At 48.0% G+C, this 71,479-nt stretch overlaps 7 non-coding genes across 7 annotated transcripts; 5 read left to right on the top strand and 2 right to left on the bottom strand.

Annotated features, from left to right (window-relative positions):
- Positions 1-674: 674 nt before the first annotated feature.
- TRNAV-AAC (transfer RNA valine (anticodon AAC)) lies at positions 675-747 on the top strand. Its single transcript has one exon. It is a non-coding gene; the product is annotated as a tRNA-Val (tRNA).
- Positions 748-13,718: 12,971 nt separating this feature from the next.
- TRNAS-UGA (transfer RNA serine (anticodon UGA)) lies at positions 13,719-13,804 on the top strand. Its single transcript has one exon. It is a non-coding gene; the product is annotated as a tRNA-Ser (tRNA).
- A 6,906-nt stretch (positions 13,805-20,710) lies between these two features.
- On the top strand, positions 20,711-20,783 carry TRNAV-AAC (transfer RNA valine (anticodon AAC)). The gene has a single exon. It is a non-coding gene; the product is annotated as a tRNA-Val (tRNA).
- A 2,960-nt stretch (positions 20,784-23,743) lies between these two features.
- TRNAC-GCA (transfer RNA cysteine (anticodon GCA)) lies at positions 23,744-23,815 on the bottom strand. Its single transcript has one exon. It is a non-coding gene; the product is annotated as a tRNA-Cys (tRNA).
- A 10,378-nt stretch (positions 23,816-34,193) lies between these two features.
- Positions 34,194-34,275, bottom strand: TRNAS-GCU (transfer RNA serine (anticodon GCU)). The gene has a single exon. It is a non-coding gene; the product is annotated as a tRNA-Ser (tRNA).
- A 24,279-nt stretch (positions 34,276-58,554) lies between these two features.
- TRNAV-AAC (transfer RNA valine (anticodon AAC)) lies at positions 58,555-58,627 on the top strand. The gene has a single exon. It is a non-coding gene; the product is annotated as a tRNA-Val (tRNA).
- A 2,585-nt stretch (positions 58,628-61,212) lies between these two features.
- On the top strand, positions 61,213-61,284 carry TRNAA-UGC (transfer RNA alanine (anticodon UGC)). The gene has a single exon. It is a non-coding gene; the product is annotated as a tRNA-Ala (tRNA).
- The last annotated feature ends 10,195 nt before the right edge of the window (positions 61,285-71,479 follow it).

Here is a 71,479-nt window from a genome sequence, read left to right as displayed (position 1 = left end):
TTTCTATTCTTCACTTGCAAGTCAAACAAAAAATACAATATTCCCCCCACCCCAACTCCCCATCTTTCTTCATGCTGCTGGAAAACTCTGTACCTTAAAGCCCAGGCTCTATGCCCTTTTATAGAACTAGATCTGCTTTTCCCCGCAATTCATTGTATCAGGTTTCTCAGCTTTGGCTGCCCCGTTTGTCAACTCTGTGCAGGCAGGAAGCAGCCAAAGTGCTGATTTCCTGGCACATTGGTTAGGGGATCATGGTGTTTGCACAGCGTCTGCATGTCCATCTTTCACCTCCTTGTCCTCCTCAGTAAGCCAAACCCTTTCCCACAGATACTTCAGTCAGAAACTGTAGTGACCCAAGGACCTGCAGGTTTCCCTCACTCATCTTTATTTTACTGCATTTCAGTGTTTTGTATCGTTGTCACTGGAAGCTGTCAGGGAAACGTCCATGAAAAAGTAGAGTGGATGTGAGCTTTGTTGGTTGTGAGATTTGTCTGTGTTTTGTGTCATTGTGAGATGCGCAAATTGGAGGTGCCCTTGTAGCATTTGTGATGATTGTTTGAGTTAAAACAGAAGTTCTTGGAGTCGTTTGCTTCCCTGTTCTTCAAAGGGACACCAGCTGATGTAGTGGCTACTGAGAGAGCCTTCAAAAAGGGCCCCAAAAGTGACAGTAGCCGGTTTCTGTAGTGTAGTGGTTATCACATTTGCCTAACGCGCAAAAGGTCCCTGGTTCAAAACCAGGCAGAAACAGTGCTGCTTTCTCTCTTGTGGCTCCTGTTGTCTTCTTTCCATCCAACTCCTTTCTCAAATACATCCATAGCTTCGATGCTTTCTTCCTCGTTGTTTTTTTTCCTTTCATGAAACTTGAAGTTCAAAAGGAGAACGTTAGCCTGCATGTTGAGGGGCGGAATAGACCATCATTTGGGAGATTGCCAGCTACATATCAAATCTGAGCATAGAAGAATCCCAACCCTTTCTCCTGCCTAGTGACCTCCCAGCCAGCAGTGTTCCCCCTCGCTTTTGTTTATTTTGAGCTAACCACAAACAGCCTCGTGTACCCTTTCCATGTCAGAAAAATCTATTTCCTGATGACCACATTTCCCCTCCTTTCCTGGCTAAGCAGGGTTGTGATGTGAGGACTCAGAACATAATAATTGGAAATCGCTAGCGTAGTCACAGCGTAATCATTGTGGAGCTTAAACTTTGTTCTGTAATCCAGCTAATACCTGTTATCTGCCCATGTATTTTCTGTTCCTAGACCAAACACTGCCCTGTTGGATCCGAGTTCTCCGGAATTCTCAGCCGTTGTTTCTGGGGGGGATTGGCTCCAGGCCATTAACATGGATCGATATAAGGATAACTTCACAGCTGCTGGCTGTACAACATCACTTTCCCCTTTCTAAATAACATTTTTCCCATAATATTTTTAAACACTCAACAGCTTGCTCATCTTCAAACCATGTAAACACAAGCTCTGAGCTACAAATTTCCCACCTGTTCCCTTGATTTTTTTAGCACAGTAAATTGATATAAAAGAAACAGAAAACAAAACAATTTCCAATATTATACATTGAGGACAGGTCTTCTTTTTTTTTTTTTTCATGCAGGTCCCCAGCAGATGTGGGGACCTGCATGTAAACCTCCTGAGCTTATCTTTACCTGCTTAGGTCAAAACTTCCCCAAGGTACAAAATATTCCACCCTTTGTCCTTGGATTGGCCGCTACCACCACCAAACAAATACTGGTTACTGGGGAAGAGCTGTTTGGAAACATCTTTCTCCCCAAATACTTCCCAAAACCTTGCACCCCACTTCCTGGACAAGGTTTGGTAAAAAGCCTCACCAATTTGCCTAGGTGACTACAGGCCCAGACCCTTGGATCTTAAGAACAATGAACAATCCTCCCAACACTTGCACCCCCCCTTTCCTGGGAAATGTTGGATAAAAAACCTCACCAATTTGCATAGGTGACCGCAGACCCAAACCCTTGGATCTGAGAACAATGAAAAAGCATTCAGTTTTCTTACAAGAAGACTTTTAATAGAAATAGGAGTAAATAGAACTAAAGAAATCCTCTCTGTAAAATCAGGATGGTAGATACCTTACAGGGTAATTAGATTCAAAACATAGAGAATCCCTCTAGGCAAAACCTTAAGTTACAAAAAAGAAATACAGACAGAAATAGTTATTCTATTCAGCACAATTCTTTTCTCAGCCATTTAAAGAAATCATAATCTAACACATACCTAGCTAGATTACTTACTAAAAGTTCTAAGACGCCATTCCTGGTCTATCCCCGACAAAAGCAGCATATAGACAGACAGAGACCCTTTGTTTCTCTCCCTCCTCCCAGCTTTTGAAAGTATCTTGTCTCCTCACTGGTCATTTTGGTCAGGTGCCAGCGAGGTTTCAACACATATCTTCACTTGTTGTTCCCTCAACTGGTACTTCATCATGCTCAGATGGGTTTTGGATACTACGTGAAACTCAAACGGCCTCAGAACAGAGCATAGGCATGTTCCGATTGTGGACCTTTCACACAAGTAGAGCTGTGCAAATCATTTATTTCCTTGCTTGCTAGCTAGCCTAACCTATATAATAATAATACTAATTAATAATCATCCAGGTTGACCCAAGATTAATTTTTTTCAGTTTTCTTGGTGAAACAAAATTAAAAAAAAAATTTTTGGTCCACCAAAATATTTCAGTAAATAAAATATTCATCCAAAAACTATTCACCCAGCTCCATAGACTAGTCTTCAGAATTAAGCAGCTGGAGAGAAGGATCAGTAGCCTCTTCGATTCCTGAAGTCTAGCTGCTGAAGGGTGGGATGGATCAGAAAATAACAATTAGAAATTTCTAAGCCAGCCTTTCAACACACACAACACCACTTTTCCCTTTTGAAATAACATTATTTCCTTAGCCCTTTTTCACATCAACCTCTTGTTCTTCTTCAAATGATGTTACCACAAGCTCTGAGATACTAATTTCCTTACTGCGCCCTTAATATTTTTAAAAACAACAAGGAGTCCTTGTGGCACCTTAAAGACTAGCAAATTTATTTGGGCATAAAATTTTGTGGGCTACAACCCACTTCATCAGATGCATGGAGTGGAAAATACAGTAGGCAGGTATAAATACACAGCACATGAAAAGATGGGAGTTACCTTACAGAGTGTGTGTGGTGGGGGGAGGGTCAATGCTAACAAGTCCAATTCAATTAGGGTGGATGTGGCCCATTTCCAACAGTTGACAAGGAGGTGTGAGTATCAACAGAGGGAAAATTATTTTTTGTAGTGACTTGGCCACTCCCAGTCTTTATTCAGGCCTAAGTTGATGGTGTAAAGTTTGCAAATTAATTCCAGTTCTGCAGTTTCTCATTGAACTCTGTTTTTGAAGGCTTCTTTTGTTAAAAAATGGCCACTTTTAAGTCTATTATTGAGTGTCCAGGGAGATTGAAGTGCTCTCCTACTGGTTATTTAATGTTACAATTTTTGATGTCTGATTTGTGTCCATTTACTCTTTTCATAGAATCATAGAATCATAGAATATCAGGGTTGGAAGGGACCCCAGAAGGTCACCTAGTCCAACCCCCTGCTCGAAGCAGGACCAATTCCCAGTTAAATCATCCCAGCCAGGGCTTTGTCAAGCCTGACCTTAAAAACCTCTAAAGAAGGAGATTCTACCACCTCCCTAGGTAACGCATTCCAGTGTTTCACCACCCTCATAGTGAAAAGTTTTTCCTAATATCCAATCTAAACCTCCCCCACTGCAACTTGAGACCATTACTCCTCGTTCTGTCATCTGCTACCATTGAGAACAGTCTAGAGCCATCCTCTTTGGAACCCCCTTTCAGGTAGTTGAAAGCAGCTATCAAATCCCCCCTCATTCTTCTCTTCTGCAGGCTAAACAATCCCAGCTCCCTCAACCTCTCCTCATAACTCATGTGTTCTAGACCCCTAATCATTTTTGTTGCCCTTCGCTGGACTCTCTCCAATTTATCCACATCCTTCTTGTAGTGTGGGGCCCAAAACTGGACACAGTACTCCAGATGAGGCCTCACCAATGTCGAATAGAGGGGAACGATCACGTCCCTCGATCTGCTGGCTATGCCCCTACTTATACATCCCAAAATGCCATTGGCCTTCTTGGCAACAAGGGCACACTGCTGACTCATATCCAGCTTCTCGTCCACTGTCACCCCTAGGTCCTTTTCCGCAGAACTGCTGCCTAGCCATTCGGTCCCTAGTCTGTAGCTGTGCATTGGGTTCTTCCGTCCTAAGTGCAGGACCCTGCACTTATCCTTATTGAACCTCATCAGATTTCTTTTGGCCCAATCCTCCAATTTGTCTAGGTCCTTCTGTATCCTATCCCTCCCCTCCAGCGTATCTACCACTCCTCCCAGTTTAGTATCATCCGCAAATTTGCTGAGAGTGCAATCTACACCATCCTCCAGATCATTTATGAAGATATTGAACAAAACCGGCCCCAGGACCGACCCCTGGGGCACTCCACTTGACACCGGCTGCCAACTAGACATGGAGCCATTGATCACTACCCGTTGAGCCTGACAATCTAGCCAGCTTTCTACCCACCTTAGAGTGCATTCATCCAGCCCATACTTCCTTAACTTGCTGACAAGAATACTGTGGGAGACCGTGTCAAAAGCTTTGCTAAAGTCAAGAAACAATACATCCACTGCTTTCCCTTCATCCACAGAACCAGTAATCTCATCATAGAAGGCGATTAGATTAGTCAGGCATGACCTTCCCTTGGTGAATCCATGCTGGCTGTTCCTGATCACTTTCCTCTCATGCAAGTGCTTCAGGATTGATTCTTTGAGGACCTGCTCCATGATTTTTCCAGGGACTGAGGTGAGGCTGACTGGCCTGTAGTTCCCAGTGTTGTACCAATAAAATAAAAACCAGCAGGATCTTATTAAAGGGAAAAAGGCAAAATACCACATTTATTGTGAATACAGAAAGAATCATAGTAAGCAGTTAGTTATAGCTATAACATTCCATTCAATCTCATATTTATTTGCACATTCATTCATACAAACACACACACACACACATACACACCCACACACACACGTTCTGCAAGGTTGTTATCATAGTTACCAGCCTTAGAGTTGCTCATGCCAAGCCACTGGCCAGGTGGCCTGGACCTGAGGAGGGAGTAGGGCCTTGTCAGATGCTCATCTGATGCTCCTGGAAGTTGGTTTGCAGAATCAGACCCCAAAATTCTCACTTTTTAGAGTCTATTTTTATAGGAATTTCTTCCTATGCCAGTCTATGGGAATTGCTTCATCATGCTGTTGCTGAATCAATCAGCAGATAGCACATTCCTGACAGCTCCAAGATGTTATCTTGTTCTTTGGTTCTCCCATTCTTGAGGCTGTTGGGTGGATTCCAGTCTGCCCTCCGGGGGCCCTCTGGTTATTTCCACTTGACGCCTTCTTCAGCCGATGGACACTGGATTCTTAGGCTGGCACCTCCCTGATCATTCAGTTATTATCCACACCAAGCATCCATCCACATACATCCTCTATCTCTATTTTAATCACAATGGTTAATACAACAAAAGGGCAGGGAGTCTCTGGGTGCTGTTTCTGTTGTTACAGAGTATTGCTTTGAGTCTCTCTCTCTTGTGAATTGCTTTGAGAACAGACTCTGTCTTAGAACGTACTAACACAATTAGCAGCTTGCAAGTTTCACACACAGAGGGAGAGAAACAGTACCAAAAACCAACAGACCTCTTAATTAGTAATACCCTGGAATTTAAACTCTGGGGAATCAAACTCATTTGTGATTTTAATACAGAACTTCTTTAATATGATCCAACACCAGGATCCTCCTTCTTCCCTTTTTTAAAGATTGGCACTACATTAGCCTTTTTCCAGTCATCCGGGACTTCCCCCGTTCGCCACGAGTTTTCAAAGATAATGGCCAATGGCTCTGCAATCACAGCCGCCAACTCCTTCAGCACTCTCGGATGCAACTCGTCCGGCCCCATGGACTTGTGCACGTCCAGCTTTTCTAAATAGTCCCTAACCACCTCTCTCTCCACAGAGGGCTGGCCATCTCTTCCCCATTTTGTGATGCCCAGCGCAGCAGTCTGGGAGCTGACCTTGTTCGTGAAGACAGAGGCAAAAAAAGCATTGAGTACATTAGCTTTTTCTACATCCTCTGTCACTAGGTTGCCTCCCTCATTCAGTAAGGGGCCCACACTTTCCTTGGCTTTCTTCTTGTTGCCAACATACCTGAAGAAACCCTTCTTGTTACTCTTGACATCTCTTGCTAGCTGCAGCTCCAGGTGCGATTTGGCCCTCCTGATTTCATTCCTACATCCCCGAGCAATCTTTTTATACTCTTCCCTGGTCATCTGTCCAACCTTCCACTTCTTGTAAGCTTAAATAAATTTGCCACAAGATATGTCTGAACGTGAGCTGTCTGTTATTAAAAGCTGGTTCCCCAATTCAGTGCCAACTCCTCTGCTAGAAACACCCCCAGGTCCCTGCTCATCCCAGTAGGGGCAAAAAGAAAAACCCCCACTGGCTGCTGCCCTTAACTCCAGGCTGCTGTCCCAGGGTGCAGGTGGGGACTGATTGTTTGCTCCTGGGGAGGGAGGCAGTATAGGCCTCTGGCGCTGAGCTCCTAGCACTTGCCCAGCCCAGGCTGTCCTCTGCGTCAGCGGCTGCTCCCCGCATGCTCTCGAGTCAGACATGCAGGGCCCCCAGGGGGACAGAGGCTGGGACAGGGCAGCAGCCTGGCTTGGGCTGGGAAGATGCTGGGAGTTCCCGTTCCTTGAGACCTGGCCTGGCTCCCTTCTCAACAGCAAACAAATCAGTTCCACGTCCCCTCCCAGGAAAAATCAGCCTGGAGCCAAGGGCAGCACTGGACAATTCCCTTTACTTCCCACCGAGGCGTGAGGGAACCCAGGGCGTTTCTAGAAGAACTTTTGGAACTGATGTGGGGAAACCAGCCTTTAATAACAGGCAGCTCTAATTTAAGCTAACTGGGTTTGTTTGTGTTTTACAATTCACTATCGCACTAGATAATCCTTCAATCCTAGCGTCACCACCAGGGCCATCCTTACCCCTACACAAAGTACGCAGCTGCAAATTTCCTGGCGCCCTGTGCAGCTGGGTGCTGCTCCAGCCACTGCTCCACGTCCTCTCCAGAGCCCCCACCCCACCCCACCCCTTCCCCAAATCCCCACCCCTTATCTGCCCCACCCCGCCTCTTCCCAACCCCAGCTCCGTCCCAGGCCCTCCCCCACTCCCCTGAGGACTGTCGGGGTTACCAATCCCCCTTCAAGTCTGGCCTGCAGAGCCTCCTGGCTGAGGCGTCTCCCTGTGCTTGGCCCACTGCCCAGGGTCCCACCTCGCTCTCCCCAGCTGCTCACCGCACCCAGCTCTGGACTGCTCAGCTCCAGCTTCACTCTGCCTCAGCACAGCTGCTGCTCTGCCTCCAGCTCCCTGGGCTGCTTCTCTGGCCCCTCTGGCTCCGGTTGCTGCAGCTCTGCTCCCAGGACAGGTGTCACAGAGTCCCCGGGCGATGCTCTGGAACTGCTCCCCAGGAAGCCAGTCAGGACTCTGGGGCAGTCGCCTTCCTGTGAGCAGCCTGTCTTCAGGACACACAGCTCACACAGCTTCCACCTTGCAGGGGGGAAGGGCCAGGCCATCAGTTGCCAGGAAACAGGGTGTCAGCCATTGTCTGTGTCCAGACCCCTGCGCACACCTGCCCTCTAGGGCTCTGCAATGATCATACACCCTTACCCCCCACCTAGAGACTTAAGAATTGCATAGGGGAAACTGAGGCACCCCCACAATATTCAGAGGAAACATTAAGAACAGTCCCACTTCGTCACATCTGTCCCCCCTTCGAGATCGAACTGAGCGGGGTCACTTTAGCTGGTGACCTGGGGAAGTTCGAAGCCACCAACGTTCCCATGGATGCCCCAGCATCTCTCCCATTCCTTGGTAGGAGTTACACCAGGCCCTTCCAGTTTCACGCCCTCCCTTAGGTCGGGGGTGGTTGATAGCACTCGCAGGCCGCAAGTGGGAAGGTTTATGCTACCCGTGCCCTTTGGCCACCCCAAAAGCCCAGGGGGTCAAACTGGGATTGGGTCTTCTCCCCAACAAGCTGGCCAAACACAGCCACTTGGTTATCAGAGTGTTTAACTTTCTTAACAGCTTTCACTCCATCTGAGACCTTCTCAAAGCTCTCCACACTGCATCTTTCAACAGGAAAGTCAGTGGATCCATTCACAACAGAAAATTTCTGGCTGTTAGGAACTGAAACTTTCTTGATTAAATCACTTTCACACCCTTCAGCTGCAGTAAACTGCTTGCAAAAACTCCATGAGGATTCCTTTCCCTACGGCTTTTCTATGCAACAATTCACCCTTCACAGAAATTCTGCTCTTACTCTCTTCACCTAGGGCTTGCTCTAGAGGAAAACTTTCCTGAGCAACAACAGACTCTTTCTGGGTCTCCCTTACATCCAGAATTACCTCTGGCCCATCCGGCGGATTCCTACACAATCCCCTTTCAGGCAAACTTACAGACTTCCTAGATAAAAGGTCAGAAGCATTCTCCTTCCCTTTGCCACACACAAGTTCAGAAATCTTTTCCTTCTTGCTACAGGTTTCCACACCCTCAGTTGGTAACACGATCAAATCACCTTTCTGCTCTCCTTGTGCCCTGGCTAGGATCTCACCCTGATTAGACAGAGTTGCTGCAACCTTTCCCAACAACACACTAGCAACAGGCAAAATACAAGCACCAGAATTGTCTCGTTTCTGGGATTTTACATAGACACTAACTGGATGCGACCTAGTTACAGGGCCATTCTCCCGAGCAGACACAAACTTAGGACTCTTCCCTTCCTGGGCTTTAGCTGAATCCAGAACCAGCTCTGAGACAACTGCACAACCCTCAACCATCACAGACTGAAAGGGCCCTTTAAGAGCCGGAGACACATTCTCCTTTCCCAGACACACAGCTTGGGATCCTTTCCCCTTGTCCCAGCACACAGGGCTGGTCACAGACAACTGCTTGGAGATCAGGGTAGCTCCCTCCATAGGCAAGTCAATACCCCTGGCAGTCACAGGCACGTTTCCTTCCCTGTCACAATCCTCCACCCAGCTAACAGGTAAGGTCCAGGGACACTCATCTTCCACTCTCCTCGCCTTCCCACCCTGCTGACTAGACACAGCCATCAGCTCACAAGGCTGCCTAGGCTCATCCAGACTTTCCTTACCAAGCACCTTGCCACTCCCAACAGATCCCCTGCCCTGCCTGTGTCTCCCCCCCTCAGCTGGGGTCTCAGCTCCCACTGTGCTCAGCGCTGCCCTTGCTGTCCCAGTAGGGGTAGGCAGCGAGCTCGCTGCTTTCCTTGCTGCTTCAGAGCCAGCGTGAGCCCCCTGAGCCCCCCTCTCCAGTTTGCAATGGGGCAATAGGGCAAGGAGCGTCTCTCTGTCCCACCCAGCCCCAGGGGTCTGGTTACAGGCAGGCAGGTATCCTGAGCCTAGAAGCTCCTCCCTGCTGCCAGCCAGGTCATCTGCATTTTCACTGACCATTTCCCTCTCCACCGATTGGTTCCCTGGATTCAAATTCAAACCCTCGGCAGTTACCGGAACAGGGCCTGGATCCTATCCCAAAGAGACACAGTCACCCCACAACAGGGTCTCACAGCCGATATCCTGGAGAACCCCAACGGCCAGCCAGCCCCACCCCTCCTGGGTCTGCACAGGGATCTGGGCCATAGGCAGGGCAAGGGGCTTCGTCCCTGGGACCCTCACCCAGCTCACACAGCCCCTCAGCATCTGAGGCTGCACCACCCGGGGCCTCACAACAGTTTTCTCTGTCCCAGGATCTCGCCACCCCAGGAATGTCTCCCCATTGACCATCACCTTCCGCTCCCACTGGAGGTTCGAGGGGCCTGGCCCCAGGGAACTCCACACAGACATACAGGTTGGGGTCAGGAGTGGGAGCTTTTCCACCTCCCCACCCATCTGGCTGACGGAGTCTATGGCCTTGGGACCCAGCAAGGGAGCTAGATACTGGGGCTTTTCCGCAGGGTCCCCCTGGTTCAAATCGCCAGCCTGCTCAAAGGCAGCGAGGTGGGCATCCACATCCCCCGCCCTCCTTAATCAGGGGCAGAAATTTAGTCTCGAGGTTCCCTGCAGAACTGGCCCCCCGGAGTCTATCCCCACTCACCCCTGGGAGGTCCTCTAGGCCTCTCCGCTCCCCCACCGCCAGTTCATGCTGCTGCTGCTTCTGCAGCTCTTTCTTGGGCTCTCGCTGTCTCCCACGGTCCTCTGGCTGTCTCGGACTCAGCTCCAATCCCGTCCGTCTCCAAACCCCCGATGGGGAACCCGATCGTGAAGACCCCCGTCTGGTCGGGGACAGGAGTTTTGGCGATGCCTGGCTCCCGCTCAAGCTGCTCCCAGATCCTGCTATAGCCCTAGTTGGGGTCAGGAATCTGTTCCTTAGAGCGGTCATCCTCCTCCAGCTGCACGATTAACTCTGCTTTGGTGAACTTTCCAGTGCTCAACCCTCTCTTTCTGCACCGGGTTGCAATGTCCTTCTGAAGGAGACGGTGATAGGCCGTCACTCCGCTCTTCCCAAGTGGTTGTGGACTCACAGGCCTGTGTGCTCTCAGCTCCCCACGGTTTCCAGGGAGAACCCCTCGTGTGCCAGCCCTTCTCGAGGTCACCACCTCTTTGCCAGGGTCGAGCTGCAGACTCCTCCGCCCCTTGGACTTCTCGCTGCAATCCCCAGGGGAACCCTGTTACTGCACAGTCCTTCTCGCTGGTCACACACTCCCAGGGGTTAACCGCCCCACGAAACCGTTCCTCTCTGAGCCTTCAGCAGGCCTGGTCCTCGTCAATCCCCCTTCATGTTACTGCTCCCCAGTCACTTACTGCAGGAAGCGCCATCCACGGAGTGCAGTACATCCCACCGCTGCCACCAGTTGTCACGGAGTCCGTGGGCGATGCTCTGGAGCTGCTCCCCATGAAGCCAGTCAGGACTCTGGGGCAGTCGCCTTTCTGTGAGCAGCCTGTCTTCAGGACACACAGCTCACACAGCTTCCACCTTCCTGGGTCTGACCTCGGAGCATTCAGCATCCTCTGCCCCTCCGTGCGCTTCCCACAGCGAGTCTGCTCAGGTGGGGCTCCTGGGGAAGCCAGAGGGTCCTGCACCCCAACTTCGCAATCAGACGTGACTCTCAGCCAGCCAGTAAAACAGAAGGTTTATTAGACGACAGGAACATGGTCTAAAACAGAGCTTGCAGGTGCAGAGAACGGGACCCCTCAGCTGGGTCCATTTTGGGGGGCAGTGAGCCAGACAACCACGTCTGCACTTCACTCCATGTCCCACCCAGCCCCAAACTGAAAAACCCCCTCCAGCCCCTCCTCCTCTGGGCTTTGTTCCTTTCCCGGCCAGGTAGTCACCTGATTCCTTTGTTCTCCAACCCTTCAGCTCTCACCTTGCAGGGGGGGAAGGGCCCAGGCCATCAGTTGCCAGGAAACAGGGTGTTGGCCATTCTCTGTGTCCAGACTCCTGCACACACCTGCCCTCTAGGGCTCTGCAATGATCATACACCCTTACTCCACCCCCTAGATACTTAAGAACTGCCTAGGGGAAACTGAGGCACCCCCACACTATTCAGAGGAAACATTAAGAACAGTCCCACTTCGTCACAAGGCCTAACAAAGAAAATAACAGAACGCCAATAGCCGTCACCTTCAGTCCCCAACTAAAACCCCTCCAACGCATTATTAAGGATCTACAACCTATCCTGAAGGATGACCCAACACTCTCACAAATCTTGGGAGACAGGCCAGTCCTTGCCTACAGACAGCCCCCCAACCTGAAGCAAATACTCACCAGCCACCACATACCACACAACGGAACCACTAACCCAGGAACTTATCCTTGCAACAAAGCCCGTTGCCAACTGTGCCCACATATCTATTCAGGGGACACCATCACAGGGCCTAAGAACATCAGCCACACTATCAGAGGCTCGTTCACCTGCACATCCACCAATGTGTTATATACCATCATGTGCCAGCAATGCCCGTCTGCCATGTACATTGGTCAAACTGGACAGTCTCTACGTAAAAGAGTAAATGGACACAAATCAGATGTCAAGAATTATAACATTCATAAACCAGTCGGAGAACACTTCAGTCTCTCTGGTCACGCGATTACAGACATGAAAGTCGCTATTTTACAACAAAAAACCTTCAAATCCAGACTCCAGCGAGAAACTGCTGAATTGGAATTCATTTGCAAATTGGATACAATTAACTTAGGCTTGACTAGAGACTGGGAGTGGCTTAGTCATTATGCAAGGTAGCCTATTTCCCCTTGTTTTTTCCTACCCCCCCCCCCCCCAGACGTTCTTGTTAAACCCTGGATTTGTGCTGGAAATGGCCCACCTTGATTATCATACACAATGTAAGGAGAGTGGTCACTTTGGATAAGCTATTACCATCAGGAGAGTGAGTTTGTCTGTGTTGGGGGGGGCTGAGAAAACCTGGATTTGCGTTGGAAATGGCCCACCTTGATTATCATACACATTGTAAGGACAGTGGTCACTTTAGATAAGCTATTACCAGCAGGAGAGTGAGTTTTTGGGTGTGTGTGTGGGTGGGGTGAGAAAACCTGGATTTTTGCTGGAAATGGCCCAACTTGATTATCATACACATTGTAAGGAGAGTGATCACTTTAGATAAGCTATTACCAGCAGGAGAGTGGGGTGGCAGGAGGTATTTTTTTATGCTTTGTGTGTATATAAGATTTTCTAAACTTTCCACAGTATGCATCTGATGAAGTGAGCTGTAGCTCACGAAAGCTTATGTTCAAATAAATTGGTTAGTCTCTAAGGTGCCACAAGTACTCCTTTTCTTTTTACAATCATCACAGTTATGCCCATAGTGACTGCAAAATTTTTTCTATACTTATTATCATCAGTGTATTATTTTCTCTGGAATCTAGACCACGACTATACCTTGACCAAGAAATTTGGACCTTGATAAAATAATCGACTACCCCTGGTTAAGGCCATGGACTTGACATCCACCCGGGTGTCCCTACACAGGTACAAGTACTAACAACAATGGCTGTCTTTTAGCCATAGTTTTTAATCAGGGCAAGAAATTGATACAAACCTGTTAAATCATTTCTCAGCCCAAGTCCTTCACCCACATTCCTTTGGGCATTGGGCCACCACGTGAATGTTTCATTTCCCTCCTCAATTTCACACAGAGACACAATTACCTTTGCACTGATCCATGAATAGTAAAACCTCCCTGTGTCTCTTGTCTGAGCCAGGGCATTCAATTCCATTGAAACCTTCTCTCCTGCAATGGCAATAGTCAGACAGACGGGATGTAGCTACCTGCATCCCTGACAGTGCCCCAGAGAAATCCTGACCCCTGCTATTGAAGCGATGTGCTGGAGATTTGAATAGGAAAGGGACTGTCTGACTTGTCAAAGTGGGGAATGAACAACAATCTGTTGCAATGTCATTAACCACAAACATACTCCGATCATGCTCCAGCTGGAAGAGAAATGGGCAGAAATTCTCGCTGTTCCGCCATGGACACACTTTTGCTGGGGAAGCTGGTCTGAGCAAGCAATTTGAAGGGACAATTCTGTGAGAACAGAATCATAGTGTAGCTAAGCAGCTGTCCATCAAGTAGTTGTGGCCGAGTGATTAAGGTGATGGATTTGAAATCCCTTGTGGGGGTCCCCCCCACGCAGGTTCAAATCCTGTCAACTACAGAAACGTTAGCGTGTTGTCATCGCTGTTGTTTTTGTGTGTGAGCATCCACAGTGCGAACCGGAGCCAGCTCTGGCCTTGCTCTATCTACATGTGAGACTGCTATAGCACTTAGGTGTATTTTTATCACTTAGCTAGTTACAGGGGTATAAAAACGAAGAATCAAAATCACAGTCCACCTGTGTATGGGCCTGCTCTCACTAGGATAGTCGGAGGCCTTGTTCTTAGGCTAAGCCCTTTGGCCAAGCAGCAGGGGCAGCCATAAGCTGGGAAGCGTATGGTCACATTGTCACATCCCAAACCAGACACACTGAAATAAGGTGGTACTGAGCGGATAGGAAGAAGATCCTGTCCAGAAAGTGCCCATCACCACTAGATAAAGAAACGGATCTTAAGATGGTTAAAGAAAACTTAGTTTGCCAGCATCCTGTCTGGCAAGAAATCACTTATCAATGGTTGTGGTTGTGAAACCCTCATTTCTGTATGTTTTATCTTTATGCCCCCCAGTTTTCTATTGTTAATCTGTCTGGTTCGCTGATTGTTTCTGTCTGCTGTATAATTAATTTTGCTAGATGTAAGTTAATTAAGGTAGTGGGATATAATTGGTTAGAGAATTATGTTACAATATGTTAGGATTGGTTAGTTAAATTTCAGTAAAACGATTGGTTAAGATATAGCTGAAAATATTATTATATAAACTGGGGTCAAACAGGAAGTGGAGGGGAAATTGGAATCATGCTTGCTAAGGGGGGGAATGGGAAACAGAGACACAGGCAAGGCTCTGCGGCATCAGAGCTGGGAAGGGGGATACGGGGTAAATGCTCTGTGGCATGAGAGCTTGGAAGGGAACACTGGGGAACAGACTCTATTGGCTTATAGAGATAAGCCCAACTGGTGTGAAGGGCTCCGAAATATGATTGCTTGGAAACTAACCCCAATAAACATCGCATTGTCTGTGCTTTGGACTTCTGGCCTTTTGCTGCTTGCTTGACAAGAACCAGGGAAGCGGGAGGGTTGAGGGAAAGCTCTTTAACATGGACCATAGTGTGTCCATAGTGTGTCACGGCATGTTGTTGGCCAAGTGATCACAGCACCTGGAGGGGTTTTGCTACTTGTCACTAGCACAGTATTGTAAGAGGCAGCCCAGATTCAACAGCCGTGCCTGCAAGATGAGTTACAGCAACCTTTACCTTGTTTCCATGTTCATCCGATGCCTCCTTTCAACACTTGTCAGCAAAAAGACCTGTTCCTTTTGCAAGCATGGGTATGGCTAGTCAAAAGCAGGTTTCTCCGTTAACAAAAAACATTGACCAAAAAGTGACAAGAGGAGGCAACAACGCTCCTCTGCAAAGAAGCCTTTTCCTTAGGAAGCAATTACTTACATTGCCAAGGGAGGTTTCTTCTGTTTCCTAGGAAGACAGAGGAAAACATGAGCAGAGGAGACAAAAGCTATACAACAAGGCACTACTGGGAGTTGAACCGAGGATCTCCTGTTTACAAGACAGGTGCTTTAACCTACTAAGCCATGGTGCCTTCCTCAACTATCTATTTGCAACTGTTCCCCTTGATGGTCCAAGACAACACCTTCAAATGCCAAAGTACAGACGTTCCCCATTCCCCACAAAACTTGCAGACCTTGAGCGGGCTGGCTCTCTGTGCACGGAAAGCCACAGCTGAGTTGACAGAGGGCTTCTAACATGCGCTTCTCCCACAAGCTGCTGTAATCCTAGAGTGGTTAGTGCTCTGGGTTTCAGTCACAGCAACTTCAATTCAACTCTGAGTCATGGTACCTTTCCATCAGCTTCAGACTTAGCATTTGCCACTTTCCAAGACTTCGCCACAAGGAAGCTCTCTCCGTCCTGAATGAGCACTTACAAGGATTGTGCTGTGAGGTCTTTTCTTTTTATGAGACAGGATACAAAAAGACGAGCCTAGCAGACAAGCCAGGTTCAGCAAGGAAGAACTGGCAGGCCAAGCCATGATCTCCTGGTTCGTAGGAAGGCTCTTCAGCCAGCTCTTCCCAAAGATCACTATCTAGAGGCCACTTCCCACAGAGAACGATTATGGTTACAGACCCATCCTGAAATTACAGCAGGAAAATTTCAAGCTTTATCTCATCGTAAAGTAACATAATTCGAACATGGCATCACAGAGGGGAAAGCACTCCTTCATTTCATATTTATTGCTACTGATCTCACTGACAAACTTCCTTTTCTCAGTGCTGCTTTGAGCACTTCAGGGAGTTTTTCCTCTTCTCCCTTCCAGCTGTGGTTATGGGACTGCAGCAGCTCCCCAGGTGGCCAACTTTGTTCTTTCGCTTACATCCTTCACTTCTTTGGATGAAGCTGTGTGTGCCACCACCTTACTTCATAGCTGAGACCTCAGGTACAAGCAGCTAGTTACAAAGGCTAAATTCCCGTTGCCATCAGTGGGAGGTTATCCTGGGCTGCCAGGGCTGCAGGACCTGGCCCATGATCAGTCAAGGTGATACAGCAGCTGCGCTCTTATGTGGTGAGTCCGGCAGCCTATTACCAAACTGCTCTGCCATCGCCTGCAGGGCGGCCGCACTGGCCAAGAATCTGGCAGAAGAGAGACCCAGGAGGAGAGAAGGAAAATGTCCTCAGCAGTCACAGCCGGCAGGAGCAGCAAAGGCTGAGTATCAGACACACTTTTTCACCAGGAGAATAAATGTGTACAACCTCCTGATATGTTCTCAGTTTACTCCCCCTTCCAAGGAAACCCTATTCTGCTCTATTACGCTGTCACGGGATAAAAGGGGAGGTCCTCTCGTGGATCAATAACTGGTTAAAAGTTAGGAGTAAATGGTCAGTTTTCAAAATGGAGAGAGGTAAATAGTGTGTCCCCCAGGGGGTCGGTACTGGGATCAGTACTCTTCAACATATTCATAAATGATCTGGAAAAAGGGGTAAACAGTGATGTGGCAAAATTTGGGAATCATAAAGAAAGGGATAGATAGTAAGACAGAAAAGATCATATTTCCTCTATATAAATCCATGGTACACCTACATCTTGAATACTGCATGCAGATGTGGTCGCCCCACCTCAAAGACATATTGGATTGGAAAAAGTTCAGTAAAGGGCAACAAAAATGATATGGGGTATGGAGCATCTGCCATAGGAGGAGAGATTAATAAGACTTGGACTTTTCAGCTTGGAAAAAAGACGACTAAGGGGGGATATTCTAGAGGTCTATAAAATGATGACTGGCGTGAGTAAGGAAATAAGGCAGTGTTATTGACTCCCTCTCCTAAGACAAGAACTAGGGGCCACCAAATGAAATTAATAGGCAGCACGTTTAAAACAAAAAAAAAAAAGAAGTATTTTTCACACAGTTTACATGTGGAATTCCTTGCCAAAGGATATTGTGAAGGCCAAGACGAAAAACAGGGTTCAAAAAATGAACCAGATATATTCATGGAGGATAGGCCTATTAATGGGTATAAGCCAAGATGGATAGGGATGGTGTTCCTACCCTCTGTTTGCCAGGAGCTGTGAATGGGTGACAAGGGATAGATCACTTGATGATTACGTGTTCTGTTCATTCCTTCTGAAGCACTTGACATTGGCCACTATGGGAAGACAGGATACTGAGCTGTAGGGACCTTTGGTCTGACCCAGTATGGCCGTTCTTATGTCCTTATGGCCCTATGCTCCTTTCATATATATTCCTGGGATTCTGCCTTACAATGTGTCCCTGAGATCTCACTCAAAATGCCCCAGACAAGGAAACACTCTGGGATCCTGAAGCCTCTGCCACCCATGTTGTACCTTGTCGCTCATCACTAACCCTTGATGCTGCTCCTTTCTATAGACTGTGAAAAGGGGGGAGGCAGTGCAGGAGCCTTCTGGGGATGCAGATCCAACACTTTGGGAGAGACAGATTGTTTGAGGCATCAGATTGCTGTAAGCCGGGGAGGCCAACCTGTGGCTCCAGAGCCATGTGCGGCTCTTCAGCAGTTAATATGCGGCTCCTTCTGTAGGTGCTGACTCCGGGGCTGGAGCTACAGATGCCAACTTTCCAATGTGCCGGGGGTGCTCACTGCTCAACCTCTGGCTCTTCCACAGGCCCTGCCTCCACTCCAACCCTTCCAGCCCACTCCCCTGAGCCTGCCGTGCCCTCGCTCCTCTCCCCTCTGCCCAGAGCCTCCTGCATGCCACGAAACAGCTGATCGGGCGGTGCGGGGAGGGAGGAGACACTGATAGGCGGGGCAGTCAGTGGGTGGGAGGCGGTGAGAGCTGGGGGGGTGGAGTTGATGCAGGGCTGCTGACATATTACTGTGGCTCTTTGGCAATGTACACTGGTAAATTCTGACTCCTTTTCAGGCTCAGATTGGCCACCCCTGTTCGAAACAATGCAGCCTCCCCCTGAAACAGGGGCCTATTCCAGCCCTGAGTCTGGGCTACTGGGATCCCTCCCACAGGGCAGGGTGCCCACAGATTACAGCCTGAAAATAGGTATGTGAAACTAACTCCTGTTCTCCCTGACAGCCTTCCCCTAGATCAAAAGGCACCCCAGGCAAGAAGCGTCTGCGGTGCCCCTCCTGACGTGTTAAACTTCTGAATATTTTATTTTTATTGCATTTGCAACTCATTTCATTATTTTGATGCAGAATTTGTATGCATGATTTTCTCTGTCATATAAGGTGATACATTTGCAGGCTAGGATCTGTACATCTGTTTTTATTCATGCCAGAAATAATCAAAACCTCAACAGGTAGTGATCAATGGCTCCATGTCTAGTTGGCAGCCGGTGTCAAGTGGAGTGCCCCAGGGGTCGGTCCTGGCGCCGGTTTTGTTCAATATCTTCATAAATGGTCTGGAGGATGGTGTGGATTGCACTCTCAGCAAATTTGCAGATGATACTAAACGGGGAGGAGTGGTAGATACGCTGGAGGGCAAAGGATAGGATACAGAGGGCCCTAGACAAATTGGAGAATTGGGCCAAAAGAAATCTGATGAGGTTCAACAAGGATAAGTGCAGGATCCTGCACTTAGGACGGAAGAACCCAATGCACAGCTACAGACTAGGGACCGAATGGCTAGGCAGCAGTTCTGCAGAAAAGGACCTAGGGGTGACAGCGGACGAGAAGCTGGATATGAGTCAGCAGTGTGCCCTTGTTGCCAAGAAGGCCAATGGCATTTTGGGATGTATAAGTAGGGGCATAGTGAGCAGATCGAGGGACGTGATCATCCCCCTCTATTCGACATTGGTGAGGCCTCATCTGGAGTAGTGTGTCCAGTTTTGGGCCCCACACTACAAGAACGATGTGGATGAATTGGAGAGAGTCCAGCGAAGGGCAACCAGAATGATTAGGGGTCTGGAACACATGACTTATGAGGAGAGGCTGAGGGCACTGGGATTGTTTAGTCTGCAGAAGAGAAGAATGAGAGGGGAATTGATAGCTGCTTTCAATTACCTGAGAGGTGGTTCCAGAGAGGATGGTTCTACACTATTCTCAGTAGTAGAAGAAGACAGGACAAGGAGTAATGGTCTCAAGTTGCAGTGGGGGAGGTTTAGGTTGGATATTAGGAAAAACTTTTTCACTAGGAGGGTGGAGAAACACTGGAATGCGTTACCTAGGGAGGTGGTGGAATCTCCTTCCTTAGAAGTTTTTAAGGTCAGGCTTGACAAAGCCCTGGCTGTGATGATTTAATTGGGGATTGCTCCTGCTTTTGAGCAGGGGGTTGGACTAGATGACCTCCTGAGGTCCCTTCCAACCCTGATATTCTATGATTCTATGATTAAATACAAAAGTTTATTTCCTTTAAGCATATAGAATTTTTTTTTTAATTTTAACAGTAACTGAAATATACTAAGATCTAGAAATTGAACGGCCACCAACACAGGGTGGACCAGTCTTAACTAGTGTTACAGTGAGAAACAGCGTTAGACTGTTAACCCGAGTCCTTTAGTTCAAAGGTCATTTTCTCGACTTTGTCCTCATGAATTGAAGCGCAGCATTAGAGAGATCCAAAGACTCGCCAATGGCATTTTCAAGTGATAAAATAGTAAGTGATGTCGGTCTTTCATTGGCCATCATAGACTGAACATATGTTTTAATGAGCCTGAGCTTCAAGGCGAGGGTAGCTCTGTCCACCTCCTTCCCCTGTGCTGCTGGGCACCAAGTCCCTGGTGGCCAGTAGTTAAAGCCAGGAATACAGGGTGGGGTGCCAAGTGGCAGCAGGACTCTTGCCACCAGGGTTCAGCTGCCCAACTTCCTCCCCATGCCGCTAGGCCCCAGTCGCCTTCAGCCACCAGGTAACCCAGGAACTAAGACAGGAATGGGGTGAGGAAGCAAGTCAAGCTGAGCAAGGCAGGCAAAAATTCATCTTGCCTTCATGGGCCACTCACAGTGAGGTCTTTTTTGTGTGCCATGGCTGACAAAAACATCCCAGACAGAGAAACAGCAGGCCAAACACAAACCTAGTAACTGTCAAAGTAGCTTAGCCATGAGCGCATTAGACTGAAGATTTAAAGGTCCCTGCTTCAATCCCAGGCTTCGGCATGTTGTTTTGTCCCTTTGTGTGCAGGGGTGGGCTGTTTTCTGGAAGTGCAGCGGTGCCTTTATCCGCCGTGAGTCCCTCATTTCGGGTTCTGCAGCAGGAAAAAGCAGCGTGGGCTTGTGCACCCAGGTGGCCCACCTGAGCTTTCTTTCTTCTCTTGCTCTTTCTCGGCAAGGGGAAGAAAAAGAAGCTCTCCTTCAAGCTGGAGTCACAAGGGAGACATAAAGACGACTTCCTGAGCGCCGGCTCCAGTCCTTTGCTCTCCCAGCTGACCTACCGAAGGGCTGCCGCCACTTTCTCCAGGTCTGCCCATCAGTGTGTGCCCGGGTGAGAGCCAGCCAAGTGGATGGAATGTGAAGGGAGGGGCAGAGCTCTGTGACAGAGTTTCTGTAATGTAGTGGTTATCACGTTTGCCTAACATGCCAAAGGCCCCTGGTTCGAAACCAGGCAGAAACATGATGGCTTACTTTTTCTAGCTCTCCAGCAAGGCGCTCCTACTTCTACCACTGGCCTGTCCCTGGGGTAACCCCGACCCCCGCAGGACAGAGGGTGGTGAAATGGGCTGAGAAATCTACATGGTCTAGGCCAGTCACCTTTTGGAGTCTTGTGGCTTGGCCTCCTCTGCCCTTGGGCGTTGGCCTATGGAGGCCGGCTCTTCCGGCTGCCTCCTTTGCGTGACTTGTCAAAGGAGGGAGTGAGGCAGGAATAGGGCAAAAGAGGAAAGTCATGCTGAGGAAGGCAGGGCAGAAGCTAAGTGCCTCAGTGGGGTTAGCAGAGCGTCACCGTTCGTTCTGCCAAAGCCAGGGGCCGTGCGGTTGGCTGCTGGGAGGTAGAATCCTGTGCCTGCCTCCTGGTTTCCCAGGGATGGCTACTGGCAGTCCAGGAGAAGAAGTGGGGTTCCGGGTGGAAGGAAAAGAAGCAATGGTTAGGCCAAGTGGGATCCTTTCTCATCAGGATAGTGTGCTGTGGTGGGCCTGGGAATTGCCTGTGAGCAGTGGATGGACATGTTCCAGTGAGAATGCTGCTCCTTTCTGGCCTTCACTGCTGTGCCAGTATACAGGGTGAATAAGCCTGGAGTTTCTTGAGCAGATGGTGTCGTTTCTTCTGGTAATCCTCAGTGGGATCAGAGGATAATGGCTTGTAGAATGTGGAGTTAGAGAGCTGCCTAGCAGCCTCTTGTTCATATTCCAACTTAGTCATGATGACGACAGCACATCCTTTGTTAGCCTTTTTTATTATGATGTCAGAGTTGTTCCAGAGGCTGTTGATTTCTATTGTGTGTATACAGGAAGGTTTGAATGTGTAACAGGTACGTTTGGTAAAGCTTAGTTATTTTATGTTTGTAACAGGCTCTTGCCCACCTCCAGCAGAGTTTTCAATCACATACTATGGCAACTTACCAAATGTCATGCAAACTAGTCCATTCCTCCCCATAGTCAATCTCTGACCAGAATGTTAGAATGAGGCAGAGAACTGGGAAAGTATCACAATAGGAATACATTAAAAAGTGGGATTAATCAAAGATGGGATGCAGACAGAGCCTGTTCTATAGCTGGTGAAGTGACAGGGACACACTCCCACTCGTGCTGGTTCTGAAATAACAAGAGAAGAAGGTCAAAGAGAATGAGCTCATGTGGGAGCTCTAGGCAGCTGCCCTGTCAGTGCATCACACACCTGGGAGGTGTTACACAAAACACAGCACTTCCCCTCTGGAAGAGAAACCCTTCCCCCCACTGCCACCACTTCATGATACTATCCATGGGGCTGTTTGTTCTGCAGGACTTTGATCTCTCTGGGTGGTCCACGGTGATTCATAAAAGAGCCATTAGGGGAGCAGGAGTCATCCCAATAGAAATCTCTTCACTTCTTTCTCAGTGCACCTTCTTAGCCCTGGCTTTGGGTGCTTTGAAGTTGGCTCTACAGTCTTGATGTTAGGTGGGATCTTGACCACCTTCTGGGGCTTGGCAGATTACACCTTTTGAGGGCTTTTCTCTGCCTTTTTGGTCCCCCCTGCAGTCACCGTATTCTGATGATTATTCCTAGACATGGGCGTGGTGGTCTTCCTGGGGATCTTGGCAGCTTTAGCCAGCTTCTTGGTGGCTATATTCCTGCTCAGAGCCACTGTCTTCTTCTCATGCCATGTCCTTGTCCTAGCTGCTGGTTGAATGTGAAGGAGGCAAGGTGCTGGTGACTTTAGCCTGCACCAAGTTGCCTTTGCTCATCAGACTCCTGAACCCCAACTGGATGTGGTTCTTGTTCTTCTGCACAGCATAGCTGTTAGGGGGCTTATTCCTTCCCACACTTCCTTCCCTGGTCCTTCTTGCATAAACAGAGAGCAACAATACCCGAAGTCCAAAGGTGCAAACAATTCGATGTTTATTGGGATGAACTTCCAGCAAGCATGATTCCAGTTTCCTTCCTTAGTGTCCCCCTTCCCAGTTCTGACACCACAGAGCCTTACACCTGTGTCCCTGTTCCCATTTCCCCCTTTAGCTAAATATGATTCCAATTTCCCCGCCCAGGAGTTCTGCTTAGCTATCCCGTAACCAATCATTTTCCTGAAATTTAACTAACCAATCCTAACATATTGTAACATGATTATGGAACCAATTATATCCCACCACCTTAATTAGTTTACACCCAGCAAAATTAATTATACAGCGGACAGAAACAATCACAGAACTAGACAGAGATGATACAGAGAAACAATAGGGAAATGGGGACTACAGTGATAGAACAAAGACAAAAATGAGGATTGCACATCCCAGCTATTGATAAGTGAGTTCTTGCCAGACAGGATGCTATCAAACTAAGTTTCCTTTTACATCTTCTAGGCACTTCCCTTTCTCTGGAGGCGATAGGCATTATCAGGACAGGATTGTATTACTATCAGCCCAATAGCACCTGATTTCAATGTGACTAGGTTGGAATCTGAGGAGGTGACCTTTCACTTCCCAGCTTATGGCTGCCTCTGCTGCTTAGCCAAAGGCCTTAGCCCTAAGCACAGGGCCTCAGACTGTCACAGTAAGAGAAGGCTCTTACACCGGCAGACAGTGATTTTGATTCTTTCTTTTATACCTCTAGAACTAGCCAAGTGATAAGAATACACCTAAATTCTTAGAGTACAGGCCTTTACAGACAGGCCTGAATATCTATATCCTAACAATATCCCCTGGAGAACACGGATCTGCAAATGTGTATTCATATTATACCTTTGTTTAATTTATGAAAACATAAACTAGACACAGAAGACTGGAATGATTTCAGTTGATAGCCAGGTTTGCTATGTTTTTATGCACAGTGAAACATTGAGGGTTTACAGTCATTTCAAGAATCCTCATACAGTGGAATTCATGAACATAATGGAGAATGGAAATAAAAATGTTTTCCTTTTTTTTAAAAAAAAAGCGCTTATAGGAGGGCACTTGAATTTGAACCACAGACCACTTGATTTGCAGTCAAACACTCTACCACTGAGCTATACCCCCATAACAACAGTGGGCTGGAGTCATGATCTCCAGGACTTTGAAGGACAGACCCTGCTTCAGCGATCTCCTTTTCTACTCCCAGACCACAGGTGGTTTTAATAATGGGGTTTGATTAAACTTCATATATGTGGTAAACACCACAATTTGCACACCAAATGACATAGCTTCTCCCACTGACATTGCTCCCACCTTCTGGGGAAGTGAATTAACTACACTGACAGGAAAACTCTCTCCCATGTTAAGGAAAAGTTAGCACATGTGACTCCATTTTGGTTTGGGGCCCACCATTGTCTAAAAGCAAGCACATCATGCACCAGGAGGAGTGTTCCTTAGATACTGCATTCCTATGAAAACCCTCCTCTTTGTCTCCAGCCTGCCTTGACTCCCGGTATCTGTTCTTTGTCTGTCCCTAACTCCCTATCTCCTGGCCTTTGATGTGAGGCCTCCCATCCTGATAATAAAAGTTACTGATGCATGGCTTTAGGACCATGCTGTGTAATTAACATACTAGTTTAGCACTAGTTTAGATAGGTGGTAGATAAGAAAAGGGTTTGTTTATTGGCTAAGGTTTCCGATGCACGAGGGCAACATGCTTTGCTAAAAAGTATATAACCTTTGTACAATCTGTATTCGGGGTCCCCTTCTGGCTAGCAGAGGGGCACCACGCTTGAGCGTAATAAACTTGGTGTTTTTGGGGAACTCTGCAGTTTTGGACTTTGTTTATGTGCCTCAGGCTAGATTCGAACTGTGCGTGACCTACCAGGTATAATTTGTAGCAGTTTTCAGAGTAACAGCCGTGTTAGTCTGTATTCGCAAAAAGAAAAGGAGTACTTGTGGCACCTTAGAGACTAACCAATTTATTTGAGCATGAGCTTTCGTGAGCTACAGCTCACTTCATCGGATGCATACCGTGGAAACTGCAGAAGACATTATATACACACAGAGACCATGAAACAATACCTCCTCCCACCCCACTGTCCTGCTGGTAATAGCTTATCTAAAGTGATCATCAAGGTGGGCCATTTCCAGCACAAATCCAGGTTTTCTCACCCTCCGCCCCCCGCCCCAGAAACTCACTCTCCTGCTCGTAATAGCCCATCCAAAGTGACCACTCTCTTCACAATGTGTATGATAATCAAGGTGGGCCATTTCCTGCACAAATCCAGGTTCTCTCACTCCCTCACCCCCCTCCAAAAACCACACACACAAACTCACTCTCCTGCTGGTAATAGCTCATCCAAAGTGACCACTCTCCCTACAATGTGCATGGTAATCAAGTTGGGCCATTTCCAGCACAAATCCAGGCTTTCTCACCCGCCCCCCCCTCCCCCCGAGAAACACACACACACACACATTGTAGGGAGAGTGGTCACTTTGGATAAGCTATTACCAGCAGGAGAGTGAGTTTGTGTGTGTGGTTTTTGGAGGGGGGTGAGGGAGTGAGAGAACCTGGATTTGTGCAGGCAATGGTCCACCTTGATTATCATACACATTGTGAAGAGAGTGGTTACTTTGGATGGGCTATTACCAGCAGGAGAGTGAGTTTGTGTGGTTCACTTCCCTCCTCAGTTTCACCCAGAGACACAATTTCCTTTGCACAGATCCATGAACAGCAAAACCTTTCTGTGTCTCTAGTCTGAGCGAGGGCATTCAATTGCATTGAAACCTTCTCTCCTGCAATGGCAACTGTCGGACAGAGGGGAAGTGGCCACCTTCAGCCCTGACAGTGAGATATTCCCTCTCCTCTTTCTTCATGCTGCTGCTGTTATTCCATGAAACATGACCGATGGAATAAAAAGCTAGGGTTTACTCCAGGGTGAGGAAAGAAAGGAGCCACCAACTCCCCAAAAAATCTCAGTGACCCAAAGAAAACCCACCCCTGCTATTGGAGATACAACAAGAAAAGGGACTGTCTGAATTGTCAAAGCAGGAACTGAACAATCTACAGCAAAATCATTAACCACAAACACACTCTAACCCTGCTCCAGCCAGTAGGGAAACGGGCAGAAATTCTCACTGTTCAGCCATGGCCACACTTACAGAACTGCAAAGCAGTGAGTGTGCTGGGTAAGCTGGTCTGAGCAAACAATTGGAAATGACCATTCAATGAGAACAGAACCATAGTGTAGAAAAGCCCCTGTATTAAGTGGTTTTGGCTGAGTGCTTAGGGAGCTGGCCTAGGAAACCATGGGGGTCTTTCTGTGGAGGTTTGGTTCTTGCCAACTAGGGAAGACTGGTGTGTGGTGTCTTCATGGCTGTACCTTCAGTGCCTGAGCACCCAGGGAGCCAAGTCTAGTCTTCCTCTCAGGCCAAGGACAAGTCTACATTTCAAACATTGAGTCTACACTGCTGCAGCTCGGTAATGAAGATGCTCTGTGCCAGGGTTTCTCAAACTTCATTTCACTGCAACCCCCTGCTGCCAAAGAAACTTACTACATAACCCCGGGAAGGGGGACCAAACACCAAGTCCCTCCACACTGGGCCGGGGGGAGCTAAAGCTGAAGCCCAAGCCCTGCCCCACTGTGGGGAGGGCAAAAGCAAAGCTTGAGGGCTTCAGCCCTTGGTGGCGGGTAATCTGACTTTTGGCTTCAGACCCAAGCCCCACCCAGTCTAACGCCAGCCCTGGTGACCCCATTAAAACAGGGTCACGACCGGCCTTGGGATCTTGTCCCACAGTTTGAAAACCACTGCTCTGTGCTGATGGGTGTTACGAATTACACCTGATAGGACACGCACAGTTTGAATCTAGGCTGAGGCACATAAACAAAGTCCACAACTGCAGAGTTCCCCAAAAACACCAAGTTTATTACGCTCAAGCGTGGTGCCCCCCTGCTAGCCAGGAGGGGACCCCGAATACAGATTGTACAAAGGTTATATACTTTTTAGCAAAGCATGTTGCCCTCGTGCATCAGAAACCTTAGCCAATAAACAAACCCTTTTCTTATCTACCACCTATCCCTGCTTGGTGCATTCCTCGTGCTAAACTAGTATGTTAATTACACAGCATGGTCCTAAAGCCATGCATCAGTAACTTTTGTTATCAGGATGGGAGGTCTCACATCAAAGGCCAGGAGATAGGGAGTTAGGGACAGACAAAGAACAGATACCGGGAGTCAAGGCAGGCTGGAGACAAGGAGGAGGATTTTCACAGGAATGCAGTATCTAAGGAACACTCCTCCTGGTGCATAATGTGCTTGCTTTTAGACAATGGTGGGCCCCAAACCAAAATGGAGTCACATGTGCTAACTTTTCCTTAACAGTCCTCCCTTTTTTTTGTACGTCAGTGTCATAAATATAAAGGGAAGGGTAAACCCCTTTGAAATCCCTCCTGGCCAGGGGAAAGCTCCTCTCACCTGTAAAGGGTTAAGAAGCTAAAGGTAACCTCGCTGGCACCTGACCAAAATGACCAATGAGGAGACAAGATACTTTCAAAAGCTGGGAGGAGGGAGAGAAACAAAGGATCTGTGTCTGTCTGTAGTCGTCTTGGCCGGGGACAGAACAGGAATGGAGTCTTAGAACTTTTAGTAAGTAATCTAGCTAGGTATGTGTTAGATTATGATTTCTTTAAATGGCTGAGAAAAGAATTGTGCTGAATAGAATAACTATTTCTGTCTGTGTATCTTTTTTGTAACTTAAGGTTTTGCCTAGAGGGGTTCTCTATGTTTTTGAATCTAATTACCCTGTAAGATATATACCATCCTGATTTTACAGGGGGGATTTCTTTATTTCTATTTACTTCTATTTTTTATTAAAAGTCTTCTTGTAAAACACTGAATGCTTTTTCATTGTTCTCAGATCCAAGGGTTTGGGTTTGTGGTCACCTATGCAAATTGGTGAGGCTTTTTATCCAACATTTCCCAGGAAAGGGGGGGTGCAAGTGTTGGGAGGATTGTTCATTGTTCTTAAGATCCAAGGGTCTGGGTCTGTAGTCACCTAGGCAAATTGGTGAGGCTTTTTACCAAACCTTGTCCAGGAAGTGGGGTGCAAGGTTTTGGGAAGTATTTTGGGGGGAAGGACGCGTCCAAACAGCTCTTCCCCAGTAACCAGTATTAGTTTGGTGGTGGTAGCGGCCTGTCCAAGGTGTAATATTTTGTACCTTGGGGAAGTTTTGACCTAAGCTGGTAAGGATAAGCTTAGGAGGTTTTTCATGCAGGTCCCCACATCTGTACCCTAGAGTTCAGAGTGGGGGAGGAACCTTGACAGTCAGTAAGCTACATCGGGGCTGAGTAACCATGCTGCAGGGTTAGCAACTGCTGACAGCACATACTGCAGCATTGTAGGCATACAAAAAACAACAGAAAAGCAATAACAGCCAAAAGGATGAAATACAAAATACACCATCTCCAAGCCCCCACATCCGGTAGCCATAGGGTGAGCCAGTTCCAGACCTCCTGGAATCCGGCGCTGGTATTTTCGAGGCTGAAGTGGTGGAATAGGGCTGCCTGTTGCTTGAAGATGTGGATATTTAGAAAAGCTGGACGTGCACAAGTCCATGGGGCCGGACGAGTTGCATCCGAGAGTGCTGAAGGAATTGGCGGCTGTGATTGCAGAGCCACTGGCCATTATCTTTGAAAACTCGTGGCGAACCGGGGAAGTCCCGGATGACTGGAAAAAGGCTAATGTAGTGCCAATCTTTAAAAAAGGGAAGAAGGAAGATCCTGGGAACTACAGGCCAGTCAGCCTCACCTCAGTCCCTGGAAAAATCATGGAGCAGGTCCTCAAAGAATCAATCCTGAAGCACTTGCATGAGAGGAAAGTGATCAGGAACAGCCAGCATGGATTCACCAAGGGAAGGTCATGCCTGACTAATCTAATCGCATTTTACGATGAGATTACTGGTTCTGTGGATGAAGGGAAAGCAGTGGATGTATTGTTTCTTGACTTTAGCAAAGCTTTTGACACGGTCTCCCATAGTATTCTTGTCAGCAAGTTAAGGAAGTATGGGCTGGATGAATGCACTATAAGGTGGGTAGAAAGCTGGCTAGATTGTCGGGCTCAACGGGTAGTGATCAATGGCTCCATGTCTAGTTGGCAGCCGGTATCAAGTGGAGTGCCCCAAGGGTCGGTCCTGGGGCCAGTTTTGTTCAATATCTTCATAAATGATCTGGAGGATGGTGTGGATTGCACTCTCAGCAAATTTGCGGATGATACTAAACTGGGAGGAGTGGTAGATACGCTGGAGGGGAGGGATAGGATACAGAGGGACCTAGACAAATTGGAGGATTGGGCCAAAAGAAATCTGATGAGGTTCAATAAGGGTAAGTGCAGGGTCCTGCACTTAGGATGGAAGAATCCCATGCACAGCTACAGACTAGGGACCGAATGGCTAGGCAGCAGTTCTGCGGAAAAGGACCTAGGGGTGACAGTGGACAAGAAGCTGGATATGAGTCAGCAGTGTGCCCTTGTTGCCAAGAAGGCCAATGGCATTTTGGGATGTATAAGTAGGGGCATAGCGAGCAGATCGAGGGACGTGATCGTTCCCCTCGATTCGACATTGGTGAGGCCTCATCTGGAGTACTGTGTCCAGTTTTGGGCCCCACACTTCAAGAAGGATGTGGATAAATTGGAGAGAGTCCAGCAAAGGGCAACAAAAATGATTAGGGGTCTGGAACACATGAGTTATGAGGAGAGGCTGAGGGAGCTGGGATTGTTTAGCCTGCAGAAGAGAAGAATGAGGGGGGATTTGATAGCTGCTTTCAACTACCTGAAAGGGGGTTCCAAAGAGGATGGCTCTAGACTGTTCTGAATGGTAGCAGATGACAGAACGAGGAGTAATGGTCTCAAGATGCAGTTGGGGAGGTTTAAATTGGATATTAGGAAAAACTTTTTCACTAAGAGGGTGGTGAAACACTGGAATGCGTTACCTAGGGAGGTGGTAGAATCTCCTCCTTAGAAGTTTTAAGGTCAGGCTTGACAAAGCCCTGGCTGGGATGATTTAACTGGGAATTGGTCCTGCTTCAAGCAGGGGGTTGGACTAGATGACCTTCTGGGGTCCCTTCCAACCCTGATATTCTATGATTCTATGACCTCCAGTTCTCCCTGCTTGTTTCCAAGGCTTTGTGCATTCGTATATAAGCACTTGAGATAACCTGCTGATCGCCCCTCATTCTCAGTATGAGGTAGGAGCCCTCCCCTCACAGACATTCCTGCCTGTGCTTCCTCCCGGTATCCCGCTTTCCCACTTACCTCAGGGCTTTGGTCTCCTTCCCCCGGTGAACCTAGTTTAAAGCCCTCCTCACTAGGTTAGCCAGCCTGCTGGCAAAGATGCTCTTCCCTCTCTTCATAAGATGGAGCCCGTCTCTGCCCAGCACTCCTCCTTCATGGAACACCATCCCATGGTCAAAGAATCCAAAGCCTTCTCTCCGACACCACCTGCGTAGCCATTCGTTGACTTCGATGATTCGACGTTCCCTACCCAGGCCTTTTCCTTCCACGGGAAGGATGGACGAGAACACCACTTGCTCCTCCAACTCCTTTATCCTTCTTCCTAGAGCCACGTAGTCCGCAGTGATCCGCTCAAGGTCATTCTTGGCAGTATCATCGGTGCCCACGTGGAGAAGCAGGAAGGGGTAGCGATCCGAGGGCTTGATGAGTCTCGGCAGTCTCTCCGTCACATCGCGAATCCTAGCCCCTGGCAAGCAGCAGACTTCTCAGTTTTCCTGATCAGGGCGGCAGATAGATGACTCAGTCCCCCGGAGGAGACAGTCCCCGACCACCACCACCCGCCTTCTCCTCTTGGAGAGTCTCCTTCTGCTTTCTCGCCCCAGACATATCATCTGGTCCACTCTCCGCAATGGTACCTGTGGTGAGAACATGAAAGCGGTTAGTTACCTGTGTCTGTGTTACTGGAACCCGGACATTCCGCTTACCTCTTCTGGAGGTCACATGTTGCCAAGCTTCTTCACTGGCCTCTTGGCATCGAGACTGTCTGGTTAGTCCAATGTACATGGCAGAGGGGCATTGCTGGCACATGATGGTATCTCTCAGGGGGAGGGATAAGTCAGGGTTTGAGCATTGGCCTGCTAAACCCAGGGTTGTGAGTTCACTTCTTGAGGGGGCCATTTAGGGATCTGGGTCCGAAATTGGGGATGGGTCCTGCTTTGAGCAGGGGGTTGGACTAGATGACCTCCCTGAGGTCCCTTCCAACCCTGATATTCTGTGATCACGTTGGTAGATGTGCAAGTGAACTACCCCTGATGGTGTGGCTGATGTGGTTAGGTCCTATGATGGTGTCCCTTGAATATGTGGAAATGTCAGTTTGTTCTCTCTTCCTGTGCTATCTAAGCTAAGAGGAAGAGACATTTCCTGCATAAGATTGTTGAGAGGCAAGAAAGTGCATTTCATTTTAGGCTCACCATATAAACAAAAAAGTACACTTAAGGTAGTAAGATCAAGCACCCAACATGGGGCTCAAAGCCATGACCCTGAAACTAAGAGTCTCACGTTCTACCAACTGAGCTAGCCAGGCTGTCTGTAGCACTTCTTCAAAGGCACAGTCAGAGTGTGAGTTGAGATTCCTTTTCTGACATTTGCCTTCTGTCTTCATTCCTTCACTCTCCAGCTAGCAAGCAGGGGCTATTACAAGGCTGGTTAGATGCTGGTTTCTACATCAGAGAGCTGGGGTTGATTTACCAGCTGGTCAGAGAAACAAGCACGGGAGGGGGGAATTTAGTGTTCTCCCACCATGGGGAGATGCTCTTTGACTCACATAGTGGGGGAGAGTCAGAAAAAGCTTCTCAGCTCCCAGAGAGGGGGTAGACAAGTTGGTTCCCCCCAAGCCACACACACATTTTTGCAGGACATCAGACCTCCTGCAGAGAAGCTTCTCAAAGAATATGTGGCCCCAGGAATGTCAGAGAAGGGAATCACAGTTTGCCTTACGAGGTGGGTGAGGGAAACCTGTAGGTCCTTAGGCCCCTCCAGCATCTGATGAAACCATTTGTGGGAAAGAGTCTGGGGTAGCCGAGCAGGACAAGGAGAGGACAGAAGGGCTTGCAGCTGGTGTGCAATCCCCACGCTCCCAGTGGCCCAAAAGAAGCAGGGTTCAGCACTTTGTCAGCTTCCTGAGAGTGCAGCGCTGACAAAATGAGACCTACACTAAGGGGCAGATAAAGCCATGAGACGTGTGAAAATGAATCAGCCTTCCATCAGGTGGTATCAACTCCCCTCTCTGGGTTTCTATCCCAGAAATACTTTCAGCTCAATGATTTTTTCCCCTGAGAGAGGCTCCAGATTATAAACAGAAGAAGAAGCGGAGAGGAGTGCACTGGGGTCAATGAAAGCAGAGGAAAATTGCTCCTCTGGTGATTTCTTTGTTTTGCTCCTGTGATTCTGATGGAGGACCTGGAAGCATAATTGAGATTGTGACACCATGTCGTCCATTTTTGGGGCTCGGTTTGTGACACTGAGCACAGGGGATCCTTCACTCTCTCTTCTTGTCCCTTCAGGGCAGTGGAGACTGGAGCAGCGTCTGAGATTGGCGAAGTAGGAGCCTGAGAAAGCCAAAGCTGGTTGTCAGAAAGAAATGGCCCTACATGGTCCTTTAAGTGGTGGGCTCTGGGGTTTTAACAGCCGAGTCGTGGGTTCGATTCCCACAGGGCAATGAAAGTTTTTAAACAAAAATCTCCATTCATTCCACATTTGAAATTGGGAGCAAAAGAGGGCTCCTTGTCCTTATCAACAAGGGAGAGAATGGCTTTTTTCTTAGCAAATATTTTTAAAGGGCACTGACTCGAGCTGCAGATCTCATTTCATTTCTATTTACAATGGAATGATTCTTTCTAGTATAGACAGAAATTCTTCAGCTAGCCTTGGATTCCACAGGAATACTAGAAGCAATGGTGTCTAACTAATACCTGCCTTTTTTTCAGAGAACAGGAATATCTGAGTTTTCCATGGACATTTCCCGTCCAGCACCTTGGGCCTCATCCAACAATATAGGAAACCGACATGCAGCCAAATACATGGAAAGTTTCTCAGCAAAGGGTTCACTGAGCAGGCCAGGGGAAAAGTTTTGCCAGAACACTTGGTTATAATATCCCACCCTGACCTTAAATGGAAAGCAAGGAGATGACTCTCAGAGCACACAACCAGAGTAGGTAGGGCACCCACTTACGACTCAAACCCACCGATTATGAGTCTCACGTTCTACATTGTCAATGTACTGCGCCCTTCTCCCTCCACCTGTATATTGAATAGCTAAGCCTGCCTCCCCTCAAGCCATGTCAAGTCTCTTCTGGATAAGGAGCATGGAATTTACCTAACTAGGTGGCCTGAATGCACAGCTTTGGAAGATCTTTGAATTCCCTCCAACTTCTACCATAAAATGCTAAGCAGTTGGTTTTGTAATGTTACTGGAGAGTTTAAATCATAGAATCATAGAAACAATAGAAATGAGGCCGTTTCTCAGGTAGAAGACAACAATTGTGTCAGAAGGAAGCCCCATAGTTACCACTGTCATATAATGATGATATAGTTTGTACAACATGTGTCTTGTGAGGTATCATTGTAAAAGTTGTGATCTGTTGAACGTTAATACCTGGTTGGATGGTGTGTGCTATCCTTTTTTGTCTGGGAGGTGATGAAGTTTTCCTCTGGGTGCGTTATTGAAATATGTTCTGAGGTTGGGAAGTGCCCACCACCAGCCTTTCAGGTGCGACAATGGAAAAGCTAGGCTCGCTGCTGGCCCATTAAAGGTATCCACTCTCGCAAGGTCTATCCCAGGAACCGTGTATAATGCAGACTTCTCCAAGATAACACAGAGACAATGGACACTGCTTGACTCAAATCCTAGCAAAGGAGCTTTCTAGAAAGTTGGAAGAAACTATGAAAGAGGGGAAGAGACATCATGACTTGGCCTCGCTCCCCCACAACTCAACACCTGGAAACAAATCAGGAGGACAAAGACTGAACTGAAATAATTCAGAGATCAGAAGAGAATAATAATAATTCACTCAAATCAAAGTCCCCAAACAGACTAGTATTGGTTTTTCAGAAGAAAATTTTCAATTTGGGGGATTTTGTTTTCCCAGCCAGACCTTGCCAAGGGAAGCAGAGAGAAAATGTTTGAGTTGCCTCCTTCAGAACAGCTGGGCCTGGACACTCTAGCTGTGGGTCACTGTCGTGGCCTTGCTGTGGATGGGGGCATTTTAATAATTTGGGGTGCTCCCAGGGTGTTTGGGGGAGATTATGAGGATATTACCTTTTGAGATAAGATATAGAGAGCTACACAATTCTTTCAGCACCACATTTCATTTGAAGCAGGGGATCTGAGTACCTGAGAAGGTTTTTGTTTGCAGGAAGCACCATGGTTTGGTCTGTCATTGTACCAAAGGGGGATATGGTTGTTTGTAAAGGAAGAGAGAAGACTGAACGCCTTCGATGAGGATGGGATTCGAACCCATGCGTGCAGAGCACAATGGATTAGCAGTCCATCACCTTAACCACTCGGCCACCTCATCTGAGCTGTCAGGAAAAGGACAGGAGGAGAAATCTAAGGCCAGCAGATATAGGGCCAATAAGGAGTTTTTAAATACTAAGCGTAAGCAGGGTCTGAATGAGCTCCCCTCTCACATCTAGTGAGGAGCTGGGGGGAAAAACTTCAGGAACAGACCGTTTGCATAGACACGCCTACTCTGCCTAGGTACACAGCGTGATGGAGCCACTTTGCCAGAATGACCCGTTTTGGCTGGTGTCAGGTTACAATTCACTTTAGCATTCAGTGAAATGAAATATTATCCTTCCTGTATGAGTGAAGAGCAGCAGAACATACCTAGTCCACCTTATGGAGGTGCTAGGTGGGTGAGGAATACTTTTTATTGGACTGCATAGAAGTGATTGAGGACTTCACCTAAACCAGTGGTCCCCAAACTTGTGCCCTCTTATCCGTGTCTGCGGCCCCTCGGAAGCTGCAGTCGAGAACCAGGGCTGGGAGTGGGGCTCTTGTTTCCTCGAAAGTGGGGTGCGGACGGGGGTAAGGGCAACGAGGCTGGGCCAGAAGCCAGGGGCCCAGGCTGAGGGTGGGGTTGGGGAATAGAATATCAGGGTTGGAAGGGACCTCAGGAGGTCACCTAGTCCAACCCCCTGGTCAAAGCAGGACCAATCCCCAATTAAATCATCCCAGCCAGGGCTTTGTCAAGCCTGACCTTAAAACTTCTAAGGAGGAGATTCTACCACCTCCCTAGGTAATGCATTCCAGTGTTTCACCACCCTCCTAGTGAAAAACTTTTCTAATATCCAACCTAAACCTTCCCCACTGCAACTTGAGACCATTACTCGTTGTCCTGTCCTCTTCTACCACTGAGAATAGTCTAGAACCATCCTCTTTGGAACCACCTCTCAGGTAGTTGAAAGCAGCTATCAAATCCCCCCTCATTCTTCTCTTCTGCAGGCTAAACAATCCCAGCTCCCTCAGCCTCTCCTCATAACTCATGTGTTCCAGACCCCTAATCATTTTTGTTGCCCTTTGCTGGACTCTCTCCAATTTATCCACATCCTTCTTGAAGTGTGGGGCCCAAAACTGGACACAGTACTCCAGATGAGGCCTCACCAATGTCGAATCGAGGGGAACGATCACGTCCCTCGATCTGCTCGCTATGCCCCTACTTATACATCCCAAAATGCCATTGGCCTTCTTGGCAACAAGGGCACACTGCTGACTCATATCCAGCTTCTCGTCCACTGTCACCCCTAGGTCCTTTTCCGCAGAACTGCTGCCTAGCCATTCGGTCCCTAGTCTGTAGCTGTGCATGGGATTCTTCCGTCCTAAGTGCAGGACCCTGCACTTATCCTTATTGAACCTCATCAGATTTCTTTTGGCCCAATCCTCCAATTTGTCTAGGTCCTTCTGTATCCTATCCCTCCCCTCCAGCGTATCTACCACTCCTCCCAGTTTAGTATCATCCGCAAATTTGCTGAGAGTGCAATCCATCCACCATCTATCTCCATTTATGAAGATATTGAACAAAACCGGCCCCAGGACCGACCCTTGGGGTACTCCACTTGATACTGGCTGCCAACTAGATATGGATCCATTGATCACTACCCGTTGAGCCCGACAATCTAGCCAGCTTTCTACCCACCTTGTAGTGCATTCATCCAGCCCATACTTCCTTAACTTGCTGACAAGAATACTGTGGGAGACCGTGTCAAAAGCTTTGCTAAAGTCAAGAAACAATACATCCACTGCTTTCCCTTCATCCACAGAACCAGTAATCTCATCATAAAAGGCGATTAGATTAGTCAGGCATGACCTTCCCTTGGTGAATCCATGCTGGCTGTTCCTGATCACTTTCCTCTCATGCAAGTGCTTCAGGATTGATTCTTTGAGGACCTGCTCCATGATTTTTCCAGGGACTGAAGTGAGGCTGACTGGCCTGTAGTTCCCAGGATCCTCCTTCTTCCCTTTTTTAAAGATTGGCACTACATTAGCCTTTTTCCAGTCATCCGGGACTTCCCCGGTTCGCCACAAGTTTTCAAAGATAATGGCCAATGGCTCTGCAATCACAGCCGCCAATTCCTTCAGCACTCTCGGATGCAACTCGTCCAGCCCCATGGACTTGTGCACGTCCAGCTTTTCTAAATAGTCCCTAATCACCTCTATCTCCACAGAGGGCTGGCCATCTCTTCCCCATTTTGTGATGCCCAGCGCAGCAGTCTGGGAGCTGATCTTGTTAGTGAAAACAGAGGCAAAAAAAGCATTGAGTACATTATCTTTTTCCACATCCTCTGTCACTAGGTTGCCTCCCTCATTCAGTAAGGGGCCCACACATTCCTTGGCTTTCTTCTTGTTGCCAACATACCTGAAGAAACCCTTCTTGTTACTCTTGACATCTCTGGCTAGCTGCAGCTCCAGGTGCGATTTGGCCCTCCTGATAACATTCCTACATGCCAGAGCAATATTTTTATACTCTTCCCTGGTCATATGTCCAACCTTCCACTTCTTGTAAGCTTCTTTTTTATGTTTAAGATCCGCTAGGATTTCACCATTAAGCCAAGCTGGTTGCCTGCCATATTTACTATTCTTTCGACTCATCGGGATGGTTTGTCCCTGTAACCTCAACAGGGATTCCTTGAAATACAGCCAGCTCTCCTGGACTCCTTTCCCCTTCAAGTTAGTCCCCCAGGGGATCCTGGCCATCCGTTCCCTGAGGGAGTCGAAGTCTGCTTTCCTGAAGTCCAGGGTCTGTATCCTGCTGCTTACCTTTCTTCCCTGCGTCAGGATCCTGAACTCAACCAACTCATGGTCACTGCCTCCCAGATTCCCATCCACTTTTGCTTCCCCCACTAATTCTACCCGGTTTGTGAGCAGCAGGTCAAGAAAAGCACCCCCCCTAGTTGGCTCCTCTAGCACTTGCGCCAGGAAATTGTCCCCTACGCTTTCCAAAAACTTCCTGGATTGTCTATGCGCCGCTGTATTGCTCTCCCAGCAGATATCAGGAAAATTAAAGTCACCCATGAGAATCAGGGCATGCGATCTAGTAGCTTCCGTGAGCTGCCAGAAGAAAGCCTCATCTACCTCAGACTCCCACCATAACATCACCCTTGTTGCTCACACTTCTAAACTTAATCCAGGGACTCTCAGGTTTTTCTGCAGTTTCATACTTCAGCTCTGAGCAGTCATACTGCTCCCTTACATACAGTGCTACTCCCCCACCTTTTCTGCCCTGCCTGTCCTTCCTGAACAGTTTATATCCATCGATCACAGTACTCCAGTCATGTGAGTTATCCCACCAAGCTCTGTTATTCCAATCACATCATAATTCCTTGACATCACCAGGACCTCCAGTTCTCCCTGCTTGTTTCCAAGGCTTTGTGCATTTTTATATATGCATTTTAGATAACCTTCTGATTACCCCTCATTCTCAGTATGAGGTAGGAGCCTTCCCCTCACAGACGTTCCTGCCTGTGCTTCCTCCCGGTATCCCGCTTGCCCACTTACCTCAGGGCTTTGGTCTCCTTCCCCCGGTGAACCTAGTTTAAAGCCCTCCTCACTAGGTTAGCCAGCCTGCTCTCAAAGATGCTCTTCCCTCTCTTCGTTAGGTGGAGCCCGTCTCTGCCCAGCACTCCTCCTTCATGGAACACCATCCCATGGTCAAAGAATCCAAAGCCTTCTCTCCGACACCACCTGCTTAGCTATTCGTTGACTTCCACGATTCGACGGTCTCTACCCAGGCCTTTTCCTTCCACAGGGAGGATGGACGAGAAGACCACTTGCACCTCAAACTCCTTTATCCTTCTTCCTAGAGCCACGTAGTCTGCAGTGATCCGCTCAAGGTCATTCTTGGCAGTATCATCGGTGCCCACGTGGAGAAGCAGGAAGGGGTAGCGATCCGAGGGCTTGATGAGTCTCGGCAGTCTCTCCGTCACATCACGAATCTGAAGAGCAGGGGCAGAGTGGAGCTGAGTGGTGCTCCCTCCCTGCCCTCCATGGGGGCTGGCTCAGGCCCTGAGGTGCCCCCATGAACATTCCTCTGTGCCTCCCTAGGAGGCATACCCCACATTTTGGGGACCACTGACCCAACTCGCTAAGCAGAGACTAGTGATGCCAAAGCCCAGGGAAAGGTAGAAGAAGTGCAGGGACCCCGGCACTGGAACCATGGCCCTGCCCCCCCCCCGCCTGAAGCCCCACCCTCTTCACGCCTTCCACCCATGGCCCCATCAACTACGTCATCTCTGTTCCACCCCTTCCCCCACTGCCCCACCCTGCTCGCTCCTTAACCCCCCCGTGGCCCTGAGACCAGAGAAGCTCTGTGCCCTGGCTGCAGTCCCCCGGCCATAGCAGGGAGCGAGAGCACCTCCAGCCCTGGGGCCGACATAGGAGAGACTTCTCCAGGGGGCCTAATTTGGCCAGGGGCCCTAATCATGGGCCCCATTGGCCAATGTGGCAACCCGCCACTGCCCCCTTGGCAACACAGCTTTGGGGAGGCTGTGCCCTCTGCCAGCGTAGTGTCAGAAACTGCTTCCTGGGGCGGGGGGCTCCCAGATTTCTCCCTGCTTCTTCCCAGCTCAGCCCCTCCCACAGTGTTCCTCCGTGGCCCCATAGAGGGTTGCGGGGGAGCGAGGAGCAACACGAAGTGTTCCATGCATCCTGGTCACTTTCCCCACCTGGGCTGTGCTCAGAGGCGAGCATCAGAAGCTGCTTCTCTCTGCCCTCCCCTTATACAGCCCAGGGGAGGAAAGTGACCTGGGTGCAGGGAGCTCTGAAGTCACTCCTCACCCCCCTCAAGCCCCGCAGCCCCTAGGGGTGCCCGGAAGAGCAGCATTCCAGAGAGAAGAAGGCAGCAATGCCAGCTGCCCCATGCACACAGGTCAGTTTCCCCACATGGGCGCAGGAGGGGTACAGCAATTATGGGTGAAGGAGGGGAGTATGGGAATTAAGAGCAAAGGGGACACAGTGTAGGGGTTAGGGCACAGGAGGGGGCAGGGGTTGGGGTGAAGGAGGTGCAAGGGTTGGGAGTGCAGGAACTAGGGGCAAAGGGGGAGTGGGGAGCCCACAGGGGCCTGGGGCAATGGGTGTGCCAAAGTACAAGTTTTGCCCAGGGTGCCATTTTCCCTAAGGCTGGTCCTGGGGAGGAGTTTCCCCATTGATAACATTTCTTGCTGGGAGGAGGAAGAAGAGAAAAGAGGTGTTTTCTCTCTCTCTTTCCTCTCCATTTTTTCCCATTCCTTCAATTCCAGAATTCTCCCTTGTATTTCAGACTGGGATTAAAGGCAGCTCCAGACTTTCCCTCTCTCCCTTCTGGGAAATCAAGTTCAAGATTTTACAAGGAGCGAAAGAAGCCTCAATTCCGCATCTGAATTAATAAAAAGAAAGGGAGGACTTGTGGCACCTTAGAGACTAACCAATTTATTAGAGCATAAGCTTTCGTGAGCTACAGCTCACTTCATCGAATGCATACCGTGGAAACTGCAGCAGACTTTATATATACACAGAGAATATGAAACAATACCTCCTCCCACCCCACTGTCCTGCTGGTAATAGCTTATCTAAAGTGATCATCAGGTGGGCCATTTCCAGCACAAATCCAGGTTTTCTCACCCTCCACCCCCCCACACAAATTCACTCTCCTGCTGGTGATAGCCCATCCAAAGTGACAACTCTTTACACAATGTGCATGACAATCAAGTTGGGCTATTTCCTGCACAAATCCAGGTTTTCTCACATCCCCCCCACCCCCATACACACACAAACTCACTCTCCTGCTGGTAATAGCTCATCCAAACTGACCACTCTCCAAGTTTAAAACCAAGTTAAACCAGAACATCTGGGGGGGGGGGGGAGGAAAAAACAAGAGGACACAGGCTACCTTGCATAATGACTTAGCCACTCCCAGTCTCTATTTAAGCCTAAATTAATAGTATCCAATTTGCAAATGAATTCCAATTCAGCAGTTTCTCGCTGGAGTCTGGATTTGAAGTTTTTTTGTTTTAAGATAGTGACCTTCATGTCTGTGATTGCGTGACCAGAGAGATTGAAGTGTTCTCCAACTGGTTTATGAATGTTATAATTCTTGACATCTGATTTGTGTCCATTTATTCTTTTACGTAGAGACTGTCCAGTTTGACCAATGCACATGGCAGAGGGGCATTGCTGGCACATGATGGCATATATCACATTGGTGGATGTGCAGGTGAAGGAGCCTCTGATTGTGTGGCTGATGTTCTTAGGCCCTGTGATGGTGTCCCCTGAATAGATATGTGGGCACAGTTGGCAACGGGCTTTGTTGCAAGGATAGGTTCCTGGGTTAGTGGTTCTGTTGCGTGGTATATGGTGGCTGGTGAGTATTTGCTTCAGGTTGGGGGGCTGTCTGTAGGCAAGGACTGGCCTGTCTCCCAAGATTTGTGAGAGTGTTGGGTCATCCTTCAGGATAGGTTGTAGATCCTTAATGCGTTGGAGGGGTTTTAGTTGGGGGCTGAAGGTGACGGCTAGTGCCGTTCTGTTATTTTCTTTTTTAGGCCTGTCCTGTAGTAGGTGACTTCTGGGAACTCTTCTGGCTCTATCAATCTGTTTCTTCACTTCTGCAGGTGGGTATTGTAGTTGTACGAATGCTTGATAGAGATCTTGTAGGTTTTTTGTCTCTGTCTGAGGGGTTGGAGCAAATGCGGTTGTATCGCAGAGCTTGGCTGTAGACGATGGATCGTGTGGTGTGGTCGGGGTGAAAGCTGGAGGCATGTAGGTAGGAATAGCGGTCAGTAGGTTTCTGGTATAGGACGGTGTTTATGTGACCATCGTTTATTAGCACTGTAGTGTCCAGGAAGTGGATCTCTTGTGTGGACTGGACCAGGCTGAGGTTGATGGTGGGATGGAAATTGTTGAAATCATGGTGGAATTCCTCAAGGGCTTCTGCCCCTCCACCCCCATGAACATGATACAGTTCTGTGGTGACCTAGAATCCTATTTTCGACGTCTCTGACTCAAGAAATATTTCCAACATACCTCTGAACAACATACTAACCTACAGAGACCTCCCTACCAACACTACAAAAAGAAGGATTCTGGGTGGACTCCTCCTGAAGGTCGAAACAACAGACTGGACTTCTGCATAGAGTGCTTCCGCTGACATGCACAGGCTGAAATTGTGGAAAAGCAGCATCACTTGCCCCATAACCTCAGCCGTGCGGAATACAATGCCATCCACAGCCTCAGAAACAACTCTGACATCATAATCAAAAAGGCTGACAAAGGAGGTGCTGTTGTCATCATGAATAGGTCAGAATATGAACAAGAGGCTGCTCAGCAGCTCTCCACCACCACTTTCTACAAGCCATTACCCTCTGATCCCACTGAGAGTTACCAAAAGACACTACAGCATTTGCTCAAGAAACTCCCTGGAAAAGCACAAGATCAAATCCGCACAGACACACCCCTGGAACCCCGACCTGGGATATTCTATCTACTTCCCAAGATCCATAAACCTGGAAATCCTGGGCGCCCCATCATCTCAGGCATTGCCACCCTGACAGCAGGATTGTCTGGCTATGTAGACTCCCTCTTCAGGCCCTACGCTACCAGCACTCCCAGCTACCTTCGAGACACCACTGACTTCCTGAGGAAACTACAATGCATCAGTGATCTTCCTGATAACACCATCCTGGCCACTATGGATGTCGAAGCCCTCTATACAACATTCCACACGAAGATGGACTACAAGCCATCAAGAACACTATCCCCGATAATGTCATGGCTAACCTGGTGGCTGAACTTTGTGACTTTGTCCTCACCCGTAACTATTTCACATTTGGGGACAATGTATACCTTCAAATCAGCGGCACTGCTATGGGTACCCGCATGGCCCCACAGTATGCCAACATTTTTATGGCTGACTTAGAACAACGCTTCCTCAGCTCTCGTCCCCTAATGCCTCTACTCTACTTGCGTTATATTGATGACATCTTCATCATCTGGACCCATGGAAAAGAAGCCCTTGAGGAATTCCACCATGATTTCAACAATTTCCATCCCACCATCAACCTCAGCCTGGTCCAGTCCACACAAGAGATCCACTTCCTGGACACTACAGTGCTAATAAACGATGGTCACATAAACACCACCCTATACCAGAAACCTACTGACCACTATTCCTACCTACATGCCTCCAGCTTTCACCCCGACCACACCACACGATCCATTGTCTACAGCCAAGCTCTGCGATACAACCGCATTTGCTCCAACCCCTCAGACAGAGACAAACACCTACAAGATCTCTATCAAGCATTCTTACAACTACAATACCCACCTGCGGAAGTGAAGAAACAGATTGACAGAACCAGAAGAGTTCCCAGAAGTCACCTACTACAGGACAGGCCTAACAAAGAAAATAACAGAACGCCCCTAGCCATCACCTTCAGTGTTAGGATATAGATATTCAGGCCTTTCTGTAAAGGCCTATACTCTAAGAATTTAGGTGTATTCTTATCGCTTGGCTAGTTCTAGAGGTATAAAAGAAAGAAATCACTGTCTGCCGGTGTAAGGGCCTTCTCTTACTGTGACAGTTTGTGGCCCTGTTCTTAGGCTAAGGCCTTTGGCTAAGCAGCAGAGGCAGCCATAAGCTGGGAAGCGAACGGTCACATCCTCACATTCCAAACTAGTCACACTGAAATAAGGTGCTATTCGGCTGTTAGGAATACAATCCTGTCCTGATAGTTCCTATCACCTCCAGAGAAAGGGAAGTGCCTAGAAAATGTAAAAGGAAACTTAGTTTGATAGCATCCTGTCTGGCAAGAACTCACTTATCAATAGCTGGGATGTGAAATCCTCGCTTCTGTGTTGTCTTGTCATTGTAGTTCCCACTTTGCTATTGTTTGTCTGTATAATCTCTGTCTGGTTCTGTGATTGTTCCTGTCTGCTGTATAATTAATTTTGCTGGGTGTAAACTAATTAAGGTGGTGGGATATAATTGGTTACATAATCGTGTTACAATATGTTAGGATTGGTTAGTTAAATTTCAGGAAAATGATTGGTTAAGGTATAGCTAAGCAGAACTCAAGTTTTACTATATAATCTGTAGTCAATGAGGAAGTGACTGGGTGTGGGTGGGGGTGGGCATGGGCATGTGGGTAAGGGAGATGGGAACAGGGAATGGGGGTAAGAAAACTGTAATCATGTTTTGCTAAAGGGGGAAATGGGAACAGGGAATGGGAGTAAGGAAGCTGGAATCATGTTTGGCTAAGGGTAGAAATGGGAACAGGGACACAGGCGTAAGGCTCTGTGGTGTCAGAGCTGAGAAGGAGGATACTAAGGAAGGAAACTGGAATCATGCTTGCTGGAAGTTCACCCCAATAAACATCGAATTGTTTGCACCTTTGGACTTCGGGTATTGTTGCTCTCTGTTCATGCGAGAAGGACCAGGGAAGTAAGTGGGTGAAGGAATAAGCCCCCTAACATTCAGCCCCCTACTAAAACCCCTCCAACGCATTATTAAGGATCTACAACCTATCCTGAAAGATGACCCAACATTCTCACAAATCTTGGGAGACAGGCCAGTCCTTGCCTACAGACAGCCCCGCAACCTGAAGCAAATACTCACCAGCCACCACATACCACGCAACAGACCACTAACCCAGGAACCTATCCTTGCAACAAAGCCCGTTGCCAACTGTGCCCACATATCTATTCAGGGGACACCATCACAGGGCCTAAGAACATCAGCCACACTATCAGAGACTCCTTCACCTGCACATCCACCAATGTGATATATGCCATCATGTGCCAGCAATGCCCCTCTGCCATGTACATTGGTCAAACTGGACAGTCTCTACATAAAAGAATAAATGGACACAAATCAGATGTCAAGAATTATAACATTCATAAAGCAGTCAGAGAACACTTCAATCTCTCTGGTCACGCAATTACAGACATGGAGGTCACTATCTTACAACAAAAAAACTTCAAATCCAGACTCCAGCGAGAAACTGCTGAATTGGAATTCATTTGCAAATTGGATACTATTAATTTAGGCTTAAATAGAGACTGGGAGTGGCTAAGTCATTATGCAAGGTAGCCTATTTCCCCTTGTTTTTTCCTACCTCCCCGCCCCCCCCCTCAGACGTTCTGGTTAAACTTGGATTTGTGCTGGAAATGGCCCACCTTGATGATCATACACATTGTAAGGAGAGTGGTCACTTTGGATAAGCTATTACCAGCAGGAGAGTGAGTTTGTGTGTGTGGTTTTTGGAAAAAAAAGCGGGGAGGGTGAGAAAACCTGGATTTGTGCTGGAAATGGCCCAACTTGATTATCATACACATTGTAAGGAGAGTGATCACTTTAGATAAGCTATTACCAGCAGGAGAGTGGGGTGGGAGGAGGTATTGTTTCATGGTCTCTGTGTATATAATGTCTTCTGCAGTTTCCACAGTATGCATCCGATGAAGTGAGCTGTAGCTCACAAAAGCTTATGCTCAAATAAATGTGTTAGTCTCTAAGATGCCACAAGTCCTCCTTTTCTTTTTGTGAATACAGACTAACACGGCTGTTACTCTGAAACCTGTCAATTAAGTTTATTTTCTGTGTGTGTGTGTGTAAGGTACAACAGAATCATTTTTTAATGCTGAAAATGTTCCCTTCTCCCTCCAAAACTGCCTGGGAATCACCTTCCCTTTGTAGATTAATCTATTCCTGTGTCTGAATAAGGAAGACTAAGGAAAATATGGTTTCTATGAAAAAAAAAACATTGTTTATTTAAAAGGACTGACACCGAATGGCCACATGATGGAGCCACAACGTAAGGAATGCAAAGCAACAGGATCCTGGTTTGCACATTGATGGTGACAAGGGATTGAAATCAACTCCCCTCTGGTAACAGACATAATTGTTTAATTCTCTGAGGCCAAACATATGTTTAAATGAATTTCCAGGGCTGATGAAAGGGAGCTTTGGGATTGATTCCACTTGTCCACCAATGCAGCGTTTGTTGGTATAAATAGCAGCACAGGCTGGATAGAGAATTATAACCAGACCCTGACTTCCTGGGTAGCAAATCTGGCTTCCCAGCTGTAATTTGACATGCTGCACATCTGCACTGATGGTGTAAATGGCCCAGCATGGCCCTTTTGGGGCTGTGGTGCCTGGCACAGGGCTGCTGGTAGAAGTGTTCATTCCATGAATGGCTGCACGGTGCTATGGCATGAGTCCCACACACCCTATGGCAATGGAGGGGTGATTCCACCCCTAGTTGTGATGCAGGGAGAACAGGAGTTAGTTTCACATGCCTCTTTTCAGGCTGTAATCTGGGGCACCCTGCTCTGTGGGGGGGATCCTGGCAGCTCAGTTTCAGGGTGGAACAGGCCCCTGATTTAAAGGTTTCCAACACTCGGATGTCTCAGATAATCTCCATCTCCCAAATCCTCCGGCCTGTGGCCCCAGGGAAGGCTCCTGCACTGACTCAGCTCCAGCAGCCAGGGTTAGGACTGACCCATGGGTTGCTAGGTGAGTGGCAGAGGCTTCAGGAGCTGAGAGTTTGCCTGAGAATTCGGGGACACAGCATGAGATAGTATCCCTGGCATCTATACGAAAGGAGCAGAAGGGGATTTACCTGGGATGGGGAGTGAGTTGAGAGTGTTTAAGGGGTGTGTATAGTTCAGGGGAGGGCAAACTATGGCCCGCAAGCTGGATCCGGCCCATCAGCTTTAAATCCAGCCCACGGGATTGCCAGCCCTGGGGCGCAGTGGGGCTAAGGCAGGCTCCCTGGCTGCCCGGGACCAGCACCGGTCCCAGAAGTGGCTAGCACCATGTTCCTGTACACCGTAAGCAGTGCCGGGCCAAAGTCCACACCCCAAACTGCTTCTGCACCCCACGCCCCAAACCCCTGGCCTGAGCCCCCAAACCCCTGCCCTGAGCCCCCTGCTGCACCCCTCCTGCACCCCAACCCACTGTCCTGAGCTCCCTCCTGCACCCTGCACCCCTACTGTACCCCAATCCCCTGCCCTGAGCCCTCTGCCACACCCCTCCTGCACCCCAATCCCTTGCCCTGAGCCCCTTCCTGCACACCACACACCATCTCCAACACACCACACTCCCTCCCGCACCCCAGCCCCCGCCCTAGCCCTACATGCAAGACCCTGCATACAATTTCCCCACCCAGATGTGGCCCTTGGACCAAAAAGTTTGCCCACCACTGGTATAGCTGTACTATCCTGGTTAGAAACTGTGGCTGGAAAACAGGTCACACTGTGAGCGGGATTTGAACTTGCATAGGAGATCTCCAATAGATTTCAAGACTAACCCCATAACCACTTGACCACGACAGCCATAATATTGCTGAAGCCTCAGCGCTAGAGATATTAGTATCTCTGTACCCATTATGCTGCTGGTGTTTAGGGCAGTGAGAGAGCTCCTCCAGTCCTGTCTCTTTCTGGCAAATCTTTCAATGGTTCCCCAATTGGTCAGGCTTGACAAAGCCCTGGCTGTGGGATGATTTAGTTGGGGATTGGTCCTGCTTCGAGCAGGGGGTTGGACTAGATGACCTCCTGAGGTCCCTTCCAACCCTGACAGTCTATGATTCTATGATTCTGATTGTGCTCCAGGTTTCTCAGCTCATCTTCCACAGCTCTTTGCCACGTTGTTTTTGTGTGGCCTCATTTTCATTTGTGTCCATCAGGTATCCATCTTAGTGCTATTCTGGTGATGGAATCAGTTTTCTTCCAAAGCACATGGCCAGTCCATCTCCAATGCCGCCTGTCCTCTTGTAACTGTGCCTTGTCATGGCGGGACAGGTTGTATGCTCAGATGATGATCCTCAGAGTCTGCGCTGATGGGTTTGGGTTTTTTGCTCCTGGCAGGTTCAGCCATGTTGGATTGATCTGTGGGGGAGGGTCCAGACAAAACAGACACCCTGGCCTTCCAGGTTGGGGGTTAGGCACAGGAATAACAACGCTGTCTCATGAAAAAACAAAATATGTTGCAGAAACAGTGGCAGAAACAGTGCTAGAGAAACTGGTAAATAATCACAATGCCCAGGCATGAAGTCATCTGAAATACAAAATGCAAACAGCAAGCCTGGCTCCCAAAGCACAGGGGGAATTTGGGGGTTATTCTCTTTGTTTAGCCATGTGCAATAGCACAGAGAGCACTTTTAAAAGTCTCCCATCCCACAACTGGGGAAAGGGAAAGGATTCTTAGGCTCTAGCTTGATTTGAAGGAGGATGTCTGGACCATACGGCCATGGACCGGCCTTTGCTAGAGAAACCAGTGATACACAGAACCAGGCTAAGAAAAATGTTTTCTGGAGTCAATGATTGCTCCCCTGGAATAGCAGCCATATCAGGTAGCTGGAAATGTCTCACAAGAGGAACTAGAGCATTAGTGGTTCAGTTCCAGAAGTCTTAGATACAGGATGGGAGATCTAGGTTTGTTTTCTGGCTAACAGAGGGCTGAGTTTTATCACCTCAAAATTTCAATAGAAAAATTCAGACCCAGAGTGTGTGTGTTGGGCAGATTGGTGGGGGTTTCTCTGGTTTTGATTCAGTTTGGTTTGTTTTTCTCATTTTAAAAGACCTTGATCACTTTGATGGGAAAACTGTTTGCACAAGGCCAAGGAAAAATTAGAAAAGTTAAAAATCTGCATGGGAGTTTCTTACCCATGGCTAAGGCTAAGATTTAGTCACGGTTGTTTTTAGGAAAAGGCATGGTCAGGTCATGAACAATAAACAAAAAATCATGGCCCGTGACCCGTCCCTGACTTTTACTGTAAATACCCATTACTAAATCTCTGTTCCTGGGCCCCAGTGGTCTGCGGGCCAGTTCTCCAGTGGTGGGGGCTGACTGCCCTCTGCAGCTGCTGCTCCGAGGCCCCAGGGACCACTCTTCCAAGGGCCCCAAGGGCCGCTGCTCCGGCCTCCACCTGTACCCCTGCTGCTCAGGTGGTACCCAGGGCCACTGATCCAGCCACCCCCGTGATCACTGCTTGGGTGCTCCCCGGGGCCACCCCCATTATCGCTGCTCAGCTACTCCCCAGGACCAGCAGCACTGGCCACTGCTCAGGCGCTTCCCAGAGCCAGACACACCAGCTGCTGCTTGGGTGCTTCCCGGGGTCAGCTGCTGTGGGCCATTCAAACAGTGGCCAGTGTGGCTAACCGCAGGGTGGCCCTCAGGTCAGCCTCATCGACCGCTGCATCTGCGGAAGTCGTGGAGGTTGAGGAAAGTCATGGGATTCGTGACTTCCATGACAGAATCATAGCCTTAGCCATGGCCGAGTGGAGATTTTCATGGAGGGGAGTTGTTGGGATAAATGAGAGCACAGGGAGAGGTTTTCCAATTTCATTTTTACCAAGTGGCAACCTCCCCCCATATCACCCCCTGCTGCTACTGCCTGGGCTCAGACCGCACTGTCATCCCTAGCATGAGATATAGAGCCTCCCACTCACAAAGTCTTGTAAATTAAAAGCAAACTTCCCCAGTCTGCCCCTTCTCCCACCTAAATCCTCCCCTCACAGAGTTCAGAACAACCCTCATGTAGCTGGATCTTCCGGCAGGTACAGATGGCTGAGGATGCACACAGCCAACACAAGGAGCCAAGTGTGCACACCCACAAGCGATTTAATGACTGTGTTAGAAGGACATAATTCTATAGTTATAGACATTGCCTTAGTATTGCACTTTTTGCACTGATATGTGAGCGTAAAACATTCACCCACAAACACAGTAATTAAATTCTCCAAAATTCAAAATCTCTGCACCTTCCAGAAAACTGCAAAATTCAGTTCATTCTGGCTAGCAGAGGGAAAATTCTGGTGATAGTAATGTTTATGATTGATTAAATAATGTTTAGGGTTTTATTAATTTACTGGAAAAATAAATACTGATTCCCCTAAATAACATCATAAGGTGAAATAAGAACAGAGACAAACCTTGTCAGAAAAGTCTCTTTTCCGAAAAGGGCTTCAAAATATTATTAATTCCCACCCCACCACCATAGGACTTCTGTGCATGTTTTGTGCTATTCATACATCTCCCTATTAGAAATGCTCTTTTTGTTCAATATCTTCATAAATGATCTGGAGGATGGTGTGGATTGCACTCTCAGCAAATTTGCAGATGATACTAAACTGGGAGGAGTGGTAGACACGCTGGAGGGCAGGGATAGGATACAGAGGGACCTAGACAAATTGGAGGATTGGGCCAAAAGAAATCTGATGAGGTTCAATAAGGATAAGTGCAGGGTCCTGCACTTAGGACGGAAAAACCCAATGCACAGCTACAGACTAGGGACCGAATGGCTAGGCAGCAGTTCTGCGGAAAAGGACCTAGGGGTGACAGTGGACAAGAAGCTGGATATGAGTCAACAGTGTGCCCTTGTTGCCAAGGAGGCCAATGGCATTTTGGGATGTATAAGTAGGGGCATAGTGAGCAGATCGAGGGACGTGATCGTCCCCCTCTATTCGACATTGGTGAGGCCTCATCTGGAGTACTGTGTCCATTTTTGGGCCCCACACTACAAGAAGGATGTGGATAAATTGGAAAGAGTCCAGCAAAGGGCAACAAAAATGATTAAGGGTCTGGAACACATGACTTATGAGGAGAGGCTGAGGGAACTGGGATTGTTTAGTCTGCGGAAGAGAAGAATGAGGGAGGATTTCATAGCTGCTTTCAACTACCTGAGAGGTGGTTCCGGAGAGGATGGATCTAAACTATTCTCAGTGGTGGAAGAGGACAGGACAAGGAGTAATGGTCTCAAGTTGCAGTGGGGGAGGTTTAGGTTGGATATTAGGAAAAACTTTTTCACTAGGAGGGTGGTGAAACACTGGAATGCGTTGCCTAGGGAGGTGGTAGAATCTCCTTCCTTAGAAGTTTTTAAGGTCAGGCTTGAGAAAGCCCTGGCTGGGATGATTTAATTGGGTATGGGTCCTGCTTTTGAGCAGGGGGTTGGACTAGATGACCTCCTGAGGTCCCTTCCAACCCTGATATTCTATGATTCTATGACATTCCCAGATCTGGACATTTGTGAAATATAGAATTTGAACAGCAAACCTGTCTTCCTGCAACAAGAGACACTTCTGTGACCAGCCTTAATCATACTGGGGGCTAACTAAACCCAGCATCACAGCAAGGATCTTTCTAGCACCTGGAGAAAAAATATAAATGAGGGTCGATGACACCACCACTTGGCCTCTCTCTTCTCCCATCTCAACAAATGTAAGATTGTCTGGAAGACAAAGACTTTGAACTGGGGAGATTGGTCCCAGTCTGACAGGGAATTCAGCCTGTATATTAAGAACAAAACTGCCTGGAACATCCAGTGGGGTGAGAAAAGCTGTTTGATCCAATTCTTGCTTAGTCTGTCCAAGATAGAATTTAGACTGAGATTCTGTTTTTATTTGTTCTGTAACAAACTCTGACCTCTGTGCCTAACACTTATAATCACTTAGCATCTGTCTTTTCTGTAATAAGCTTATTTTAATGTTTCATATTTACTAGTGAGTTTGTCCAAAGTGCTTGGGAAAGCTACCCAGATTACAAAGACTGGTGCATGCCCACTTTCTTTTTGATAAAGTGTCAAACTAATTAATGAGCTTGCACTTTTCAAGAGAAGGTCTTGAGCAGTGTAAGACGGTACATTTCTGATGTACAAGGCTGAGGGCTGGGGTGATATGCAGGTGTCTCTCTGTATAATTGAGGAGTGGCTTATAGAGCATTCATGCAAATTAGTTGGGTGCTTTACTGCATGTTGTTGGCCAAGTGATCACAGCACCTGGAGGGGTTTTGCTGCTTGTCACTAGCATAGCATTGCAAGAGACAGCCCAGGCAGGAGAGTTAAGTGGGCACGACAGTCCCGCAATTCTGGATTGTACACTGAGGATCCCGTCACACAGAGATCCTACTGTGACCAGCCGTGGTAATATTGTGCTTAGTACTCTGCCTTGTAGCTTCAACAGCTGTGCATGCAAGATGAGTTACAGCAACCTTTACCTTGTTTCCATGTTCATCTGGTGCCTCCTTTCAACACTTGTCAACAAAAAGACGTTTCTTTTTCAAGCATGGGTATGGCTAGTCAAAGGCGGGTTTCTCCATTAACAAAAAACATTGACCAAAGGGTGACAAGAGGAGGCACATTCAGCAAGGCAGCACTGGATGCTGGATCCTGAATTTGCTCTTTATCCAGCAGGTTTATTGGCAAGCTCTGCCACGGTGCCACTCTCTGGGACTTCTCCCGTAACTGCCCCATCTTTCATCAACAATAAAATGAAAGGTGAAAGGACAGTAATTCTCCATTTCCTGCAAGCCCTGCAGAGAACCCTCTAGAAGGGTCTCTGTGCATAGACATCCCCAGCAAATTGCATGGGCGCGGGACACAGGCTCTGGTGTCACAGGAACTGCAGTCGAAGCAACCTCCTTGCCAATGCCAATGGCCTTTTTATCAACTCCAGGCTGGTGATTTGATTCTCTCCAACGCTCCTCTGCAAAGAAGCCTTTTCCTTAGCAAGCAATTGCTCAGATTGCCAAAGGAGGTCTCTTCTGTTTCCTAAGAAGACAGAGAAAAATGTGAGCAGAGGAAACAAAAGGTATACAGCAAGGCACCACAGGGAGTTGAACCCAGGATTTACTGTTTATGAGACAGGTGCTTTAGCCTACTAAGCCATGGTGCCTTTCTTAATGGCCTGTTTGCAACTGTTTCACTTAATGGTCCAAGACAACACCTTCAAATGCCAAAGTACAGACGTTCCCCATTTCCCACAAGACTTGCAGACCTTGAGCGGGCTGGCTCTCTGTGCACGGAAAGCCACAGCTGAGTTGACAGAGGGCTTCTAACATGCGCTTCTCCCACAAGCTGCTGTGATCCTAGAGTGGTTAGTGCTTTGGGTTTCAGTCACAGCAACTTCAACTCAACTCTGAGTCATGGTACCTTTCCATCAGCTCCAGACTTATTATTTGCCACTTTCCAAGGCTTCGCCACAAGGAAGCTCTCTCTAGTTTAAGTCTTGAACTAGCACTTAAAAGGATTGTGCTGTGAGGTCTTTTCTTTTTATGAGAAGAGATACAAAAAGACGAGCCTAGCAGACAATCCAGGTTCAGCAAGGAAGAACTGGCAGGCCAAGCCATGATCTCCTGGTTCGTAGGAAGGCTCTTCAGCCAGCTCTTCCCAAAGATCATTATCTAGAGGCCACTTCCCACAGAGAACGATTATGGTTACAGACCCATCCTGAAATTAGAGCAGGATATTTTCAAGCTTTATCTCATCGTAAAGTAACATAATTCAAATATGGCATCACAGAGGGGAAAGCACTCCTTCATTTCATATTTATTGCTACTGATCTCACTGACAAACTTCCTTTTCTCAGTGCTGCTCCCAGCACTTCAGGGAGTTTTTCCTCTTCTCCCTTCCAGCTGTGCTTATGGGACTGCAGCAGCTCCCCAGGTGGCCAACTTTCTTCTTTCACTTACATCCTTCACTTCTTTGGATGAAGCTGTGTGTGCCACCACCTTACTTCATAGCTGAGACCTCAGGTACAAGCAGCTAGTTACAAAGGCTAAATTCCCGTTGCCATCAGTGGGAGGTTATCCTGGGCTGCCAGGGCTGCAGGACCTGGCCCATGATCAGTCAAGCTGCTGTAGCAGCTGCGCTCTTATGTGGTGAGTCCGGCAGCCTATCACCAAACTGCTCTGCCATCGCCTGCAGGGGGGCCTAACTTTCTGAGAATCTGGCAGAGGAGTTACTCTGGAGTAGAGAAGGTAAATGTCCTCAGCAGTCACAGCCGGCAGACACAGGAAAGGCTGGGTTTGTTTTTAAACTGCTCTCCCTGCTCAAGCCTTTAATCATCCCTGTGGCTCTTCTCTGAACCCTCTGCAATTTATCAGGGAAAACAAACAAACAAACCAACCCAGGCTGTTGTGACTGATGTAACAATCTATTGCCTTCCAAGGCTGAATATCAATCAGATCATTCTATTCACCCAAGAGTTCAACTTCAAGGGCTTTCTGTTTTCTAGTTCCGATCAAATCCTGTGTAACAGCATTATTGTTAACTCATCACTTGGTCATTTAACATTCACAGGTTCACAGAGTTGGCAGGTTTAAGTCTTTCCTCCCACACCAACATGAAAAAAAACAGTGACAGAAAATGCCCTAAAAGGCCTAAAGCATCTCTGCTGCCTTGCACACCAGACTGGGGAAATACACGGGGGAAAGCGCTTTCCTCTCTCCTCCTGACCCTGAGTAACATTTCTGTCTGTCCTTGAGATCCTGTCACAGGGACAAGGGCTGAGGATGCCGATGACATGTTATGGCTTCATTGGTTTGTACATTCCTTTACTCCTTCATTAGTGATAAGGGTGCATGAGCTGGAAATAATCCAGCTCTGACTTGCACACCGGAGGCTATTTCCAGGCTCTCAATAAAAAATAATTTTTCTTTCTAACCTGACCATGTTGAATCTGGAGTCATTGCGAGATGATACATACAGAGCCCCAGGATGCCTTTCTGTCATCCAATATTTTTAGAGTATATCACATTAACTGGGTGGATCTCCTGCTAGGAAGTGTCTGTCCAGTGGCAGCACCCAGTGTACACGCCCCATTTATGAACTCATCTTCAGCATATAGGCTGCTGAACCTAGCGAGGGGGGAGGATCTCAATGGTTGGGCTCCAGCCTGAGCGAGAACTTCTACACTGCAATTAAACGGCCCCTGGCCTGGACCCTGAGTCTGGCAAGCCCGAGTCAGCTGGCCTGGGCCAGCTGTGGGTTTTAATTGTACTGTAGACATATGCTTGGTGTCAAAATCACAGCTTTCTCATCAGGGAATCAAGCCCTAGTCCCCCAGGTGAGAGGTAGGGATAGTCACCATTATACTCATGAAGTCGGAACTGACAACTGCCCCTGAACAGGGACCTAGGGGAACAGCTTGGCCAGCTCCTTGGACAGCTGTAGCTGTCAGGAGACCCAGCTAGGCAGGAGTTGCTCTGGGTTCTATGCAGGGGGAGATTAACTGGGAGAAGTGGTCTCTGATTTACAGGGAGATTTGCCAGAGTGGAGCAGAGTGTAGGTCACGTGCTGGGGGGCTATCACAGGGACACAGGCTCAGTGTTCTGGAACAGCTCTAAATCAACCCCGGGCAGGACCCTCTTCAGGGCATAGATTCATAGATTCATAGATATTTAGGTCAGAAGGGACCATTATGATCATCTAGTCTGACCTCCTGCACAACGCAGGCCACAGAATTTCACCCACCCACTCCTGCGATAAACCTCTCACCTATATCTGTGCTATTGAAGTCCTCAAATCATAGTTTAAAGACTTCAAGGAGCAGAGAATCCTCCAGCAAGTGACCCATGCCCCATGCTACAGAGGAAGGCGAAAAACCTCTAGGGCCTCTTCCAATCTGCCCTGGAGGAAAATTCCTTCCCGACCCCAAATATGGCGATCAGCTAAACCCTGAGCATATGGGCAAGATTCATCAGTCAGATACTACAGAAAATTCTTTCCTGGGTAACTCGGATCCCACCCCATCTAATATCCCATCACAGGCCATTGGGCCTATTTACCATGAATATTTAATTACCAAAACCATGTTATCCCATCATACAATCTCCTCCATAAACTTATCGAGTTTAATCTTAAAGCCAGAGAGATCTTTTGCCCCCACTGCTTCGCTTGGAAGGCTGTTCCAAAACTTCACTCCTCTGATGGTTAGAAACCTTTGTCTAATTTCTAGTCTTAAATTTCCTGGTGGCCAGTTTATATCCATTTGTTCTTGTCCACATTGGTACTAAGCTTAAATAATTCTTCTCCCTCTCCAGTATTTATCCCTCTGATATATTTATAGAGAGCAATCATATCTCCCCTCAACTTTCTTTTAGTTAGGCTAAACAAGCCAAGCTCCTTGAGTCTCCTTTCATAAGACAAGTTTTCCATTCCTCGGATCATAGAATCATAGAATCATAGAATATCAGGGTTGGAAGGGACCCCAGAAGGTCATCTAGTCCAACCCCCTGCTCAAAGCAGGACCAATTCCCAGTTAAATCATCCCAGCCAGGGCTTTGTCAAGCCTGACCTTAAAAACCTCTAAGGAAGGAGATTCTACCACCTCCCTAGGTAACGCATTCCAGTGTTTCACCACCCTCTTAGTGAAAAAGTTTTTCCTAATATCCAATCTAAACCTCCCCCACTGCAACTTGAGACCATAAACTAGGACCATCATCCTAGTAGCCGTTCTCTGTACCTGTTCCAGTTTGAATTCATCCTTCTTAAACATGGGAGACCAGAACTGCACACAGTATTCCAGGTGAGGTCTCACCAGTGCCTTGTATAACGGTACTAAAACCTCCTTATCCCTACTGGAAATACCTCTCCTGATGCATCCCAAGACCGCATTAGCTTTTTTCACAGCCACATCACATTGGCATCATAGTCATCCTATGATCAACCAATACTCCAAGGTCCTTTTCCTCCTCTGTTACTTCTAATTCATGTGTCCCTAGCTTATAACTAAAATTCTTGTTATTAATCCCTAAATGCATGACCTTACACTTCTCACTATTAAATTTCATCTTATTACTATTACTCCAGTTTACAAGGTCATCCAGATCCTCCTGTAGGATATCCCTGTCCTTCTCTAAATTGGCAATACCTCCCAGCTTTGTATCATCCGCAAACTTTATTAGCACACTCCCACTTTTTGTGCCAAGGTCAGTAATAAATCCCCTCACTAAGGGAAGCCTCCTTGGCTTCAGCACCTCCTGGGACTGACCTTGGACATTTCAGCACCCCTGTTCCATACCAAGAGCTTCCTGTAGTGAATCATCTCAGTGGGACACCTTGGAAAGCCTTACACACCCCAAAGGGGAGTCATGCATCCCCAACTTCACAATCACCAGTGACTCTCAGCCAGTGTTGTAAAACAGAAGGTTTTATTAGTGGTCTGAAATAAATCATGGGAAAGTTCTTTGCTAGCACAGGAAGCAAGAAAATTCAGCAAAGTCCATCTTGGGGAGACCCAGAACTCAGAGCCTGGGCCCTCCCCTCAAGTCCCCAAAGCAGCAGACTCCTTGCTTCCAACAGCCAAACCTCAGCCATGCCCTTTTGCCCCTCTTCTGTCCCCCAGGCAAACTGGTCACCTGGCCTCCACCTCTTTCTTTGTTCTCCAACTCATCCAGCCAGCTGGCTGCTTGCAGCAGGTATGACCTGGATACAGAATTTGTGGCCATTGTCTGGGCCCAAGCAGCTAGACAGCAGCCACACCTGCCCTTTAGGGGTCTCTGCAAAGATTAAACACCCTTGTCCCACCACCTAGTTCAATGGTCCCAAAACTTTTGAGGGTCACACCCCCTCTTACCCTTGTCCATGCACCGCCTTAGCTGTGGTTGGGAGTGGGGCCACAGCTATGTGGGAAGGGACGCGGACAGGGGTAAGGGGGCTGAGGCAGGGGCCAGAGCTGGGGGTGAGAGCTGAGACTGGCAGCAAAGCCCCAGGTGTAGGGCTGGAAATGGAGCCCTGGGAGTGGTGCCGGCAGCCAGGGCCAGCAGCTGGGGCCAGGAGCGGAGCTGGGCAGCACACCCTCCCCACCTGCTGTGGGGGCTGGCCCGGGCCCCAGTTGCATTCCCCTGAATGTTACTCCATTCCCCCTGGCAGGATGCACCCCACAATTTTGGACATCGGATCTGATAATCATGCAACAAATAGGGGAAACTGAGGTATACACAATATGCATACAAAATGTTCAGAAAATTCTCATTCATCACAGGGGTGTCGGTGGGGTCTGAGCTGGGCAGCAGCACAGAGAACGTGGGGAGGTTTCCCTTTGGAAAAATTAAACTGTAAAACATCCCCCGTGTTCCAGGGAAAGCCTCCCATTTATCCCTTAACCCCCTCCCCATGAAAATCTCCACCCCTGCCCTGGCCCACAGAGACCCCCTCACTCCAAAGCAGATTTTGAACTTTTCTTACTTTTCCTTGGCCTTGTACAAACATTTTTCCCATCAAAATGATCAAAGGCTTTTAAAATGAGAATAAGAGAACAAACCAAATCAAACCCAAAGAAACCGCGATCGAGCTCCCTGCCACACAGTTTGGGTCTGAATTTTTCTACTGAAATTTGGAGGCAATAAAACTCAGACTGCTATTGTCCAGAAAACAAACCTAAACCTCCCATGCAGTACCTAGGAGATCTATTTCTGAACCACCAAGGCTTCAGCTCTTTTTGTGTGATTTCCAGCTGCCCAGTACTGTTGCTATTCCAGGGGCACAATTCTTGACTTCAGTAAGCATTTATCTCAGCCTCGTTCTATGCATCACAGGTTTCTCTAGAAAAGGGCAGTGAATGATTTTCAGGTCCAGTGATCCTCCTCCAAATCAAGCTAGAACCTGAGAATCCTTCCCCTTTCCCAGGTTGTGTGAGGGGAGACATTTAAAAGAGCTCTCTGAGCTATTGCATGTGGCTAAGTAAAGAGAAAAAGCAATATATTCCCCCCTCTGCTTTGGGTGCTGGATTTACTCTTTGAATTTCAGATGACTTCAAGTCTGGGCATTGGGCTTATTTATCAGTTTATCTGGAATTGGTGCTTTGATTTGGAAACAGCTGTGGTGGCCGAGTAATTAAGGCCTTGGGCTAAAAATCAAGTGAGGTTTCCCAGCAGAGGTTCAAAACCTACTTGCAACAAAGATTGATTTTTCAGACACACGCTTACACAAAGACAGTAAATCTGTACAACCTCCTGATATGGTCTCGATTTACTCCCCGTCCCAATGAACCCTATTCTGCTCTATTACCCTGTCCTGGGATAAAAGGGAAGGTCCTCTCATGGATCAATAACTGGTTAAAAGGTTTGAAAAATGGAGAGAAGTAAATAGTGGTGTCCCCCAGGGGGTCAGTACTGGGACCAGTACTATTCAGCATATTCTTAAATGATCTGGAAAAAGGGGTAAACAGTGAGGTGGCAAAATTTGCAGATGATCCAAAACTACTCAGGAGAGTTAAGTCCAAAGCAGACTGCAAAGAGCTACAAAAAGATCTCACAAAACTGCGTGAAAGGGCAATAAAATGGCAACCCCCTAAATCAGGGGCCTGTTCCAGCCCTGAGTCTGGGCTCCTGGGATCCCTCCCACAGAGCAGGGTGCCCACAGATTACAGCCTGAAAATAGCCATGTGAAACTTAACTCCTGCTCTCCCATACAGGGCCTCCCCTAGACCAAATGGCACCCCAAGCAAGAAGCTTCTTCGCTGTCCCACCCCGTATATTAACATTTTGAATATCTTATTTTTTATTGAATTTGTAGCTCATTTGAAGGGAGGGGCAGAGCTCTGTGACAGAGTTTCTGTAGTGTAGTGGTTATCACATTTGCCTAACATGCAAAAGGCCCCCAGTTTGAAACCAGGCAGAAACATGCTGGATTACTTTTTCCCTAGCTGTCCAGCAACATGCTCCTCCTTCTGCCACTGGCCTGTCCCTGGGATAACCCCGACCCCTGCAGGATAGAAGGTGGTGAAATGAGCTGAGAAAGCGCCTTGGCGTCAGCTGGGGAAAGCTAGAGTATCTAGGCCATTCACCTTTTAGAGCCTTGTGGCTTGGCCTCCTCTGCCCTTGGACGTTGGCCTATGGAGGCCGGCTCTTCTGGCTGGCCTCCTTTGCGTGACTTGCCAAAGGAGGGAGTGAGGCAAGAATGGGGCGAAAGAGGAAAGTCATGCTGAGGAAGGCAGGACAGAAGCTAAGTGCCTCAGTGGGGTTAGCAGAGCGTCACCGTTCGTTCTGCCAAAGCCAGGGGCGGTGCGGTTGGCTGCTGGGAGGTAGAATCCTGGGTCTGCCTCTTGGCTTCCCAGGGATGGCTACTTGCAGCCCTGGGGAAGAAGCTGGTTTCTGGGTGGAAGGAAAATAAGCAATGGTTAGTCCGAGTGGGCTCCTTTCTGGCCAAGATGGTGTGCTGTGGTGGGTTTGGGAGTTGCCTGCGAGCCGTGGGTGGACTTGTTCCAGCGAGAACAGCTGCTTCTTTCTGGCCAACCTGGGGTCACCATCAGCAGCTTGTCAGGGGGCAGGTGCTGGCTTGAGTGAATGGGATATAGGAAACCCCAGCCTGCGCCTCCGGACCAAGTCCACTGCTTTGCTCCTCCATTGTGACATCCAGATTTACATCTTCCTAGCATGAGCTGCAGCACATGTATTAAGCCTTCCTGGTTGGCCCAGTCGTTTCCAAAGTAGCTCAGCTGAGAGTGCATGAGATGGATGATCTGAAGGTTTCTGGCTCGATGCCAGGCTTTAGCACACCCCTTCACCCTGGGCGTGTAGTGCTGGGCTTTTTTCTGGCTGTGCCTTGAACTCACGAGTTCTCCTAATTTCAGCGGCAACACTTGCAGAGGGCGCTATGTGGGGTCATGAGCCCTACCTGGGTTAGCATCCCTGCTACATCATGCGGTGCGGCCAGGCTCCCTCTGTGCCTGGTTTCCAGCTCCTCAGCCAGAGGGAAAAGTGGTATTCTGCACCTGAGTGGCCAGCCCTTACTTTCTTTCTCAGGAAGAGGAGGAAAAAATAATCTCTTTTCAAACCCCCGTCCTGCCATTGACCGAGGTGTGACTTTCTGAGTTCCTGCTGAAGTGGAGAATTCAGAGTTAGTGGGGCCCTGTGTGCATAAAGTCCATGAAACATTCCCCTTTCATTCCAGCCCTGGTATGTCACCAGTAGCCGCTCTCCCCTGGGAGCAGCGAAGGAAGTTTCCACCCACCCAGGAGACCCTAGCCTGGAACTAAAGTCAGCTTCAGACTTCTCCACTCTCCCTTCTTGGAATCAAGTTCACATTTTTACCACAAGTTAAAGGAGCCCAAACCCCCAGAGTCTGGAGCAATGTCACAAGTTTGCAATCTCTCTATGGAAGACAATTTGTTAAATCCCAGATGAGTGGAGTTAAATCAGTTCTCAGCCTGAGTCCTTTACTCTTAATCCTGAGGATATTGTCCCACCGTGGGGCCATTTCCCGCCTCTCTTTCCTACAGAAGCACAATTTTCTTTGCACAGACACAGGAACAGCAAGATCTTTCTCTGTCCCTTGTGCAAAGCAGGGTGTCAAATTCCATGGAACCTTCCTCTTCTGCGATGGAAACAGTGGACAAGCAGGGGGCCCTGGGCACCTCCAGCCCTGGCCGTGAGATGTTCCCTCCCCTCTTTCTTTATGCTGCTACAGTTATTTCATGGAATATCTGGGATGGGGAATAGGCTGAGTTCACTCCAGGTGGAGAGGAAAAAGAACCCTGAAAATCTCAGGGCAAACCCAACCCCTGCTTCCGGGATCACTGAGGTGCTGGGGATTTGAGCAGGAAAGGGACTGTGTGAATTGTCAAGGTGGGGAATGAATAACTAGATCCACCTTGTTAACCACTGACACAGGCTAATCATGCTGCAGATAGAAGGGAAACTGGGAGCGATTCTTTGCTGTAGAGCCATGGAAACAGTGACCCAGTTGCACTGCAGTGAATGTGCTGGGGAAAGCTGAGCTTTAGAGGCAGGTGGAAATAGAAGGTCCTAGTGGGGTGACTAGACAGCAAATATGAAAAATCAGGACAGGGGGTGGGGGCCCTGTATAAGAAAAAGACCCAAAAATCGGGACTGTCGGTATAAAATCGGGACATCTGGTTACCCTAGATCCTAGAAACAGCTGGAGTTCCCCACACCACTTCTGCCATCAGGGTCAGGGATTGAGCTGTTCACAGTGCCCACCACCACTATGACCTTCCAGCAGGGGATTGCAGCACCCCCAGTGCAGGGGACGGGGCTGAGTATATCTCTGCACCCCGAGTCCAGGGCAGGCACTCTCTCTCCCCCACATATAGAATCTGGCCCTTCTGCAAAGTGACCCCTATGAACCAGCAACCTCCACAAGAGCATGATCGGGGGGAAAAGGGCTTCCCACAAAGCTTGTAAGCCACTGGATGCATTGGAAAGAGGCAGACTCTGAATGTAACAACCAGCAGATAAAGTCAGTTTGGGGATGTAGCTCAGTGGTAGAGCACATGCTTTGCATGTATGAGGCCCTGGGTTCAATCCCCAGCATCTCCAAGTTTGTCTTTTACCCTGCTGCTTGCTCATGCCCAGCTGGGATGTGGCCCATCAGTCTCCCTGCACAAGTTTCAATCCTGAGCAGTGAGGGCAAAGTGCCAATTGCATGGAAGGTCTGTGGGGGTTTCTGCTCCAAAATCACCTTGGTGCTTTTAAGATTCCCACCCACTGGGCTGCTTGATGAGGAAGGAGAAGGGAGAATCCTCCAGGATTGGAGGGAAAGGTCCCATCAGCACAGACTGAAGGGCAAGGACACGGCGGGACAGTCAGTGCTGAGAGAGATCAGTGATTTACACAAGACAGGGGACACTGTCTCTTTGAGGGGACAGGAGACGAGGGCAGCTTGTTTACAATGATGCTGATGATGAATAGAAAAAAGGCTGGAGTCAATGAAACATGAGAGCATAGAAGGGGAAGGAGGAGGGCAGCTCCACAGAGGTACTCTCATACACCCCAGTTCATAAGAACACAACATAAGAACGGCCACACTGGGTCAGATCAAAGGTCCATCTAGACCAGTATCCTGTCTTCTCACAGTGGCCAATCCCAGGTGCCCCGGGTTCACTGTGTGTTATGTGAAGAAATATTTCCTTTTGTTTGTTTTAAACCTGCTGCTTCTTCCTTTCATTTGGTGACCCCTAGTTCTTGTGTCAAGAGGAGTAAACAACACTTCCTTATTTACTTTCTCCAACCCAGTCATTGTTTTATAGACCTCTATCATCTCTTTTCCAAGCTGAAAAGTCCCAGTCTTATTAATCACTCCTCGTATGGAAGCTGTTCCATATCCCTAATAATTTTTGTTGCCCTTTTCTGAACCTTTTCCAATTACAATATACCTTTTTTCAGATGGGGTGACCACATCTGCACGCAGTATTCAAGATGTGGGCATACCATGGATTTATATAGAGGCACGCTGGCTTGTCCTAGATAGAGAGAATAGACAAACAGGGACCCAGACCCCTACAGTGATCCCATGGACAAGAACCTGGTTGGGAGTGGGGTGAAGGTTTCTTCTGGACAAAGGGGAGCTGAAATCCCTCAGTGTCATGGAATTTAAGCAATGCAAGCTTCAAACCCTGCGTGGCTGTGGGTTGAGGTGCATCAGCAGAAGGTTGGGCTGGAGGAACCTGGAGAGTACATAGGTCCTAATCTATGTTTCTGCTTGTTTGTTTTTTGGTAGGTTAAATAAATGCAGCCTCTGGTCTGGTCTCTCACAAGGGCATAATGTTGCTTTGCACAATGAGAAATCTTGGGAAAGGATTGAAATGAAATGGAAGCAGCTTATGGTGGCAGAACCTAAGGAATAAAAAGCCCTTTGATTCTTGTGTGTGCATTGACTCTGAACCGGAAGTGTAATTTTTCTTCCTTTGTGCCTGCAGCCAGTAAAATATCAGGACAAACTCATTTCAGTGATTGTGACACTGGGTTTCAGGAGGTTTTGATCTTATTAAAATGTAATTAGCATGTTACATTTGCATTTTTAAAAGTGTCTTCCCCAAGCAATTCCAAGTTGTTCTTCCCACAGCTAGGTTATGGTGGGAAGCAGGGGATGTCTCCAGTCTGTGGGGGAATCTCTCTGGGCCCCACTGTTAGTTCTCCATTCTTTCTCCCCTTAACCACGCAGACACCCTCCCCCATACCCACCCATTATCAATGTTACATAGGAACATAAGAACAGCCATACTGGGTCAGACCAAAGGTCCATCTAGCCCAGTGACCAATGTCAGGTGCCCCAGAGGGAATGAACAAAACAGATAATCACCAAGTGATCTATCCCCTGTTTCCCATTCCCAGCATCTGGTTAACAGAAGCTAGGGACCCCATCCCTGCCCATCCTAGCTAATAGTCATTGATGGACCTATCCTCCATGCACTTATCTTGTTCTGTTCTGAACCCTCTTACAGTCTTGACCTTCACAAAATCCTCTGGCAAAGAGTTCCACAGGTTGACTGTTTTAGTGTGACCACTCCCCCTGTATGGGACACACACTGATCAGAGCTAATCTCTGCATGTCCCCAATGGGGAAGGAAAGACACTGAGACGGGAGGAAGAAGACGGGCAGAAGGAGTCAAAAGGGGCTAGATGAGAATAGAGGAGATTTTCTTCCTGTTAAAATGTTCTGGATTCTCATTGCTAAAAAGCTCCATTGTCAGTTGGATTTGAATCATCAGCCTTTTAGTTACCACCCAGAGGTGCTAACCAAAGACACAGGTAACTGCCTACTTCCCAACTTTGCCTAAGAAGCACCTGCGGTGATGCAACTGGTTTTAGTGGCGGGGGGAACACTGCTGATGTTATGAGTTCAGGCCTCACCCAGAGCATTGGTTTTCATAAGCCATGTAGCTTCCCCACTTTCTTTGCCCAATTCACATGGAAAGTGCCGTACTAGGGTGATGAGAGTAAACGCTAAACTCTGAAATGCGGAGGTTGGCCCATAGATTGGGATAAGGGGTTTGAAGAGAAAAAGCTCTAAGGGTATAAAACCAGTCTCCAGGGGCAGGTATGGAACAACTCCTTAACAGGGAGCCATTGGTGGGAGGGGGTTTCACTTCCTCTGTTAAAAGTACTGAGAGGTATTTTAAGATGAAGATAACGCCATGGCTAACCGTTGACTGGCATGTCCTGGGTTAAAGAAAGAAAGGGACCTAGGGTTAATAGTCTGAAGTATTTGCGTTACTGTCACTGTCTGACCTCACTTCAGTGCGGAGCAGGTTTGTACTTTGCTGAGTGGTGCACAGACTCCTGGAGAGCTGTGGCAGCTGTTTCCATGGCAGAGAGCCTGGCCCTTGGGAGACTTTCTGTTTTGAAGCAATTCAATAAAATAACAGTGGAGCTACAATGTCCTGTGCAAAATTTCAGCCCCCCGGGTGCAAAAATGCTATTTTAGGATTTAAAAAGGAGGCTTCCAGCGCGAGGACACCTGATCACAGAACTCAGTGGGGGATGTAACAGCTGTTGACTCTGAGGGTCCTGGGCTAAATCCACTTGCAGGTGGAAGCCTTTTGATTTATTTGATCGAAGAAGCAAGAGGAGAAAGGCCGAGACATTGGAGAAGAAAAATGGGGGGAGAAGAAAGAGACAGAGAACACAGAGACACAATACATGATTGAAGCAGAACAAGTGTCCCAATTCAGTCTTACTCATCACAGGTGTTCAGAGAGACGGGTAGTTGTAGGTTTTCCACAATGACAAGTCTGAACTTTGATTCTAGCAATGTGAATTGAAATATCAAGGGGATCTCCACATACCTGATCTCTCTCCCCCCACCCCCTTTTTAGTATTAATTTTTATTTTGAAATCTTTGGCTTACCCGTGATCTTCACTTTCCCTAACTGTATTGCAATTTGGGTGGGGTTGGGTTTTTTTTTTTGCCTCCCTTTTGTTAATGTCATTATAATTGTAACAGCAAAGAAATCTGCAGAAGCAAAAACTGACTCAAAACTTTATTTCCCCATAATGCAGGAACATCATAAAACATCGCACACAGCTGGAATCATAACAGTGAAGGCAAGGGGATGGGAGACGGAGATTTCCAAGTGTTCTGTCTTTTTCAGATGACACATTCCAGCCCCTTGTATGCCTCCATCCTGTATGACCTGCTGGGCTTTGAGACATTTATTGTCTCATTCTATTGTTAATGTGATTATACCACAATGTGACTGAAATTAAACCACTTCCAGACAAGGAACCAACAAAAGAGAAAAGGCATTATTGTGTTGGCTGGAAATTTACCCCAGGTCAACTGCTAGGAAGGCAGCATGGAAATAATGTTTTTTGTGCAAAACACCAAAGGACAGAAAGGAGGAAAAGGAAATGGCCACAGGATGGGCCCAGGACATAAGGAATGAAACGCAAGATGCTTCTTCCATGTGCATGGACTTTGAACCTTGCTGTTTGCAGTGTTGGTGTATCCATGTTGGCCCCAGGACATGAGACACAAGGAGTGGGGGTCACATAATATCTTTTAAAGGACCAAGGTTAGGAGTGTTATTTACGCCTTCTCATAACACAAAAACTAGGGGTCACCAAATGAAATGAGTAGGTTGCAGGTTTGAAAAGAACAAAAGGAAGTATTTCTTCACACAACGCACAGTCAACCTGTGGAACTCTTTGCCAGAGGATGTTGTAAAGGTCAAGACTAGAACAGGGTTCAAAACTGGACTAGATAAGTTCATGGAGGACAGGTCCATGAATGGCTATTAACCAGCATAGGTAGGGATGGTGTCCCTATCCTCTCTTTGCCAGAAGCTGGGAATGGGCGACAGGGGATGGATCACTTGATGATTATCTGTTCTGTTCATTCCCTTTGGGGCACCTGGCATTGGCCACTGTCAGAAGACAGGATAGTGGGCTAGACGGACCCATGCTGTGACCTAGTATGGCCGTTCTTATGTTCTAACTTCTGTTTGTGGAAGAGACAAACTTTGGGTCTGAAGAAGAATTCTGGGTTAGCTCTAAAGCTCGCCTTCACCAACAGAAACTGGTCCACTACAGGCTCTGACCCTCAGCTGCCTTGTCTCTCTTGGACTCTGAAAAGTGTTTTCTCTCAACTCCCTTTGGAGAGAAGTTAAGTTTTCCCTCTGGAAAACCATAAGGCTGAAGCACTTATATTGATTGTGATACTAGGATGGAAGGATTATTTAATCGTGTTAATAAATGAATCTAAACCTGAGCTTCCTGTTTTGAAACTGGTTTTCCGAACTCAGTTCCAAATTCTCTTCTAGAAAGGCCTCCAAGATGTGTGCCCATGCCAGCAGAAGTGGCAAGGAGAAAGCCCCATAGTACTGCTCTTAGTCCCAGGTGGATTAAGTGGCAGACCGAGTTGATTTGTTTGTGCTGAGAAAGCTGCCAGGAAAGGTCTCTGGGCACCAGATCTCCCTGCTTCTTCCAGCACACCCCGGCGCCTTTCCTGCCCCAGTCACTGCTGCAGGAACATCCTACTTGCACTTAGCCAAAAGCCTTTCACAGCTTTCTTAGTGAAATTGGCAGTATATCAGTCTCATAATCTGAAGGTCCCGAGTTCAAGCCTCAGAGAGGGCAGGTGGTTTTGCTCCCTGCTTCAACTTTTCTACAGGAAATCCCAGAGAAAAGAAACTGGAGCAAACTGTCTTCTGGACACTCTCCCACCCATCTAACACACACAGACTTTTCTAAGACATTAACTCTTCCTTCTCCTTTATGATTCTTTAACACAGCTGGAAATACCAGTTCCTAGAAGCCCCTTTCCACAGAAAACACAACCATAGGTGCCGACTCCCTGGGTGCTCCAGCCTCGGAGCACCCACGGGGAAAAATTTGTGGGTGCTCTGCACCCACCAGCAGCTCCCTGCCCCACCCTCCCACCCCGGCTTACCTCCACCTCCGCTCCGCCTCCTCCCCTGAGTGTGCCACGTGCCCGCTTTTTCCCCCTAGCTCCCAGTGCTTGCGCCGTGAAACAACTGTTTTGCACAGCAAGCGCTGGGAGGGAGGGGGAGGATCAGGAACACGGCGCGCTCAGGGAAGAGGTGGGGCAGGGATTTGGGGAAGGGGTTGGAATGGGGGCAGGGCGGGGCTGGGGAAAGGGTGGAGTCGAGGCGAGGCCAAGGGGTGCGAGCACCCACCGGCGCCGGGGAAAGTTGGCACCTATGTCACACACAGCACTTGAGTACAGTTATCAAAGAAATGGAAATTTATTTAACAAGGGTTAGAGATTTAAACAGAAACAAACGTGAGTGATGGAAACCAACCATTACCAACAAAACAAAATCACAAAATGCAACCTACACTTTTTAATACTTACATTTCCCTATCTCAGTAGATTCTCACCTCACATTTCGGTCTATTGCAGTGATTGCTAGTCCCTAGGAGCCAGGGCCCTGCCTTTCGTGAAGCACCACTGGTTGTTGGGGATCTCCTTGATGAATGGACCCAGAGTGTTTTTCTCCACCCTGTTATAAACTGAATCAGTCTTTTCTCTATATTCACAGAAAGGATGATCTCCTCATTGTCATATTGTCTTTTTTACTTCCACAGGGTTTCGATGTCTATAGTTTGATAGTTTTCCGCTGCCTTTTCTGGGCTGGTGCAAAGTTTGACAAAGGAACAATACATCGCATAACTAGTTAGCAAGGGAGGAGTGACAATTCCCTCCCACTGGAATGGGCCGTCCCCACCAAGACCTATGATTGGAGCAACTCACTTTCATGACAATACCATATGGGTATCATTTTCTATGTACTTAAAGTAGTCCTTCAGTAAGACTCGTACACACCTCTCGCAGTGATTGGAAATATCAATAATTTACAAGCTTTCAGTAGAGGTCTCACTGCTATGCTACAGGAGGGGAGTGGTAGATACGGTGGAGGGCAGGGATAGGATACAGAGGGACCTAGACAAATTGGAGGATTGGGCCAAAAGAAATCTGATGAGGTTCAACAAGGATAAGTGCAGGGTCCTGCACTTAGGACGGAAGAACCCAATGCACCGTTACAGACTAGGGACCGAATGGCGAGGCAGCACTTCTGCGGAAAAGGACCGAGGGGTGACAGTGGACAAGAAGCTGCATATGAGTCAGCAGTATGCCCTTGTTGCCAAGAAAGCCTGTGGCAGTTCAATGATGAGACAGAACACAGCTTTATGCAAGCAAGCAGGCTGGTCAGCTGAGATGGGCTGTTCTGCCCCCCGCCTTCCACCTTCTCCTCTTATTATATTTCTCCCCCTTAAGCATTACACACTGCTACCGCAAAAAGATACACAAAGGAATGTATGACGTTGATTAATATACTTATTTACCATCCTTATTTACCATCATTAGTTGCCTGACTAATCTAATCTAATCTAATCGCCTTTTATGATGAGATTACTGGTTCTGTGGATGAAGGGAAAGCAGTGGATGTAATGTTTCTTGACTTTAGCAAAGCTTTTGACACAGTCTCCCACAGTATTCTTGTCAGCAAGTTAAGAAAGTATGGGCTGGATGAATGCACTACAAGGTGGGTAGAAAGCTGGCTAGATTGTCGGGCTCAGCGGGTAGTGATCAATGGCTCCATGTCTAGTTGGCAGCCGGTATCAAGTGGAGTGCCCCAAGGCTCGGTCCTGGGGCCGGTTTTGTTCAATATCTTCATAAATGATCTGGAGGATGGTGTGGATTGCACTCTCAGCAAATTTGCGGATGATACTAAACTGGGAGGAGTGGTAGATACGCTGGAGGGGAGGGATAGGATACAGAAGGACCTAGACAAATTGGAGGATTGGGCCAAAAGAAATCTGATGAGGTTCAATAAGGATAAGTGCAGGGTCCTGCACTTAGGACGGAAGAACCCAATGCACAGCTACAGACTAGGGACCGAATGGCTAGGCAGCAGTTCTGCGGAAAAGGACCTAGGGGTGACAGTGGACGAGAAGCTGGATATGAGTCAGCAGTGTGCCCTTGTTGCCAAGAAGGCCAATGGCATTTTGGGATGTATAAGTAGGGGCATAGCGAGCAGATCGAGGGACGTGATCGTTCCCCTCTATTCGACATTGGTGAGGCCTCATCTGGAGTACTGTGTCCAGTTTTGGGCCCCACACTTCAAGAAGGATGTGGATAAATTGGAGAGAGTCCAGCGAAGGGCAACAAAAATGATTAGGGGTCTGGAACACATGAGTTATGAGGAGAGGCTGAGGGAGCTGGGATTGTTTAGCCTGCAGAAGAGAAGAATGAGGGGGGATTTGATAGCTGCTTTCAACTACCTGAAAGGGGGTTCCAAAGAGGATGGCTCTAGACTGTTCTCAATGGTAGCAGATGACAGAACGAGGAGTAATGGTCTCAAGTTGCAGTGGGGGAGGTTTAGATTGGATATTAGGAAAAACTTTTTCACTAAGAGGGTGGTGAAACACTGGAATGCGTTGCCTAGGGAGGTGGTAGAATCTCCTTCCTTAGAGGTTTTTAAGGTCAGGCTTGACAAAGCCCTGGCTGGGATGATTTAACTAGGAATTGGTCCTGCTTCGAGCAGGGGGTTGGACTAGATGACCTTCTGGGGTCCCTTCCAACCCTGATATTCTATGATTCTATGATCCTTTATCTACTACAATCCTGGTTCTCAGGCCTTGATCCCAGGCTAAGAAAGCTTCCCACAGTCGCTGTCCCAACAATCAAGTTCTCATGGTTCATATCTAGCCCTTGTCCTTGGATAGAGCAATGTGTGCATTGCTTCTACAGAACAGTCAGGGTGTGCCCTGCCTGCTTCCAGGTGGAATAGCTAAACATGAACCCTTCATCCCCCTGTTTTTTATTTAATGATATTTGGCCATCTCATGGTAGCCGTCAATTTGTTTTGTCATGCTATTTAACTCCCAGACAGACAAGGACATAACTTGGGGAGCTTTCCAGGGCGAAATTTTACAAAGTCTTAACAAGGAAGGAATACATTGTACACAGCAGCAGCAAAAAATAAGCCCAATGATTACAAACACAGCATAACCAAAAAGCTGTCGCAGCCATTCTAGAGAGGGCAGCCAACCTGTAAGCCAATTCCAAAAACCCTCAAACCCCAGATCTTGGCGTATGTGTGTTGTAAGACTGGCCAATTCAGCCAGTCTAGTTTCTATGGAGCGACTATTATCAGTTAAATTAAAGCAACACATGTGCTGAAACGTGGAGCAGCCTAGATGGTGTTTCAGGAGCAGAAAATCAATGGCTGCTCTGTTATCCAAAATTGCGTCCCTTAATTCGTGTTGTTCTGTGTTAAGTAAGGCAATAGCCTGGGATGTTGTATTAATTGCTTTTGCTGCAAAGCATGCCAGGTTATTTAAAGTTCTGGCTGAATACATGGCAAGCGCGGGGACCCCAACAATAGAGGCCGCTAAGGCAGTATACTCAGCACGACTAAAAAGCTCAACATCTGCAATACAATCATCTGAAAGGGGTACACTTCTTTTACTACGGTTTTGACCAGCAAAAGGCAATATAAGTGTCATTCTACTAAGACAGCAAAGGGTGCCATCACTTAAATTTGCAGGAATATAATTAAAGGTGCGTGAACCGCAAGTAAAAAACCATCCTGATGGTAGGATGATATGGCCATAATTATATGAAACATTAACAGCATGGGAACAATTTAAAAGGGGTTGAGAAATTTTTCGACAGCCCAAGGGCACCTTTGTACTAGTGCAGTTAACTACACGCGCACAGGTGACATTGTGAGCCCCGGCCGGGTACGGTGTGTGGAGGGATATAGCCGTGCAAGGCAGAGTATAGTTGGCCAGGCCCCAATTAGCCATGCTAGAGTACTGGGAAGAAAGATTCGCATAAGCAGAGAACAGTGTCTTATTCTCCATCTCCTCAGGGTGATGACATACTGGAATAAGGCATGTACCTAACAAATCTCCGGCTGCTACAGAATTAGATAGACAAAAGTGGGTAACATTTGCTATTGAAGCCAATCTTTCCCATATGTTATATGTCATTCGGGCTCGTAACGGGGGAAGTGCTTCCGAGCCAACCCCTACAGGAAATAGCAGGCACAAAAGGCACACAATCATCACAGAATTAGCAGTGATTTGGGCGAGAATCGCCACAAACAAAGTCTCAGGAGTCTCTGGCTGTTGATCTGCTGCCAGTCTTCGTTGGGCCGCGGCGACCAATGCTTTTACTGCTCCCCATGTCACGGGCCGGTTTGGGACACTACGCCTCCTCCGTTTCCGTCCCGTCGTTGTCGACTTGGGGGGCAACGCGGTCTCCTCCAAGGTCAGCTGAAACTCTGGTATGGGATTCGACAGCCCCTGGTGCCATGCCATGTTGTTTAAGTGCCGGTCGCACACACCGAGCTGGAACCCACAACGGTCCTGCAGGGAGAGACACAGCAGCATATCCCCGACCCCAAGTGATTAGAGGCACTGGGCCCAGCCACTGTGGATCGAGCAGCTGACGGTAAAAGACACGCGGTCTTTCCAGTACCTCAGATTTGTGAAAATGCCGATCCGCAGGGGTCTGCTGATCTGCATTCAGTGTTAAATTATTTAAAGTAAACAAGAGGATATGCATTTGTTGTTGAATGTCTCCTAAGGTTCGGAGACGCAGCTCCCCTTGTTTTAATTGTTTATCTAGCAAGGTTTTGAGTGTGCGATTGGCACGTTCAACAATGGCTTGGCCCGTGGAATTATAAGGGATTCCGTGTTTAAGACGGACATCCCAGCGGGCACAAAAGGTGGAGAGGGCTGCAGAGCAGTAGGCTGG

Source organism: Lepidochelys kempii, chromosome 28 (assembly GCF_965140265.1).
Source record: "Lepidochelys kempii isolate rLepKem1 chromosome 28, rLepKem1.hap2, whole genome shotgun sequence".
Taxonomy (NCBI): domain Eukaryota; kingdom Metazoa; phylum Chordata; order Testudines; family Cheloniidae; genus Lepidochelys; species Lepidochelys kempii.
The sequence above is the reverse complement of the archived record's forward strand: the minus strand, read 5'-3'. Positions and strand labels throughout refer to the sequence as shown.